The sequence below is a fragment of the Antechinus flavipes genome, chromosome 3, assembly GCF_016432865.1.
Source record: "Antechinus flavipes isolate AdamAnt ecotype Samford, QLD, Australia chromosome 3, AdamAnt_v2, whole genome shotgun sequence".
NCBI lineage: Eukaryota > Metazoa > Chordata > Mammalia > Dasyuromorphia > Dasyuridae > Antechinus > Antechinus flavipes.
The window spans coordinates 582,216,852-582,287,228 of record NC_067400.1 but is presented as its reverse complement, the minus strand read 5'-3'; the positions used below and the strand labels follow the sequence as shown (position 1 = coordinate 582,287,228).

The 70,377-nt window shown below is 49.4% G+C and overlaps 1 protein-coding gene and 2 long non-coding RNA genes across 4 annotated transcripts; 1 reads left to right on the top strand and 2 right to left on the bottom strand.

The window, feature by feature from the left end:
* The first annotated feature begins 30,904 nt into the window (after positions 1–30,904).
* On the top strand, positions 30,905–64,454 carry EPHA8 (EPH receptor A8). Of its 2 annotated transcripts, XR_007952271.1 has the most exons (17): positions 30,905–33,429; positions 36,518–37,181; positions 46,161–46,316; positions 46,912–47,247; positions 48,323–48,447; positions 48,542–48,704; positions 50,756–50,852; positions 51,915–51,982; positions 52,772–52,936; positions 53,948–54,133; positions 54,592–54,653; positions 56,016–56,225; positions 58,603–58,752; positions 58,920–59,110; positions 59,482–59,646; positions 60,936–63,525; positions 63,654–64,454. XR_007952271.1 is itself a non-coding variant. In XM_051988293.1 (16 exons), exons 1-16 carry the CDS (start codon positions 33,298–33,300, stop codon positions 61,048–61,050), a joined length of 2,985 nt encoding a protein of 994 aa, XP_051844253.1. In that variant the 5' UTR covers positions 30,905–33,297; the 3' UTR covers positions 61,051–64,454. The 2 variants fall into 2 exon arrangements, 1 of the variants encoding a protein (XP_051844253.1); XM_051988293.1 differs by having other exon boundaries at positions 60,936–64,454.
* LOC127555739 (uncharacterized) lies at positions 47,266–51,794 on the bottom strand. The gene is made up of 3 exons (XR_007952272.1): positions 51,242–51,794; positions 50,703–50,840; positions 47,266–47,363 (listed from the first exon to the last, which is right to left on the bottom strand). It is a non-coding gene; the product is annotated as an uncharacterized LOC127555739 (long non-coding RNA).
* Positions 52,309–52,942, bottom strand: LOC127555740 (uncharacterized). The gene is made up of 2 exons (XR_007952273.1): positions 52,855–52,942; positions 52,309–52,561 (listed from the first exon to the last, which is right to left on the bottom strand). It is a non-coding gene; the product is annotated as an uncharacterized LOC127555740 (long non-coding RNA).
* Positions 64,455–70,377: the final 5,923 nt, after the last annotated feature.

Below are 70,377 nucleotides of genomic sequence, written 5' to 3'. Positions count from 1 at the left end.
GCTCTGACCTCCTGGGTTCTAAGGGTCTTCCCAGCTCTGACCTCCTGGGTTCTAAGGACCCTCCCAGCTCTGACCTCCTGGGTTCTAAGGATTCTCTGATATCCTGGGTTCCCATGTGACCATGGGATAAAACCCCAGCTCCTACTTCAGACTCCACCAGCCCTAATTCAGCCCCAGCTCTCATCCTGGCTCTAAGCAGAATGAGCCTTAGTACCTTCCACCTCTCCCAAGAATTCTGGGACTAAAGCAGGTGAGCCCTGAAGCCTCAGCTCCCACCTCACCTCATCTGCTCTCCCTGCCATCCTTTTCCTCTCCTGCTCCCAGCAACATTTTCCTTGACATACAAGGGGACCTTCTCCAGCCCCTCATCCCTAGCTAGACACCATGTGCAGCAAAGTCAAGCAGTATTGGCTGATTCTCCATTTTCTCTGCTCTCCACCAACCCTCCTCATCACCCACTTACCAACCATCCTCTGTCGCCCACCTGCCAACCATCATCTACTTTCCCTGTCATCAGCCTCCCCACTCTCTATTACCTGCCTCCCAACTCCCCGTCCCCCTCCGTGTCACCTGCCTCCCAACCACCTACTCACCAACACACTCCCCATCTCCATCCCCAACCACCCCCTCGGTCCCTCTCCTTGACACACACACACAGTCACCCCACTCCCACCCACTCCCACGACCTGCACGTACACCCTTTTCTGGCAATAGTAGAAGTCCCTCCCCCTAATTTTTGCACCAGCCGCCCACATCTCCAGCTCACACCCTCCCACTCGCTGAAAGACGCCTGTCTATTCGTGGGTGTGCTTCTATTTGGGTCTGTTTGGTTGTGACTGTCAGTTGGCAGATCTGGAGCTACCTGTGTTGCTCTGTGTGTTTGTGACCATCGGCACCTGTCTTAGAGCATTTCACACTTTTCAAAGCGCCTTCGGAAGCTGCAGTGGAGATGCGTCCAATCTGTCTGTGGATGCTCGGGGATCTGGAAGTGGATCCGTGTGCTCACATAAGCATGGATCCCTCTTTGTATTTATCAAAGGTCATGAAAAAAATGAAAATACCAGTTTTAGACCCAGAAGACCTAGATTCCCAACCCACTTGAACTCTCAGCCTCAGTTTCCTAATTTGTAAACTGTTGAAGTCAGACTAAACAATTTCTAAGGGTTCTAAATGTAGGATCTTCTGATATCATGCACATTTTTTCATTTTACCCATGAAGCCCAGAGAAGCAGATGGATTTTCTTAGGCTTATACCTGGGATTTGAACCCAGGATTCCTGCCCCCTTTCTTCTGTATGTTCCTGTGTCTATGTGGGGAAAGAATACAATTAGTACAATCCTAAATGAAGTGTGAATGTTTATTTACATTTTCTGTGTTTGGATGGAGGTTTTTGATTGAATTGAGGGTGTAAGTGATTACCTGTGGGTATAAATTTTGTTGTACAGTTGTATGGGACTCATCATGACCTTGTGGGCCATATTAGAACGCCATTTGTGTCTATAGGATTTTCATGGCCAAGGTTGGAATGGTTTGCCTTTTCCTTCTCAAATCTGCTCACTCTTACTTCTTTTTTCTTGCTTCTTACAAGAAGCATTTATTAGGTACCTACCATATACAAGGTAATATGCTAAGGAGATATAAAAAATGCCTACCTCAAGCTCATAGTTTGACCGGGAAGACACCATGGAAAACAGCCATGGATACACGTGTTAGAAACAGGATAAAACAGGGATAACAGCAGAGGAAAGGCACTAGCATTGAGGTGAAGGGGGAACAGTTTTTCAAAAATGGCAGGTTTTAGCTGGGACTTGAAGGAATCTAGGGAAGCCTCAAGGCAGAGATGAGAATGGGGAGAATTTTTCAGATGAAGAAACTGAGGCCCTCCCAAAATTAAACATTTAGCCCAAAGACCTACAAGCATATGGAGCTTTACAGCTGACAAAGTACTTTTACTGCATCATATCTTTTGATTCTTACAACAACCTTGTAAATTAACACACATATTCTTGTATTTTTAATATGGTAGAGTGGAAAGAACATTGGATTTGTGGCTCCATCATGGATAGAGAACCAGGTCTAGGGTCAGGAGGACCTGAGTTCAAATCCAGGTATAGGATCCTAGGCAAGGCCCTTCACCCTATTTGCCTCAGTTTACTTATCTGTAAAATGAGCTGGAGAAGGAAATGACAAATCACCTCAGTATCTGCCAAGAAAACCCCAAACAGGGTCATGGAGAGTTGGACATGACTGAACAACAAGGTCCTTCACCTCCCCAGCTCATCAGTGTCCTTTGACCATGGTGCCCAGTCTGACCATACAGTGAGACTGGAAGCCATGCCTCTGCCTTAGTGCCATTAGGTTCTTTGGCCAATACATCACACTCCTGGCTAGTATTGAGCTTGAAGTCCATTAAAGTCCCCAGATCTTCTTTCAGTCTGTCTACTCCAGTCTATCCTCTATTCAGCTGTCAAAGTGATCTTTTTAAAGTGCAGCTCTGACTCAGTCACTCCCTTCCTCAAACACCAGTGGCTCCCTAGTACCTCCAAGTTCAAATATAAAACCCTCCATTTGGTGTTCAAAGTCCTTCATAGCCTGATCCCATCCTGCTTTTCCAGTCTTTTTATACCTTGCTGTCCCCTCTCATCACCCAAACTTTGTGAACCTATAATCCCGGCCTCCTTGATGTTCCTTGAACAAGACCTCCATCTTCCAGTTTGGGGGATTTTTATTGTCTGTCCTCCATGTATAGAATTCTCTCCCTCCTTATTTGTATCTCCTGGTTTTCTTTGATTCCTTCAAGCTCTGGTTAAAATCCCACCTTCCACAAGAAGCCTTTCCAATCTCTTTTCATTCTCTAGTGCCATCCCTCTGGGACCATCTCCAATTTACCCTGCACATATCCAGTTTGTACATAATCGTTTGCATGTTGTCTCCCCGTTAGACTGTGAAAGGCACGCATTGAGTACCTCCCTTTGTAGAATTTTGTATCCCCACAATGCTTGGCGCAAAGCAGACGCTTAATAAATGTTTGTTGACTGACTCATTGACTGACTATCCCTGATCTGTATTGGTGAAGTTGATTTTTTTTTCCATCCAGAGGTAAGACCTTATATTTGTTCCTATCGAATCTCACTTTATGATGCTCAAATGTGATGTTCGTGTTATCGATTCCCTTCTCCATGCCATTGATAAAAGAGTTAAATATCCCAACACTGAGCACAGATCCCTAGGACACCCCACTGGAGACCTCCTGCCACACTGACATTCACCCAAGTTGACATCGGGATGCTTTTCTATTTGTGTCTTCCGTGCTTGAGCATTAAATAAATGCTTTTTCATTCCATTAATGTCAGTTCACATGTTGCCTTTTTCTGTAGGAGACCTTTCCCAGCCCCCCTTGGGTCCCCACTCCCCCATCTGCCAGTATATCGCCCCGGAGCCTGCCCTCCACCTCCTCTGCAGGTATTTTGTGCGTATCTTTGCACAATTTGTTTTCCTGTTAGAATGCAGGCTTCTTGAGGGCAGGGCTTCTTCCTGCTCCTTCCAGGGATTCCGACCACTTGGCTCTGAGCTGGCGCACTGGAAATATAAACGCTGACTGATTTTCTGATAGATTGATTCACTGACAACCACACTTTGGGTCTAGCCATCCAACCGGTGCTGAATTCATCTGATTTTATCATCATCTAGTTCACATCTACACGCGATTATCACAAAATATTATATTTAAACTTTGCTCAGATCTAGTTAAACTATATTGGACACGGAGCCAGAAAGACGCGGATTCAAACCTTACCTTTGGCCCTAACTTGCTGTGTGACTCTGGACAAGCCACTTAACCTCATTTAACCTCAGTTTTCCGCTCTGTAAAAGGCGGGGGTCAGATTAGAGAGCCTCTAAGGGCTCTTCCCACTGTAACGGTCTGCGATCTAGGACGCCTCACCCACCAATTTAATAATCCTGTTCAAAAAGGGAGCGGAGTTAATTAGCCCTGACCTGTTCTGATGAGGCCATGTTGGCTTCCTGTAATCACTGCTTCCCTCTCTAATTATTTGCCAGCCATTTCTTCTAGAATTTTCTCAGGAAATGAAGTCAACTTTTTTTTAGATTGGGACCACATTCGCCCTTCTCCAACCTTGGGGCGCCGCTGCCATCTTCTGTGACCGTTATTTGATTCTCACTGACAGCGGGGTCACAGGTTGTCATCCAAGGATGAGGTCCATCAGGGGCAAGGGACTCAACTTCATCAAAGGCAGCCGGGTGAGAGTGCAATGCATAGAGTTAGAAAAATTCAACTTCCTGAGTTCAGATCCAGCCTCACTTACTAGCTGTGTGAGCTTGAGCAAATCACCCTATTTACCTCAGTTTCCTCATCTGTAAAATGAGCTGGAGAAGGAAATAGAGAATCATTCCAGTGTCTCTAGCAAGAAAACCCCAAATGAGGTCACGAAGAGTCAGACGTGTCTGCACAAAAACAACCCAAGCCCGGCATTTTACAGAGAAAAAAAAAAAACAAGGACCAGAGAGTTGAATGAGAGCTGAGATTTGATTTGCCCACTATCACAGAGCTACTAAGTGACCGATCTGATGTTTTATCCCAGGTCCCTCTCCACTTTACTCACCTTTCCCTTTCAGTCATCAAGTAGAGGTTGAGTTCTGGTCTGTTTGCTCTTTCAAGAAAAAAAAATTGAGTTTGTCCTGAATCTCACAAAGATTACCATCCCAAACAGTTCCTTTGATCATCGAAAAGGTTGTCAACCTTTTCTGGTGTCCTGAACCCCTTTGGCAGGCTGGTGACACCTATAGAGCCTTTCTTAGGATATTTTTAAATTCCTAAAAGGAAATATATAGCATTACAAAAGAAACCAATTATCTTTAAAGAGCTAACAAAATAGTTTAAAAAGACAAACCAAGTTCATGGACCCCAGTTTGGAAGTCTGCAATCTTCATAAATGATTCTAGGCAGTCAGAAGTCAATAAGTATGTATTAAACTTCTCGGTGCCAGGAATTGTGCCTTATGTGCTGGAGTTATAAATAAAGATGGAAGAATTATTTCTGCCCTCAGAAAACTCACAATCTGGAAGGGGGCGGGGAAGACAGCATGTAAACAACTCCATACCAATAAGATTTAGATAAGATAAATTGAAGATAATCAATAAGTGGAGCCATGAGAATTTTTTTTGGAGGTAACCAATCAGGATTAAGTGACCTGCTAAGGATTACACAGCACCATACAACTTCATATAAATAAGATATAGATAGGATTAACTGGAGATAATCAATAGCTGGACGCATGAGAATATTTTTTTTTTTGGAGGCAATCAGGGTGTGACTTGCCTAAGGTCACACAACCAATGACTGTCTCAGTTTAGATTTGAATTCGGGTCCTCCTGATTCCAAAGCAGCTTCTGCCATCTAGCTGCCTCTTGGAGGTATTAGAATTGAGAGATCAAGAAAGCTTGTTTAGAAGGAGAGATTTTAGTTAGGATTTGAAGGCATCGGGAAAAGAAAGCAGAGATGTGGAAGAACATCCAAAGTGCCATAGATGTCTATGATGACCCCTCTAGAGGTGGAAGGTACAGAAGAGTCCAGTTACTCTAGCACCTTCCTTTGATGTATGAGAAAAGCCAGACCCCAAAAGGCGATTACTAACGAGCCCACGGTGACCCAGGGACTAAGTGGCAGAGCCAATCCCAGATCTTCCAACTCCAAATCCAGAGTGCCATGATGCTTCCCTAGCTGGCCACAGTACAGGAACAATTGTACTCAGTCCTAGGCACTGTTTTAAGGGAGGATACTGGTAGGCTGAAGAGTGACCATGCGAGGGCTCTAGGACGGTGAGAAGATATGATACAGCTCAGGATGTTAATCTGGAGAAGAAAAGGCTTGGGGTGGGGGAATGGAGCCTGGTAGTTGTCTACAAGTATTTGAAGCATTCTAATGTAAAAGAAAGAATGAAAAGGAAGGAAGGAAGGAAGGAAGGAAGGAAGGAAGGAAGGAAGGAAGGAAGGAAGGAAGGAAGGAGGAAGGAAGGAAAGGAAGAAAGAAAGAATTAGACCTGTTCTGTTTGGTTCCAGAGGCCAAGATCTGGGTAGAAGATCCAAAGGGAAATCTGGGCAGGACAGGGAGAGGGGTGGGACAAGGAAGAATCCCATCAGTAAAAGCCATCCAAAAAAAAAGGATTAAGCTGTACCTAGAAATGATGTAGCAGCTGGGTCTCACAATGGATAGACACAGTTCTGGTTTCTATGAGGCAAGAAGATATGCATTTCCACTTATAAACTGTGTGGCTCTGGGTGAGTTGATAAACTTCCACCTGCCTCAGTTTCCTCATCTGTAAGATGGGTATTAGAATGCCACCCAGGGTTATTGTGAAGATCAAATGAGATAGTATTCATAAAGGACTTTGCAAATCTCAAATCACTATGGAAGTGCTAGCTGATGACTATAATGGCTTTCTCTTCATTCCAAGTCTTCAAAGAAAAGCTGGGTGGCCATCTTGGGGAGGCCTTGTCAGAGGGATTCCAATTCAGACACAAATTGAATTAGGTGGTCTCTGAAATTGTCTGAATACACATGTATGTACATGAATACATTGCATTGTGCACACGTGTGTTATATATACAAAGCTGGTTTTCCGTGCATAGATAACTACATGTGTGTCTACACATATGTCCCAAAAGTCTTGCAGTCACAACTTATAACTTACAACAGCAAAATTTTAAAACTTTTGGAGTTCCCTGCGACTGTGTGTATATGTAAACATACGCATCTATATGTATAAAACATACATACAGGAATGGGCTATTTAATGTATTTAACAATTAGCTCTCTGAAGAAAAAAAGTATGACTTGACACATTTTTAAAATTTAAGCTACACTATTAATATTTTGTCTATCACTTTCTCAGTTCTAGAAGTCAACAAAACAATAAATCAGACATAGAAACATATGCAGACATATGTATTTTTAGCATATGTATTTTGGTCCAAACTTGTGATTTTTTTTCAGCATTGGGAATTCCCAGTTAATTTTCTCTACCAGAGCAAAGCAACATATTGTCTGGGAGGGCTTTTGGGGACCTGCAGGGTAAATGACTTGTCCAGGGTGACAAAATTGGTTCTGTGACAGGACCATTCTCTCTACCCCAAGAACACGCTGCCTCACATAGATATACAGATAGAAGAGAGGGAAATGTGGGGGAAGCAAGGGAGAAAGGGAAGGAGAGACAGATAGACAGAGACACACAGAGAGGCAGACCCACAGGGGAGAGACAGAGAAAAGAGATAGAGACAGAGAAAAAAGAGATACAGAGACAGAAAGACAAGAGAGACAAAGACATACAGAGACAGAGACAGAGAGAAACAGAGAGATAGAAAGGCAAAGACAAAGACAGAGAGAGAGACAGAGAAAGATGCAGAGTCAGAGACAGAGACTGACACACAGAGACAGACAGACAGACAGAGGAAAAGAAGGGGGAAGAAAGAGACAGAGACAGATAGAGAAACACAGAGAGATAAACCTACAAGGGCAGAAAGAGAGAAGAGACAGAGACAGAGAAGAGAGAAACATACAGACAGACAGAGACAGAAAGACAAGAGAGACAGAGACCTACAGAGAGAAGAGATGGAGACAGAAAGAGAGAGAGACAGACACAGAGAGCCAACCAGAGAGAAAGGAGAGACAGAGACAGAAGAGGGGAGAAACAGAGAGAGACAGAGAGGCAAAGATAAGACAGACAGACAGAGAGACAGAGACAGAGAGAGACAGAGACAGAGAGAGATGGAGACTGATACACAAAGACAGATAGATAGAGGAAAAGAAAGGGGAAGAAAGAGATAGAGAGACAAAGAAAGAAATACATGGACAGAGGAAAAGAAAGGGAAAGAAAAAAAGAGGGAAAAAGAAGGGAAGGGAGAGAAAAAGAGAGAGAACACCAAAACTGAATTCATTCTTTTTCCCCCAAAATCATCCCCACTTCCATATTTCTCTACTCCTATTGAAAGTATCTTCCCAGTTTCCCAGGCTCACGATCTAAGTACCATTCTCCATTCCTCACTGTCTCTAACTCTGCCTCCCCCGTATCCAAGCTGTTTCCAAGACCTGTCTCTTTCACCTTTCTTTGTACCATCTTTCTAATACGCCCCCACCTCTTCCCTGACATTGCCCCGCTCTGGTACAGACATCACTCACAGCTAGGCTATTGCAATAGCTGCTGGTCCATCTACCTGCCCCAAGTCTCTCTCCACTGCAATCTATCCCTCTATTCAGCCACCAAAGCAATTTTCCCAAAGCACACATAGGTCTGACCACCTACCCTCTCCATCCCAACTCAGTCATCTCTAATGATGGCCTAACACCTACAGTATCACATACAAAATCCTCACAACCTGCTGAGTGCCCCTCACCCCGTCTTTCTAGTCTTTTTATACCTTATTCCTCAACACATATTCTTCCATCTACCAATCCCGGCTTTCTGGCTGTTCCTTGGACAAAGCACTCCATAACTCAGCTCTGAGCATCTTCTCTGACGGCCTCCTGTGCCTGGAGCAGCTTCTTCAGGAAATCTTGCCCAATCCCTCTTAATTCTAGTGCTTTTCCCCTCCTAATTATTTCCAGTTTATTCTGTATGTGGCTTGTTTGTACATATTTGTTTGTCTGTTATCGCCCTCATTTGATTGTGAGATCCTCTAGAGCTGGGACTGACTTTTGCCTTTTTTTGTATCCTCAGCACTTAATACAGTTCCTGGCACATAGTAGGTCCTTAATAAATACTTATTGACCGACAGATAGCTATATTTGTACCTACACTAAGGCTTCAGGATATAGTCTCTGTTTCTGTGTCTCTCTCTGTGTCTTTGTGTGTCTCTCTTTGTGTACATATGTATATGTATGTATATTTAGATATATATATATATATATATACATATGTATATATTTAGATTTAGATAGATATGTTTTAAATGTCAGTAATTTAGAACCCCACTAAAACTAAAACTATGTTACATATATACACATATATGTAACATAACATGCGTATGTAAGTCAGGATGTGCTGGACTCAACTCAGACTGGCTCCCAAGAACTGATTGTTAAATTTTCAGAATGCGTGTTTACCCCTTCAAAATCAATAAGCACCTAAATAAGGACTTGATTTCACTTTCTGTTGATTGTCTAGGTTTAAGAAATATTAATAATATATATTAAACTTTAAAATCATGTCTCCAAGTAATTCTATAGAGTTGATTTTTAAGTTTACCATCATAGCCCTATATATATGCACATATAGGTAGCGAGGCAGTGCAGTGGATAGGAGCACTGGTCCTGGAGTTAGGAAAATCTGAGTTCAAATTTAGTCTCAGACACTTTCTAGTGTGATCCTAGGCAAATTGCCCCACCTTTATTTTCCTCAGTTCCTCATCTGTAAAATGGAGACACATTGGAAAAGGAAATAGCAAACTGCTCCAACATCTTTATCAAGAAACCTCCTTAGACAAGGTCCATGGACTTGAGTAGAATCAGATACTACTGAGCAATTGAATAACAACAAATAGAAATATGTACATGGAATATATAATGAATACATAAATATACCTGTACACATATATTTATAAATATATGCAAAGAAGCATGCAAATTCTAGTTCTGAAAATAATAATAACTGATATTTATAGAATACTTCAGGGTCTTCAAATTAATTTACATAATTATATACTCTTGACAACAACCCAGAGAAGGAGGTAACTACAGATATGATTATTCTTGTTTTCCAGCCAGTCAATCAATAAGCATTTATTAAGTGTTTTCTATGTGTCAGGCATTGGGCTAAGTGCTGGGGTTACAAAGAAAGGCAAAAGTCAATCCCTACCCTGGAGGATCTCACAATCCAACAGGGGAGAGAACATGTAAGCAATACATACAAACAATACATAGACATATTAATTTGGAGACAATTAATAGAGGGAAAGCAATAGATGAGAAACAGAGACTTTGAGAAGTACTTCTTCAAGAGAAGTTTGCCCAACTCCTCTTATTCAGTGATGAAGAGAGCCATCTACACCCAGAGAGAGAACAGAGTATGGAATACAACATAGTATTCTCACTCTCTCTGTTGTTATTTGCTTGCATTTTGTTTTCTTTCTCAGTTTTTCTTTTCCTTCCTCCTTGATCTGATTTTTCTTGTGCAGCAAGATAACTGGATAAATATGTATACATATATTGGACTTAACATGTAGTTAACTTATTTAACATGTATTGGACTGCCTGCCAGCTAGGGGAGGGAGTGGGGAGAAGGAGGGGAAAATTTGGAACAGAAGGCTTTGCAAGGATCAATGTTGGAAAAATTATCCATGCATATATTTTGTAAACAAAAAGCTTTAATAAAAAATTAATTTAATTTAATTTTTAAAAATATTTTTAAAAGAGAGAGAGGTTTGCCCAGGGTCATGCATCTTGTCTCAGAAGAGGGATTTAAAATCTGGACTCCAAGTCCATCTCAATTTCCCTGATGTTTTGTTTACACTAGATAGCTGGAGGAAGAGGGAGAAGGGAGAGCAGAGGGATGGGAAGAGGGGGTAGTGGCTGGGATTTGTTTCCGGACCACTGAAAGGACCAAGGATCCAGTTGTGTTGAAATACCTCCGAGTTTAGTAAATGGAAAGCCTTCTGTTACATACCCAGTGGAGCTCTCCACTACTGGCCCTGCCTTACCTTTCCAGTCCTGTCACTCTTTACTACCATCGATTTCTTCTTATGATGCAATGTCACTGGCCTCTGGCTGATCCATGAATGGGATATTCTGTGTCTGGACTGAGGGCCTTTTCTAAAGAGTTTGGGAACTCTCTCCCTCCTCACCCCTGAGTTCTGGCTTCCCTGCCTCCATTCAAGGCTCCATTCATCAGAAGACCTTTCCTAGTGCCCCAGTTCCACCTCAACACTGTCAATTGCTAGTGCCTTCCTTCTAATGCCTTCCCTCTGAGAATACTTATCATTTACACTATACACCACACACACACACACACACACACACACACACACACACACGTGTATATATATATGTATGTATGTATGTATACCCGCAATGTCCCCATACTTATATATATACATGTGTGTATACCCATAATACCCATACATATATAATGTAAAATTTTTGGAACATTGTCTTCCCTGTTAGAATCTGAGCTCTTCCAAAGACCATATTTTTTCCTCTCTTTGAATCCTCACTACTTAGCACAGTGCCTGGCACAGGATAAGTAAATGCTTGTTTCTTGACTGTTGGCTATGTCACTCTGAATAAAGTATAACCTCTCAGGATCTTGGGCAAATCTTTAATATCAAACTGATGAATAAGTGCCCTTCTGCATGGGTAGAGGAAGTCTTTCACTGAGGGCTGCCAGCCCAGATGAAATCACAATCAGTTCAAAAAATGATCTCTCGTGGTGCTTTTACATCTATGAATTAGTTGATCCCTAAAACATGCCAACAAGGGAAGGATGGGAGATCCTACTTTCCATTTTTCAAATGAGGAAACAGGCTCAGAAGGGCAAAACTAGCTTGCCCAAGATCTCATGTGGTGCAGGGACTTTAAATCTACTTTTTCATTATCTAGGAATCCTGTCCAACATTTCTAAAGGGCTTTTTTTTTTTTATAGAGCACTTTCCATACCTTATCTTTTGTTTTCCTCAAACCATTTGTTGGGTTCCTTGAAGATCAGATTTTACCTTTCTTTGTGTCTCCAGCTTAGCACATGCCTGACACATTGTTGTTCAGTCTTTGTGTAACCCCATTTGAGGTTTACTTGGCAAAGATACTGGAAGGGCTTGCCAATTCCTTCTCCACATCATTTTACAGATAAGGAAACTGAGGCAAATATGGTTAAGTGACTTGTCCAGGGTCACACAGCCAGTAAGTTCTGAGGTCAAATTTCTGATACTTCTGTCCACTGCATCACCCAGCTAACACAGTAGGTGCTTAATGTTTGTAGACTTGAGCCAGATAGTTATAGAAGTGATTACTCCTATTTTATAAATGAGGACGCCAAAACATAGTAACCTGTCCAAAGTCACACAGCTAGACAGTGACAACAGATCTGGACCCTGACCACCCAAATCCAAGAGTCTCCCTACAACAGCCTTTATATGGATTTTCCCAATTGAAACTGAGATTGTTTTATTGGCAAAAATTGGAGCTGTCCCAACGCCACCTCTGCCAGAGAGGAAGCCCGATACAGTTATCCCTTTTGTAGCCTGGGTGACAAAAGCCACCATTCACTGCTCCAGCTTGTTCCTTCTCTCCTTCTCTCAGCTTCTTTGATGGCTGCTACTAAGTTTTCCTTTCTATTGAGCTGACACCTGCCTCGCTTTAGCATTGGTTGCTGCTCTGCCCTTGGGAGCCACACAGAATAATAACAACAACAATTCATATGTCTATGAAGCTTTCCTCACAACAACCCTGGGAGGTAGAGAACAAAATGTATTATGAGCTCCATTTTAGAGAAAGGGAAACTGAGACCCATGATAAGGAAAGTGAAGCAATAAAAAGGATACTCCCTTTGAGATGAGAGGACCTGGCTTTACTAATTATGTGATCATCAGAAAGTCACAACATCTTTGTTTCTCCATCTGTAAAATGAAACAAAAACATCAGTTTCTCCATCTGTAAAATGACCCCCTGGGGTTTCTTGCAGCTTTAGATCTATAATATCAAAACTTCAAAGGACAAAGGCAACTAGATGGGGCAGCGGACAACACTGGCACTGCAGTCAGGAGGAACTGAATTCAAATTTGGTCTCTGGTACTTAACACTTAACTGTGTCACTGACATTAGGCAAGTCATTTAATGCCAATTATCTAGCCAAACCCCTTACAAAATTACCTTTAAAGGATCATAGATTTAGAACTAAAGAATGGAGAGATCATTGTGCCCAACTTTTTTATTTTCAAGATAAGGAAACTGAGTCCCAGAGAGGTCCTAAGATCATAATTTATTTCTCTATAAGAGACCTCAGAGGGAAACTAATCCAATCCTCTCATTTAGTAGACCAGGAAACTGGGTCTGAGAGCCTCAGATCTTTCTGAGTCCGAGCTCAAAACAATTGAGTGATTCAGTGACCTGAACTGGTTCTAGGAAGCCCTAAGTCTGAATACTGCCTCCCACACTTAGCTCTGTGACCTTGGGCATCATCTAACTTCTTTCAGTTTCCTCATCTGTAAAATGGGCCCATGTACAAGCATGTCTGAAATGCTTACTATGTGCCAGGCACTGTGTTAAGCACTTTACCAAAAAATATTGTCTCATTTGATCACTTTCCTCACCTGGTTATTGGGAAGATCAAATAAGATAAATATGTGAAAGCACTCTGCATAAATTAAATGTCTGCGGCTGCTTCTATTAAGATGCCTCCAAAATCAGATGGAGATTTGACCAATACCACATTACTAGTATATATCTGAGCCAGTGTTTAAATTCAGTCCTCTTGACTCCAGGTTCAGGATTTTTCTTTTTCACTTATCTGTCTCTCAAAATAGTATAGAGTAGCTAGACACAGACAGGGAAGCAGCTCTTGCCTGGAAGAGTCAGCCTCTCCCCCTTTCACTGGGATAAGTAGGGACTTGAGAGCAGATACCTGAATCAGGAGCTTTGAAAACAGGAAGCAAATGCCCGGGTCGATCCTTCCGCGTGAATCTGTTAATTTGTGATTGTTTAAGTCTGTGTGTGTTCTGTCTTATCTCAAAAGACACCTATCTCAAAGGTGTCCCAAATGGCACTACCCCTGACAGGGATGGCAGGACAAGGGGAAAAAAAAAAACGGAAGAGAGGGGAAGAGGGTAATGGAAGGATGTGGCTAGGGTGCGAGATAAAATAGTGCTTGGGAAATGTAGAATGCACAGGGACCTGGAACCTGGAACAGCGGGTTATCCGAGAGCTGGCTGCATTGTCTGAGACCTCCCCCCCCCCCCCAGTCTCAGAAAGAGAAAAGAAAGGAACAAAATCAAATCTCCAATTCCAAGAAGGGGAAAAGGGGGGAGGAAGGGAGAGACAGACAGGCACTGAGAGAAAGAGAGACTGTGTGAGAGAGAGAAAGAGGAGAAAAAAAGAGAGAGAGAGAGAGAGAGAGAGAGAGAAGACAGAGACAGAGAGAGACAGAGAGAGATAGTGACTGAGAGAGGAGAGAGGAGAAAAAAAGAGAGAGAGAGAGAGACAGAGAGAGACAGAGAGAGAGACAGAGAGAGAGACAGAGACAGAGAAACAGAGAAACAGAGAGAGAGAGAGAGAGAAGACAGAGGCAGAGACTGAGAGAGACAGAGAGAGATAGTGACTGAGAGAGGAGAGAGGAGAAAAGAGAGAAGGAGCAACTGAGATACTTAGAACAGCTAAGGCGAATCTGTGCGGCTGTGTGTGTGTGTTGTGTGTGTGTGTGTGTGTGTGTGTGTTTCTGCATCGGTATGTGAGTCTTCGCGGGATCCTTGCATTACAGCCTGTGTGTCCGTGTGTGTGTCGGTGTGTGTTGTGTGTCTGTGAGGAGGTGCACATGTCTTTGTGCCTCTGCGTGAATGTGCCCGAGTCGATGTGCGTGTGTGTGTGAGAATCTATGGTGTTTGTGTGTACGGCTGTCTGCGTGTATCCATCTGAGAATATACAGTTAAGAAGACGAAATCTGGACCTTTGGGGTGTATGTCCGCGTGAGGGTCTCCGTATGTGTGTCTGAGACTATGTGTGTCCGTGTTGTGTGTGTGTATGTGTGTGTTGTGAGGTGGCTCTAGTCAAATCCCTCATTTCTGATTGGCTCGGCTCGGTGACGGGCCCGGCTTCTTCCCGGGTGCAGGCTGCGCTCGCGTGTGTGTGTGTCGGGGTGTGTGTGTCGGTGTATGTGTGTCAGGGTGTGTGTGTGTGTGTGTGTGTGTGTGCGCGCGCCGGTGTGTGTGTGTGCGTGTGTGTGTCTGTGCGCGCGTGGGGGGGGGGTGCTGTGTGCGTGTGTGAGTGCGAGTGTAGCTGTGCGCGCCGATGTGCGGGCAGCGGCGGGGCGTGCGCGGGGCTGTGGCGGAGGAGCCGGGAAGGCGCTGAGAGCCGGCTGCCCGCCCCCGCCCCCGGCCCCGGCCCGGCCCCCGGCCCCCGGCCCCCGGCCCCAGTCCTGGCTCCGGGACCATGGCCCCGGCCCGCGCCGGCCTGCCCTCCTCGCTCTGGGTGGTCACGGCCGTGGCCGCCACCTGCATGTCGGCGGCCCGCAGCGAAGGTAAGCCGGGGGCACGCGGGTGGGCGCTGGGGGCAGGTGGGGGCGGGGCTTCCCGAGCTTCTCGAGCCCGAAGTTCACTTGCCCGGGGGACCGGTCTCCCCCAGCCCTAAGCCAGCCCAGGGTGCGGGGGGCAGTTTCCCCGCTGGATAACCGGGCGCACACCTCCCCCCTCTGCCCCGTCCCTGCCCCGCGGGAGGGCCGGGGGGAGGGGGCAGCCGGAGCCCCGAGCCCCGGAGCTTAGCACGCAGCGGCCCAGCGCCGGGGCCCGCCCCAGCTCAGGCTCCGCCTCGGGCTTCGGCTCGGGCTCGGGCTCCTGGCAGCGGTTATCGCTCTGGTGCGAGCTGCAGGCGGGCTCCTGCTCCGCGTCCTGGGCACGCACACTCTGGAGAGGGGCTCGGGCTAGGGCAAGAAATGGAAGTGGGCACCCTGGCACAGGCGGAGGGGCGCCCGCAAAGAGACAGAAGAAGGAGTGCGGGGGTCCGAGCAGAGAGGTGGGTGAGGGGCCGCTGGGCAGAGGGGATCGAGGGGCCCAGGGAAGGGCAAGAATTGATAGTGGCAGGAAGGGACAGTGTCCTAATATAGAACAGAGACGGGGGGGGGGGGGGCATAAGGGTGAGGGAGAGGAAAAAGGAGGCTAGAGGTAGAGGAAGAAGGTAGAAGAAGCGGGAAGTGAGGAGAGGGAGGAAAGAAGAGAGGAAAGAAGGGAGCCAAGAAAATCCGCAAAAAAGGGAGTGAGGGGACAAAGAAAGGGAAGCAGCGAGAGGAGCAAAAAGTGAGAGGTCTTCGAGGAAAAAAGCGCTTAAGATAAGGCACGGAAACAGGGGTGGGGTGGCCAGAGACCAGCACGGAGAGGGCTCAAAAACTAGACCCCAGTCAGTGGGGGATTTGGAGCTGCAGAGGGACCTTCCAGAATTCAAACTGAAACTCCATGATTTTAAAAGCTGAGCTCGCAAGCCGGGCACGGAGGGCAAATGACTTGTCCAAGGTCACACGGGAAGAAAAACAAAGAGCTAGGATTAAACCCCATGCCCTGGCTCCAAATTTCCTCTATACCTCATTGGAGAGAGGGGGGGAAGAAGACGAAATTGACTCCGGGTAAGAATAGGGTAGAAGGACTATTAAGTAGAGCTTGGAGATCAGTTCCTGAGAGACTGAGCAGTTAGGGGTCCCCAGTTGGCTTCTGGAAGCTGACTTTCATCTGGGAGAATTCAGAGGCCATTCTTGACTTACCGTTTCCCCCATGCCCTGGGCCCTCTGCTTCCCACTGGGTTGCCACCAACTCCCATAGTCAGCCTCCCTGCTCTTCTCTAGGGAATCCTAGAGTTTCTTTGTAACTAAGGATCCAGGTGATGGGAGTGGGGAGGGGGGAGGGGGAGGTAAACCTTAGCATCATTCTTCCTATCCCATCCTGCCCAGTGAGCTCTGCTCCCAATGTCCATGCTCCTTGGCCCTCCTTGGCTACAGTGTTGACTTGGACAGGGATGTGTTATCCACAATGAAGAAGGGATTGTTCCCCTTTCTCCACCCAGCAACCATAGGGTGTATTGAATCCAGTTCTGAGTTCTGCATTTTAGGGAGGACCCCAATAAACTGCAGTGTATGAGGGCAGCTAAGATAGAATCAAAATTAGATTCAGTATATCAGTAGAAGGAAATGGGTCTGATTGACCTAGAAAAAAGAAAACTGAGTCTGAGTGGGGGAACCTGTTAGTGATTTTCAGGTGTGTGAAGATAATATCTTGTGCAAAGGGGATACCATTCAAATAAATGTAACACATATTTATTAAATGCCTCGTATGTCCAAGACACACAGACAAAATAACCAAGTCTGCTTTTAGGTTCTGATAGACTATTGGGAGAGATTAGGTGCAGGGGATGTGCACAATACAGGGTAATTTGTGGAGGAAAATAGTGAAGTGAATCAGGGAATGCTTGCTGGAGGAGGTGGCAATTGAATTGAGCTATAAATAAAAGAAGATAAATCGGGGTGAGCCTTTTTCTTGGCCTAATTGAATGTAATCTCGGGCTCCAAATGAGGAAAAAATTGTTAACAATCAGCAATCCAAGACTGTGAGATTTAGAAATAGGAGAGAACAATCCCACTCCAGTAATTTTATAGCGAGGGAACTAAGGCCTGGAAAACTCCAATCACTTAGAGATAGTAAGATTCAAATCTAGGTCTTCTAATAACCCTAAATCGAAAGCTTCTGCCAATAGACTTCTGGCTAAATTAGGAGTGAGTTCCCTTCACTGGTGGTCTACTTGTTGGGGATGCTGGAGGAGAGATTCCTGATTAACTGCAGGCAGTGTTAAATGCCCTCAGAGGCCCTTGCCCTTCTTGGACTTGAGATTCCCACAGCTACTTTGTCAGTGTGGAGTTTGGCAAGGTGCCACCCTTGGCCTGGAGTCCCACCTGCTAGTATCTGGAGTCCAAAGTGGGGCTCTGGCTGAGCCAGGGTGAACTCTGGAGCGGACAGCCTTTGCCAACTCCCTCTTATACCCGCATCCCCCAAGAGCATCAGCTTCCACGCCAGCTTCTGAGCTCGTACACACGCTTTCCACTGACATGTGAGACCAGAGCCTGGACACATGTGTCTTGCAAAGGGCCTAGAGGTCAGGCAGGGTCAGTAGCCATCACCGAGGACAAAGGTATTACCCAGAGAGAAAACGGGGCTGCTTCGGGAGGCCTATTTTGAGGGAAACGGCAGCGTCTGGGCCAACAGGATCATGAGACCAAGGGTGGGGGGCCTGAGCTTGGATCCTGGACTCTGCTGCAAGACCTTAGCTTAAACAAGTCCTTTTCTGTTTCTGGAACTAATTTTCCTCCTCCGTAAAATTAAAGGGGCAGGGGGTTCAGATGATTTCTAAGGTACCTTGCGACTCTGAATTTTACCATTCAGTGATTGCTAAAAGGAACTGGGTGGGGAGTAGAGTCTGAATGAGGAGGGGAAGATGGGCAGAGAGGAAGGGAATAGGGAAGAATTTGGGGAGCTTAGATTTGGTTTTGCAGGGGGACCAGCCATGAAGGTGGAGCATGGGGATGGGGGGGGGGACACTGCTGCTGTCTGCTGTAGTGTCTGATTAGCATTGCTGAGTCTAAGTATGGGATGTGGGTACGCAAGGAGTCGGGGCATCATGCTCTTTCCTCCTTGGAGACAGCATCTCACACAGAACTGGGGACTGTGATCAAGCCACATCACAAGAGGTGATTCCAGGAGGTTTGGGGTGGGGACAGGGACACCATCTGAATCGTGGAGTGGAAGAGAAGGATTGTTGGTTTGAGGGACAGGAATTGTCATAGAAGGATGATTATTTTCTTGAGTAGATGAGACGTGGGGTCATTGTCCATTGGAGAGAGGTCATTGTCCTTCAGGGTAGGGTCATTGTCAAGTGGGGTCCATTGTGCTGAGGAATAAACCTTGTCTTTGGGAGGAGTCATTTTAAAACGACTGTGACTATTGTCCTGGAGGAAAGGACAGTTATCTAGAGGGATGGGGAGCATCTTCTCTGGGCAGAGTCCATTGTTCAGAGAATGGTCAGAGAAGAGGGTTTATGTTCCCAAGGGTTGTCATGTCACCAGGAAGCCGGATAGTATGGAGAGGGGGAGGGGATGGTCACTGTCTCCATTGTGCGACGCCATCCTATTTTCTGAATACACCTGCTGGGCTGCTTGCCTCCTATATATTCCAGACAAGATTTGGGATGGAGCTAGGAAGAATATAAGCTTCCCGAGAGCAGGAACCTTTGTTTCTTTTTCTTTGGATCCCCAGCATAATACAAAAGCCACTTACATAGGCTGCTAATAAGTGTTTTTTAATTCATATATTAGATCTGTAATTGCATTGATACACAAGGAAACCCAATGAGAAAACTCTGTTTACTGGTGCAGACTGATTCCCTTTCAGAAACTTAGAGGATCAAAGAGTTCCGGGGTGGCCCTGAGAAGTTAGATGTCTTTCCCAGGGTCACATAGCCACTTTGTGTCAGAGATGAGAACCTGAATCCAGTTCTTGCTGACTGCAAGACCAGCTTTCTTTTCCAAAAGATAAAAGCTTATTGAATTGAACTGATTTTAAACAACATGACTTTAGGCATTGGAAATGGCTATTATCAAAAGGCATTGAGAGACCCTGGTGTCCAGACTAGAAGGATTCCAGTCCTCGGCATCACTCTTGGGCAGGGGCTTTCTTGACTGAGCTTAGACTAGGGAGATTTCTAATAATGTTTCATGGGCACGAGGAGGAATTCTTACCAGGATGCCATTCCCGTAGGGCATCAAAAAGCCATTAACATGGCAAATTTTCTGCTGTCAGTTCCTCTCACTGCCTGCCCCCCCCAATACACATACACACACACACACACACACACACACACACACACACTCACCAGAGTCACACTAGATCACAACATAACCCTGGAAGGAGTTGACTAAGGAAAGGGAAATGGGCTGATGGTCTCTTCTCAAAGATCTTCATGTGGATTCTCTATTCTAAGGACTCAACCTCCAGATCCCACTCCCCTGTGGAATTAATTTTCCTCTTCCATAAAATTAAAGGGGCAGGGGGTTTAGATGATTTCTAAAGTACCTTGGGACTCTGAGTTTTACTATTCAGTGATTGCTAAAAGGAACTGTGTGGCTGCCATCCATTCCCTTGCCTCCCAAGGCATGGTTGACTTGCCGTCTCATTGTCATTCTGACATTAATTCAACAACCATATTCTCAGTGCTTTTGCTCTTTTTAAAGTGAGGGACAAAGTGCCCTGCTGGATAGAGGCTCAGTCTTATAGTCAAGAAGATCAGAGTTCAAATTCTGTCCGTGACACACTGTGTCACTGACTGGCTGTGGAACTCTGGTCAAACCACCTGATCTTGACAATTCTCTAAAATTTCAAGTTAAGTTTGAGGTGCTGATCATCGTGTGTGAAGGGGATTTTCCATAATAGGAACTCCTTTCACCTATGAAATCAAAGTTCTAGATCCCCCCAAAGGTAACTCATTATGCTAATGAGTTAGATAAGGCATTTAAGGTCTAATAAGGAGGAGTAAGACAATATACAATATACAATGCAAATTAGATTGATATCTCCATAAGTGGATTATAAGGTGCTCAGAAATCAAATGAGAGCTCACCTCCAGCTAAGGAGATACCTAGCTCACATTTCTCTTGTGTTTTAAAGTATACAATGCACTTTTTGCCCCCCCCCAACCTCTGACTGGTATGGTGAAAGGATTATTATCTCTATGGTACAGATGAGAAAACCGTCAGAGAAGTGAAAAGATATACCCAGCCATGCAGCTGGGAAGTGGGTAGATCTGGGACTCAAAAACAGGTCTTTGGATTCTGTACTGAGAGGCAGTTCCCTGGGGGGAAGGGGCCCTTTAGGCCATTTCCGAAGGATGGATGGTATATTAAAGGCCAGAGGGTAGGAGAAGGTATTCCAGACCCTGTAATCTGTAAGTGCAAAGGTAGGAAAAGGCAGTGAGAAATCAGATCTGGTAGGAGTTTAGCAGATGGAAAGGGGCTGTTGTATAAAAAAAGGAATATAAACCAATTTGAATATTGGCCTTCCTGAAATAGAAGAAAACTGTGTTGATGAGGGTAGAGGGGAAATGTAATATATTCCAAAATCAGATGGAAAGTACTTTAGAATTACATATTGTTTGGGATTATCCAGGGCTCTGTTTGCCTGGGCACCAAGAACTGATTAAAAATACACTGATTTTTCCATATTTTTACCTAGGAATATTTTTTTTGAAAGGGTAGAGGACAGACTTGTGATTCTGTTTGTCTGGGAAACTCTTGGTGTGAAAACTCCCTTCACTAATACTGACCAGCAATTCTTCAGTAATTTACAGCTTTAGAGAATTGCCTGCTTAGGGACACCGGCTGGGATGTGTCAGCTTGTGCCTACGACTGAGCCAGAAACCAGGAGTTCCCAAGTTCAAGGCCAACCCCTCAGCTGCCTCTTATCTGGTAATAATTATAGCTTCTACTTATTAAAGTGTGAGAAGCATTTGATATGCATTATCATATAGTATCCTCTCAGTGTCCTCTGGGTATTTGTACCCTTGGTTTATAGGAACCGGGATTCAGAGGTCCCTCAGTCACATAGATAACAAGGGTGGGAATTAGGATTCAAACTCAGATCTCTTGTGGCTATGGATCCAGCTAGGCCAGCTGCCTCTCCAGAGAGGCTCGGGTATGAGGTGGAGGGCAGGGGGCTTTGGGGAGCAGAATGAAGCTCTGGTTGGAAGGAGAAGCTCCAGAATCACTGGGAGCATTTGGAGAGGGCACTGGCACCTTCGTTTTGATGTGGGATAAGGCTTTTGGGGCAGGACAGAGTGCTTAGTATTCAGTTCGGAGGGAGGGAAGGAAAGGGAAAGGAGAAGGAGGGGGATGTGAAGACCCAGGATCAGAGCTGGAGAGACTTCACAGGGCAGGCACATTTAGTCAGAGTGGCCAGTTATGAGAGCAGAATGGTTTCTTTAAGTGGCCTCCTCTATAAAATAAGAACCTTGGAATAGTTGATTTCTAAGAGCCCTTTCAGCTCCACAATTCAGTGTTCTAAGGTCCCAATCAACTTTTAACATTCTCTGTTCTGAAATCTCTTCCAGCTCTACATTTGATGCTCAAAGATCCCTCCCACTTCTGACATTCTGGCTCTAAGAGCTCTCCCTGCTCAGACATTCAGTGTTCTAAGATCCCTCCTATATCTGACATCTTAGGTTCTAAGGGCCCTCCCAGCTCTAACATCCTGGGTTCTAAGGGCCCTCCTAGGTCTGACATCCTGGGTTCTAAGGGCCCTCCCAACTCTGACCCCCTGGGTTCTAAGGTCCCTCCCAGCTCTGACATCCTGGGTTCTACGGACCTTCCCAGCTCTGACATCCTGGGTTCTAAGGGCCCTCCCACCTCTGACCTCCTGGGTTCTACGGACCTTCCCAGCTCTGACATCCTGAGTTCTAAGGGCCCTCCCAGCTCTGACCTCCTGGGTTCTACGGACCTTCCCAGCTCTGACATCCTGGGTTCTACGGACCTTCCCAGCTCTGACATCCTGTGTTCTAAGGGCCCTCCCAGCTCTGACATCCTGGGTTCTAAGGGCCCTCCCACCTCTGACCTCCTGGGTTCTACGGACCTTCCCAGCTCTGACATCCTGAGTTCTAAGGGCCCTCCCAGCTCTGACCTCCTGGGTTCTACGGACCTTCCCAGTTCTGACATCCTGTGTTCTAAGGGCCCTCCCAGCTCTGACATCCTGGGTTCTAAGGGCCCTCCCAGCTCTAACATCCTGTGTTCTAAGGGCCCTCCCAGCTCTGACATCCTGGGTTCTAAGGGCCCTCCCAGCTCTGACATCCTGTGTTCTAAGGGTCTTCCCAGCTCTGACATCCCGGGTTCTAAGGGCCCTCCCACACATGACACGCTCAAGAGCTCCTCCAACTCTGACACTCTCTGTCCTGGCATTCCACCCTCTTGGGTCCTGACCAGTTCTAATGCAGAATTTCAGAATTGAAAGAGATGACAGAGACCACAATCTAATCCATCCCATACCTGAATACGAATCCTATCTTCATCATCGGTACAAGTGGACACCCATATTCTGCTTGAAGACTTATAATGATAGGGAACTCACTACCTGCTGGGAGAGCCCCCTTCACTTTTGGACAGCTCTAATTGCTAGCCAGGCTTATCCCGCTCCTGCTGGAATCAGCTTCTCTGTCTCTGCGACCTCTCCCTTCTAGTGCTACCCTCTGGGGCCAAGCGGAGCATAGCTAATCCCTCTCCCTCATGACAGCCCTTCAAATACTTGAAGTCAGCTATCATGTTTCCTGATAAGTTGTTTTTCATCCAGGTTAAACGTTCCTTACTCCTTCAACCAGTCCTTGTGAGGTATGATCTCCAAGGCTCTCGCCGGGTGTCTGGCTTATCTCTCAGCGGGTCACTTCTTCTCTCACTGGGGGGCCGGCTTATCCATGCCCTTCATAAAAATGGGCTGCTCAGATCTGGACACAGTGCTCCTGAAGTGGCTTTCCCAGGCAGGAGAACGGCACAGCTATCTCTTGCCTCGTTCTACAATTCCTTTTTTGTTTGTTTTTGTTTGTTTTGAGGTCATTCTGTCGACCCACATTCAGCTTGCAGTTCACTAAGACTGGTAGATCTTTGTCACAGGATTAATTTATTGTCTAGGGCTCCTCAAACCGTACCCCACCTTCTACTCATGTGGTTGATTCTTTTTAAAATCCAAGTGTATGGCTTCACATTTATCCCTATTAAATTTCATCTTATTAGATTCAGATTGTTCTTCTAGCCTGTTGAAATCTTTTTGGATTCTGATTCTGTCATCCAAGTGGTGCTTAGTATTCAAGGGGAAGGGAGGAGGGAGGGAGGTGGAAGGAGAGAGCAGGGGAGAGAGAGAGAGAGACAAGGGAAGGAAGAGGACAGAGAAGGGGAAAAGGGGGGAGGGGAGTGTTGGGGAGAGAAAGCAGGCCAGCAGAGAAGGGAGAAAAGCAGGAAAGGAGGGGACGAGAAAGATGGAACTGAAGAGGAGAAAAGAAGTGAAATCAGCAGAGGAGAGAATGCTAGGAAAGGGCACTTGAGGGAAGGTCAGTTATAGGAGGGGAGATAGAAGGGGTGAGGAGAGAAAGGGTGAGGAGGGGAGAGAGAAAAGAAAGGAGGGGGGACAGGACGAAAAGAAGGGAAGAGAGTAGGGAGGGGAGCTCCATATTGGTTTGAATATAGACTATTCCCAAACATAACCATATCTCGAAGATAAAATTTCTGAAAAGAGGAGAGCAAATGAATGTGTGTGTGTGCATATATGCATATATATGTGTTTATAAAGAGAAAGACCGGAAAATAATTACGCAAAGTAACTATACATCTCAATATTTACTGAAATAGATGGATTGTTGGGATCAAGATTACACTTTTAGTCCAGAGTTATTACAGTATGTACTTGTGTGACCCCCCCTCCCCTATAATCTCTTTGGGCCTCAGTTTCTCCCTCTGTAAAATTATAGAGTTGGACTAGGTAGCCCCAAAAGCATTTGCCAGCTCCAAATCCATGAAATCTACAATTTGACTTGAAGTGTTGGTGAGAAAATCACGACTCCTTTTGCATGATCAGGGAAGAAGAAGTTGGTGAAAGACGGACATCAGATTGGATATTCATTCTCACCAAGGATTGCTAGACTTGGGTTTTCGAATCCCAGATTTGCCCTCTACTGTCAGTGTGACCTTGGTCAAGTAATTCCTTTCTCAAACCCCTGGTTTCCTAATCTGTGGAATAAAGAGGTTGGACTAGGAGACCTGTAAGTCTATTCTGGCTTTAAATCTTCACTCAGATGCTCTACCATCCTTCACATCCATACTTGGGCCAGGCAGACAATAGCCAATCAGAACACACTTGTAAGATGCAATCAAGGTTTCTGCAGACCACATGGCAGGGAGAGGAGAGGCAACCCATATTCAGATCAGTGTGAGATTTTTTTTTTTTGCAAGCATCTCCAATGTGGGCAGCTCCAAAGAATGCACATTGTTGTTCTTAAGAGACTCCCAGCCTAGGTGAGTGGGAGAGATTGCTATCATAGATTGGAGTAATTAGCGGGACCCCAGCCAGGTCTCTGCAGGAGAAGGATTTACAACAATTAACTGGGTGCAAAGGATGAAGGGGGAAGTTATCTGTGGAGTCCTCGGCTTGAGCAAAGATGTAGAGGTAGGAGAAGGGAATGATGGAGAAACCAACTAATCAGATTCTGGGGCAGTTTGGGTATCCTAGAAAGAGCACCAGCTCTAGAATCACATATTGGATTCACATATCACCTCTGAGGATGACCACTACTGTGCTTCCCAGCAAGCTACTTAAGCACTACTTAACCACTTACTTTTTGAGTGGGTTAGACCATCTAGTCACTGAAGCCCTTTTGGTTCCAACTCTCAGGTCCTATTGTACCCACTGCTGAGTAGAAGGCAGTTAGATGGCTCATGGGATATTGTGCTGAACTTAGAATTGGGAGGTCCTGAATTCAAATGTTGATATTTAGCTGATTTCTTAGCTGATCAATTCTGGGCAAATCACTTAACCTTTTCTAACATCAGGATCCTCATCTGTGAAATAAGGATAATAACAATAATAATGATACTTATCTGATGGAGAGGTTGTGGAAGTCAAATGGGATAACAGGAGAAGGACTTTGCCTATCTTAAAGCACTCCATAAATTCTAGCTATTATAAAAATATTATCATTGTAAAGATAATATAGCAATACATTTGAATATGTAATAATATGTCATCATGATACAGTTATAAAAATAACTAGCTATATAACATAATTATAAGATGTAATAATAGTTATTATAATAGCTAGCACTTATATAGTGTTTTAACACAGGCAAAATGTTTTATGTTAATTCATTTGGTTTTTTAGTAGTAGTAGTAATATCAATTATATATCTATAATTATGTCAGTATCATTTTACATATATATCATTATCTATTATAATATTTTAGCTTTCTGACAAAATTGCCTTTTTTTCCTAGGCAAATCAATTGAATTCTCTATGCCTCAATTCTCTTGAATAAAATATGTTACACCTTACCTCCAACAGTTTTATCATGAATGAAGCAGGTACTTTAAAAACAGTAAAGTTTTATAAAAATAGAAATTATTCCAAAGAAGAGTTATGAGAAGGTGACTCTCCTATCCCTACTTCCTTCTTTGTAAAGGGGAGGGTCTATGTATGTAGAACACAGTATACAGTGTCCAACTTTTTCCATATCTTGGGTAGGTTTGCTGACCTGGTTCGCACTCACCTACCTCCTATTTTTGTATTTTGTATTTTTGTATAAGTTTCCATTTTGTGATTAAATAGGTCCTGGGCTTTCAAAGGCCAGCTTCTTTTTATATAAGGCAAACTTGCAGAGGGGGAGAAAAGGTAGAAAAATTGTGAAATGTGGGTGATTTGTCAAAAGATAGCAATAAAAATTAATTTTAAAACTGATACAGGGATTTTCATTTATGCCATCGAATAGATGGTAGGGACAGGTTTATGGAGAGCCGTTAAAGGTTTACGTTTGATGCAATAGGCAATCTAAAAATTGTATAATAATTCCAGGGTCTGATTTCTTCCAGTTTTACTATTCACTCATGGGATGATAGGATTGAGAGCTGGAATGAGGGACAGAAGGAACAAAATGAATGAATAAAAAAGCATTTATTAAGCACTTACTGTTTGCCAAGAATCAAAATATTTATTAAGCACTCACTATTTGCCTAGCACTGAGGATACAAGTCCAAATACAAGATAATCCCTACCCTCAGGAAGTTTACCTTCTAAGAGGGAAATGATCTTGGAATTCGGTTTAAAATTCAATCCATCGGAACAGAAATGAGTGTCAATATAATGTAATTATTAAATAAAAAATTAAAATAAAAAATAAAAAATAAAATAAAATAAAATTCAATCCAACCAAGATTCTTAACCTTTTTGGTCTCATGGATCCCATGAGAAGTCTAGTTTGGCCCCTTCTTTACAATAGTATTTTTAACTGTTTGAAATAAAATTCATAGTATTATAAGGAAACTAATTATGTTGAAATAAAGATATAATTTTTCCTCATCCAAGTTCATCAACTTCTTGAAATTCATCTACAGATCCTTAAGGTCCAAAAACTATGGGTTAAAAAGCCCTGATCTAGTCCAACCCTTTATTTTACAGAGACATTCCCAGACTTATCCAGGATCACATAGCTAGTTAGTAACATAGCAAGGATTAAAACCCTATTTCTCTGACTGCAAATCCAGTTCTTTAAAAAAATATATATATATATATATATATATATATATATATATATATATATATATATATATATATATATATCCATCTTTCCTTTCCTCCTCAGAAAGCCATCACTTGCAGTATAGAATTAAAGCAAAAAAAGAAAGAAAGAAAGAAAAAGAAAATAAAGCAATTAAGCCAAACTAACCCACACATCAACAGAATCTGATGGCATATGCCATGATCTGCATCCATAGGCCTTCACCTCTGCAAAGAAAGAGAGGTTCATTTTCCCATCTCTTATCCCAGACTAAGTAAGACTAATACAGCATTCAGACTCATTGTTTCTTTTTCTCTGTCCAGTTACATTGTATCTAGTCATCTTTCCATCCTCTACTAAACCACATCTCTTCAGTAAGGCACTTCCATGTCTGAAAAATAAAGTATTACTCACTAAATTGCCTCTAGCTCTAATATTCTGTATTTTGAAGTACTTTCTAGCCATATCTTTTCATACTCTTAAGATCCCTTCTAGTGCTAATATTCTATGTTCTAAGTTCCCTCCTGACATTCTCTGTTCTGAAATTCTGTTGTAAAGTCCTTCCCAGCTCTGACATCCCATGTTCTAAGGGCACTCCCAGCCCTGACATCCTGGGTTCTAAGGGCCCTCCCAGCTCTGACCTCCTGGGTTCTAAGGGCCCTCCCAGCTCTGACCTCCTGGGTTCTAAGGACCCTCCCAGCCCTGACCTCCTGGGTTCTAAGGGCCCTCCCAGCTCTGACATCCCGGGTTCTAAGGGCCCTCCCGGCTCTGACATCCTGTATTCTAAGGACCCTCCCAGCTCTGACATTCTATGGTCTAAAGAGCCCTCCTAACTCTTCTGTGATGGGCTTCCTCCCAATTCTAACAATAAATGCTTGATAACCGCTGTATGTGGTTGGACAGAAAAATAGTACTAGGTTCGACTCTGGGGAGAGGGAGGTAAGCTCATTGGAAGGGAGGTTGAGGCAGAGGGAAAAGAAAGGGTCTTGTCCTCCTGATGAAACTTGACCCAAAACCCCCGGGGGGGGAGGATGGTAGCTCCCCTTATTTCTCCTGCCAACTAGAGCCTAGCCCCTGGGGGGAAGCTGCAGTGCGACCTGCAGTCCCCCCTTTTTCCTCCCCCACCCATCAGGCTAGCCAGAGAAGAGAGATTGCTAACCCACTGGCTGACCCAGTTTTTCCCACGCTGGTGGAGAGGGAGGAGGAGGAGGGAGCTTCTCTCTCTGCCTCCTTCAGGAGGCCTGCTGGGGAGGAGCGAGAAGGAAGGAGGAGAGAGAAGACAAACCCAAAGGTGGATTCCCTTCCAGGCCTTTCCCTTGAGATCCTTCCGTGAGAAGCCCAGACAGGATCTGCCCTATCTCCCCCGACTCCTTTCCTGATTCCGCCTGTCCAGCCCCAGCTTCTGGGACTCTCTGGATGGGTGGTGAACAAGGAGCCAAGGGATCATCAGGGGAGGGAAGCCTGGCTGATGCAATAACCCCTGAACAAAGAAACTGCCCGAGAATGACCGACTCCTTCAGCGTGGGTGCATGCTGATGACACAAGTCCCTGTAGTGTCCCTGCCTGGTTTGTATAGCGAGATGCAGACTTCTGGGGAAGTGCCAGTGCTGCCGCCTCGGCCATGCACAAGGTGCTGGCAAAGCAGGATGGAGAACAGTCTGCTGTGGTCCTCATGTGGCAAAAGCAACAGCCTGGTCCCATGCAGGGAGGAAGCCAGAAAGAGGTGGGACTAACTGGGAACCAGTGTAGGAGGGAGGTGATGCGGAGCCTTGGGAGAGATGCAGGTGGATAGATGGTCTTTCTAGAGGGGTCCCAGGCAAAGACAAAGGGGGTGGGGAGGGGTGAAAATCAGAGAATAATAGTGCTACAGGGGACAGAGCAATTTGGAAGGTTGAATTTGAGAGAGCCTTTAGAACAGAGAATGTCAGAGTTGGGAGGGCCCTTAGAACCCAGGAGGTCAGAGCTGGGAGGGATCTTAGAACCCAGGAGATCAGAGCTGGGAGGGCCCTTAGAACCCAGGAGGTCAGAGCTGGGAGGGCCCTTAGAACATGGGATATCAGAGCTGGGAGGGTTCTTAGACCCCAGGATGTCAGAGCTGAAAGAGCCATTAGCGCATAGAACATCAGAATGTGAAAGGGCCCTCTGGATGTAGAGTATTAGCTCAGAGAAGAATCTGAGAATTTCAAATGTCAGAGCTAGACCAGGACTCCCAAGTTCATTCATCCAATTCCATCATGACCAGAAAAAAGAGACAGTTTGCTCTGGATCAATGGTTAATTTATTTGGTAGCTCTGAAGCTAGGATACTGGTCCCCCACTTGTCCCTGTGCAGGTCCCCACTCCGTGCCATGCTGTCTTTAGCTGAGAGGGAATATATTGACAGAGGAGAGCCGCCAAGGCAGAGCGCAGTTAGGTGAGGGGTAATAGGTGACTGAGCTGCGAAAAGGTCAGGAGCTAGAAAGTGAGTGAACTAAATAAAACCCTCCATAAATCACTGCCTGTCAGCCCTGCCCTCCCTTTCCTGAGCAGTGAAGGATGGGAGAAGACCAAGTTCTGGCCCACCCTTCTCTCCCCGGGCCCAGACACATAGAAACCCTTCCTGGACATATGGAAACACTCTACAGACATGAGAGGAGTTAATTGTGATACAACAGCTCCTTTTTAATGTCTTCCCCACAAAATCAGTGGCAAAAAGCACTACTAGAGTATTGCAGCCAAGACATAAGCGCTGGGTTCTAGTTGCATTTGCAGCTGTTACCAGCTGGCTGAGGTCAGACCCAGATTCCTGGCTTCTTACAGATGCACAAAGTGGCAGAGCTGGAAGGGGCTTTAGGCCGTCCATCCCAGGGCTTTCGTTTTTCAGACAAACACACTGAGACCCAAGGAGAAGGGCTTTGCTCAAGACCACACAACTCAGAAGGGCAGCGTTGGAATTCACACAAGTTTGACTCCTGGTGCTTCTGTCACTGCCCCTCACCATTGTGTTTAACCTGGTCTATAAAATGGGATGTCACCGAATGTATCATGGCCTAACCATTCTAGTCCATCATGACCAGTCTCACAGGATTTCTCTGAATCTCTCAATTGGATAACAACCATTGCTAGCATTTATATCGTGCTTTAAGATGGGTAAAACACTGCACAGTATCACTTCCTGTGCTTCTCACGACCACCCTGAGGGGTAAATGCTATCATTATACCATGTTACAGATGAAGAAACTGAGGCAGGTTGTGGTAAAGTGAATGGCCCATGGTTCCCCAGCTAGTGAATGTCTGAAGTCGGGTTTGACCTCAGTTCTCCCAGATTCCAAGTCTCATGCGCTAAACACTGTACTGCCCAGCTGCATCTCATGAGGGGAGTAATGAGGGGAAACATGGAAAATAAAGTAGTGTTTGAATTCAGAGAATTTAGGAGAAAATCCCCTCTCTGCTGCTTACTGACTGAATGACCATGGGCAAATCAGTTTTCCCTATGAATATGTAATGGAGAACTGACCAATGAGAGCCAACTGCTTAGGAGCATGCTGTCTGTGTGGCCAAGGACTGGGATCTCATTGGTCAGTCTACTGTTACATACAAAGTAAGAAGATTGGCGCGGATGATCCCTAAAATTACTTCCACCCTAATTCTATTGCAGGGTCCTCAAACTTTTTAAATAGGGGGCCAGTTCACTGTCCCTCAGACTGTTGGAGGATGGGACTATAGTAAAAACAAAAACTTTGTTCTGTGAGCCTTTAAATAAAGAAACTTCCTAGCCCTGGGTGAGGGGGATAAACGTCCTCAGCTGCCGCATCTGGCCCGCGGGCTGTAGTTTGAGGACCCCTGTTAATACAACTCAAATATGCAATCCATCTGTCCATCTATCTATCTATCTAACTATCTAACCAACCATTAATCGAATTATCTAGCTGCCTATTTATTCATCTATCTTTCCATCCATCTACCTACCCAGTTATCTTTTTATCTATCCATCTACCTATCCATCTATCTACCTATCTATCCATCTATTTGTCCATCTATCTGTCTTCTTATCTATCTTTCTTTTTTCTATCTATCCACCCATCTTTCTCTATCTCTTTCCATCTATCCCTATATCTATCATCTATCTATCTATATCTTTCTTTCTATCTACCTACCTGCCTATCTATTCATCTATCTATCTTTCTGTCTATCTATCTGTCTCTCTATATATCTATCTTGGATAAAGGTATTCTACTGCACCAGACAGGAGACTAGGTGGTGTCATAGGGCACAGAGTGCCAAATCTGGAGTCAGGAAGACTTGTATTTCCGAGTTCAAATCTTGTCTCAGATAGTTCCTAACTGTGTGACCCTAGCCAAGTCACCTTGCTTTATTTCCTCTTTTTTAAAATTAACTGGAGAAGGAAATGACAAACTAGTCCAATATTTGCTCCCCCCTCCAAAAAAAAACCCAAATGGGATCACAAAGATTCAGACATGACTAAATAACCAGACATTATGCCAAAGCCTGGGGATTTAAAACCCAAGATAAGATGGCCTCTAACTTCAGAGATCTCGTATTTGACTTCATTTTATAAACTGTGAGAGACAGCATGGTGTAGTGGCTACAAAGCTGATCTTGAAATCATCTAGACCTGAGTTCAAGTTCTGCTGGCCATGTGTTCCTAGACAAGTCACTTAAATAACTCTTACTTCTCTAAGCATCTCTTAGACTTTAAGTGCAAAGAAGCACTGGAAGAGGGAGTTTCTTCCCTTTTGTAAACTATATTTCAGTTTAAAAATTTTTTCAGTTCCAAATACTCCTCCCTTCAGCTCCTCTGCCCATTAAGAAGGCAAGAAATATGATATCCATCATACATATGAAGTGGCCTAAAACATATTTCCACATTAGCCATGATGCCAAAAACAAGAAAAAAAAAGAAAAAAAGAACTTCAGTCTGCAGTGGGAGTCCATCACTTCTCTTTCTGGAGCTGTTCCCTCCTTGTAAATCATAAATTTCTACATAAATGTCGGCCATTTATATTATTAATCTGGTCCTTTGTCCTCAGTGGGCGCCCAGTATATTAATTCATTAATTCAACAAATATTTCTTGAGTTCCTGCGAAGTACAAAAGCACAACCAGTGCCCAGGGCTCTTCCCAGAATGCCGGGGAATTCATGTCAGAGACAAAAGGAGAATGCCTTAGACCCTTTCCTTGGCAAAGCAAGGAAAGGCAGTGATCTGAAAATTTAGAGAGAAATATGGTGGGATTTCCAGAAAGAATAAGACGTTGACATTGTCTAAAAGGAGTCCTTGGCTCTCAGGGAACAGATATGGCCAGATGACGAGAGCAGAGGGCAGCATGTGGTAAGGGACCTGGTATTGGAGCAGCGTGGAAGGGTGCAGAGGATGGGGATGGCATTCTGGAGCAGATGGGATTTGAACATCTCCACAGGTTAACTGTGGGAAGAGGACATTACAATTCAATTCAACTTAATTCAGTTCAATTCAGTAATCATTAAGTAACCATGGTGCCCAGAACAAAAAAATTAAATAGTCTCTGCCCTCAAGGGGTTTATAGTCTACTGAAGGAATACATGTGAGGGTAATATGATCGAGGCAGAGGAGAGATCCTAAGTGCTCCAAGGAAATCTGAGGAGAACGTCCTAACAGCCATTAGGGACAATCATGGAGTGGGAGCTTCCTGAGGGAAGGAACTTCAGTTGCTGTCTGGCTCCTTGGTGCCCAACTTTCATGGTAGGCGCAAATAACATGCTTGTTGCTTTCTCGCACTGCAGTGGAGCCAGTACCTGAGTCGGGCTGTGAGGATTTTCTGAGAGGGCAAAATGAGGCAGTAGTGCCGTCCAGGTGAATGGGCTGAGGTCGAAGACTGTGTATATAGAATATGGAATGGCGTGCAGGAGAAATCATATGAAATTAAACTGGAAAGATGGGTTGGAACCCTGATGTAAAAGGACCTTGTATTCAAGACTCACACGTTTCTGTGTTATCCTGATGGTGATAGGGAGCCATTGAGACTTTGGGAGCAGTGGAGTAATGTGGTCATCCCTGTTGTGAGGGGAGATTCTTGTAGCAAATGGAGAGGATGGGGATTCGAGAGAAGAGGCTGGGCAGAGGCAGGGAGACCAGGAAAGAGACTATTGCCGCAGTCCAGTGTGAGAGCCCTGAGCTCAGACCATGGCTCTGGGGATAGAAATATTATGGTGGAAGAGTCGATGGATTTGGGCTGAAAGAATGCGACAGAAAGGGGAAGACCAATGATGATGACAAGTAATGGCCCTAACTAGGACTCTGGGGAATTGGGTGGGTTTTAAAGAGCTCTTCTTTCCTGTTTTTGCAGTGAATTTGCTGGATACATCAACCATCCACGGGGACTGGGGCTGGCTCACGTACCCGGCACATGGGGTGAGTGATGAGAACTGGCTGCTGGCTCATATTCCATTGGATGGGCAGGGGGTGAGCAGAGGGTGGACCCTCCCTGTCCTTGGTCCCCAGGAGGTCATGGGCAGCCGGCCCTCTACCTGAAGGAGGGAGCCCAAGAGCTGTAGCTGGGAAACAGCTTCCTGCCTCCCAATATCAGACTGATGATGATAATGATAATCATAATCACAGTATTGGATGAGCACCTGACCTCAAGGTCATTCAGATGTGGATTCTAGCCTCAGCCATGGTGCTTTCTTACTGTGGGGGATTTAGGGCAAGGTATCTCCTTCCCTCAGTTTCCTCACCTGTAAAATGAAAGGACCTCATTAGATAAGGCAGCTAAGGCCCACATGATTTCAGTAATCTGCTTGTTGTCACATAGAGAGTCAAGAGCAGAACCAAGATTGAACTCACTTCCTCAGGGGGCTCACCATGACTCTGCTGATTTTGTCCTCAGCTTGGCCCTTTTGCCATTTGGTCCCTGGGCACGGTCAGTCCCCCCTGTGTGGTTTTTAGGGCTGAAGCTCCAGCTTCAGGTTCCCTGCTTGCCAGAGCAGTGGCCCCCAGATGCCCTCCCAGCCTTCTAGATGCAGCATGCTCAAGCTCTAACGGATTTCTGCCCACAAATTAGCTGCTTTTCCTGACTGGCAGGTTTCTATGAAAGGTATTGACATTTCCAGTCACCCAGACTTGAAAATGGAGTCCTCTCTGACTCTTCTCCTTCCTGACACATTCCCTTCTTCCTTCTCAGCTGAAAGGGTCACCTGGCCCTGTGGCTTCCACCTCCCCCAAAGCTTTCTTTTCTTGCTTGGACCCTCATTAGCTCTCACCTGGATTATTTCAAAAGCTTTTCAGAGTGCGTTCTCCACTTTTCGGTAAATACTTATCCAGGATTTGTGTTCAAGGAACCTGGACTGGCTCCAGAGGGAGACACAAAGATGATAGCAACTTTTTGCCTTGAAAGAGACCACTGTCTATGAAGGGAGAAAAAGCACAATCCCAACAAGTACAAAGCATTAAGAGAGCTCGGCAGAGGGGGAGCACACATCTAGAAGATCCTGAAAATCCCTCCCAGCTCTGGAATCCCAGGTTCTAAGGGCCCTCCCAGCTCTGACCTACTGGGTTCTAAGAGCCCTCCCAGCTCTGACATTCTATGTTCTAAGGGCCCTCCCAGCTCTGACCTACTGGGTTCTAAGAGCCCTCCCAGCTCTGACATTCTATGTTCTAAGGACCCTCCCAGCTCTGACCTCCTGGGTTCTAAGGGCTCTCTCATTTCCAATGATGATAATTACTAGAATTTATATACTGCTTGAAGGTTTGCTAAACCCTTTGCCAGTATTTTCTCCTTCGGTTCTCGTAAGAATCCTCCGAGGTAGGTGGTATTGTAATCCCCATTTACTGATGAGGGAATTGAGTTAGAGAGGTTGATGGACTTGCCCAGGTCACCAGCTGGTTAGTATCCCAGGCAGCATCTGCATGTAGCTTCCCATCTTCTCCCATCTTCATTCTGTTCTAAGGCTCCAGCATTTCACTTGCTGCCATCCCCTTGTCTCAGAGGGACCTTCAGGTTCTCACACTGAGCATCCTGAAGTTCCTTCTACCTCTGAAGTTCCGTGAGTCTGTCTTTGGGACTCTCCCTGGCACCTCTGGGGTTAAAGCCATTGTCATAGTTAATTGAGTACCAAATAACATGCCAGCTGTTTCCTGTCTGCCTCCTGCCAGAGACCCAGAAAAATTAATCAGCTCTGTCAGCACTGAGGCATGCATCAGCCTGCCCCACCAGTGCCAGCATTGTGCTGGGCACCGCTCTCCCCTAGAAGCGTCCCTGCTTGGGGATACAGGGACTTGAGGGGGGCAGGTGCCCCCGATCCCATCAACCTGCCTTGGTAGCAGAAGGTTTTCTCCTTGGATCAGCTCTAAGGACTGAGACTCCCTCTCTGCCTGCCCTCCACCACTGATGTTGCCCCAAAGGGCATTTAGTTGGCATTGGCAGTAAGCCTCTCTGGACCACCCTAGTTGTGCATAGCTTTAATTCATTTCAGAGCCTGGAATGACAAGTTCAGGATACTGGAAGAGCTTAGTTGGTGAAGTCCCTGCCAAGTGAAATTCAGAAATGGTTCCTCTGGAGGAGCCTCAGGTTAGAGGGATAGGTGACCTAGAGAATGGGAGCTGAACAATTAGTGGTAGAGATGGAGGACTCCTTAAAGCCCAGGATGTCAGAGCTGGGAGGGCCCTAAGAACCTGGGAGGTCAGAGCTGGGAGGGCCCTTAGAACCCGGGAGGTCAGAGCTGGGAGGGCCCTTAGAACCCAGGATGTCAGGGCTGGGAGGGCCCTTAGAACCCGGGATGTCAGAGCTGGGAGGGTCCTTAGAACCCAGGAGGTCAGAGCTGGGAGGGCCTTAGAACCCAGGAGGTCAGAGCTGGGAGGGCCCTTAGAACCCAGGAGGTCAGAGCTGGGAGGGCCCTTAGAACCCGGGAGGTCAGAGCTGGGAAGGCCCTTAGAACCCGGGAGGTCAGAGCTGGGAGGGCCCTTAGAACCCAGGAGGTCAGAGCTGGGAGGGCCCTTAGAACCCGGGATGTCAGAGCTGGGAGGGCCCTTAGAACCCGGGAGGTCAGAGCTGGGAAGGCCCTTAGAACCCGGGAGGTCAGAGCTGGGAGGGCCCTTAGAACCCGGGAGGGCCCTTAGAACCCGGGAGGTCAGAGCTGGGAGGGCCCTTAGGACATGGGATGTCAGAGCTGAGGGAAGAGTTTAGAACAGAAGAGAACTAGGAAAAACCTGAAACTCCATCTCCCCTGTTCCCCCAGAGGTATCACTTTCCTTCCTATAATTGTCCCCTGTCCCCACCTCCCCTTCTCCCCACTGGGCTGTCAGCTTCTTGGGGGCAGGGGCAGGTTCCTTATTCTTCCCCCCCCCCCCCCCCCCGGGCGAGCCCGAGGCCGGACACAGAGTGTGTGAGTTAAGTTGCTCCCTGTCCCCGAGGCCTGACCACGGGAGCCTCCCAGGGCCGGGCTCTCGGGCAGAGCCTGCGCCCGTTGGCCCTGACCGCCCGCCTCCGGGCCTCTCCCTGCAGTGGGACTCCATCAACGAGGTGGACGAGTTCTTTAGCCCCATCCACACGTACCAGGTGTGCAACGTCATGAGCCCCAACCAGAACAACTGGCTGCGGACGAACTGGGTGCCGCGGGACGGAGCGCGCCGGGTGTACGCCGAGATCAAGTTCACGCTGCGGGACTGCAACAGCATGCCGGGGGTGCTGGGCACCTGCAAGGAGACCTTCAACCTCTACTACCTGGAGTCCGACCGAGACCTGGGCGCCAGCACGCAGGAGAGCCAGTTCGTGAAGATCGACACCATCGCCGCCGACGAGAGCTTCACCGGGGCCGACCTGGGCGTCCGGCGCCTGAAGCTCAACACCGAGGTGCGGGGCGTGGGGCCGCTGAGCAAGCGCGGCTTCTACCTGGCCTTCCAGGACATCGGCGCCTGCATCGCCATCCTCTCCCTGCGCGTCTACTACAAGAAGTGCCCCGCCATGGTGCGCAACCTGGCCGCCTTCTCGGAGGCGGTGACGGGGGCCGACTCCTCCTCCCTGGTGGAGGTTCGGGGCGAGTGCGTGGGGCACTCGGAGGAGCGCGACACCCCCAAGATGTACTGCAGCGCCGAGGGGGAGTGGCTGGTGCCCATCGGCAAGTGCGTGTGCAGCGCCGGCTACGAGGAGCTCCAGGACGCCTGCGTGGGTGAGTGAGCGCTTCGGCTGTGGGGGATCGCGGGAGAGGCGGCGGGCCGGGCCCCGGAGGGGGGGACCGAGCTGAGGTTCGGAGCTGGCCCCTCGGAGCCGCCCCCGGACCCCGCAGGGAATTAGTCCTCAGGGGATAAAAGGGGAGCCGGGAGCCGGAGCGGTCCTGCCCTCGGGGCACTTACTGCAACAGGGGAGAGCACACACCCGGCAGGCCCGGCGGCGAATGAGGCGCAGGGACCAGGCGGTGGGGACTGATTTTAGGCACCGCAAGGGGAGGAAGCTCTTCCCTCAAGGCCCGGGGACAGTTTGAGGGATTTGCCCAGAATCACGTGACCAGTAGGCGTTAGAGGTAGGATTTGAACCCGCAATTCTTTGGCTTTGAGGGAAGCTCCCCATTGGCCCTGTTACCTCATAGAGACGTACACAAATCAGCACAGAGAAACCTCGTCATCCTGAGGTACCCCCGGTCCTTGGCCCACAGTGGCCTTGTGGGAAAGCCCAGAGAGCCGGGCCAGCCGGAAAGGAGGCAGGAAAGGGCCTTGGCCAAGGGCCTGTGGCAGCTGGGATGGGGAGGGCCATTGCCCTGACTTCCCTCACCCCAGATTCAACAAACATTTATTCTGCACTAATCCCATGGACGAGGCTCTGTTGCAGACGGGAAGGATACAGAGACCCCCTCCTGAGTCAGGGATTCAGGGACCCCGTCCTGTGTGAGGGATTCAGGGACTCCAGCCTCAGCTTCACATCTTGGACAGTTTTTAACCTAACACAGGATCATGTTTTGGTAACTGAGCGGCAGCCGCCTCCTCCCCCTCCCCAGGCCCTGCCCGCCCTGTCCTTGAGAAACCCAACTTGACTGAGGGACGGGCAGTGTGACAGTGATCTCAGCCTCCCCTCTCTCCTCCTCCCCCCCACACACCTCCCTGCAGGGCCCCCTGCTTCCATCCCATTCCTTTTGACTCAACCCAAGTTTTATGAGCTTACGGTGGGAGAGCCCTGGCCCGGCTCAACCCTGCGGGATGGAGTCCATGGCGGCAAAATGAGTCTGACAACAGAAGCTGCCCCGAGTGCTTGGTCCAGTGGCCTTGGGCCAAGGTTCGACTGGGTGCTCCCCATAGTCCTGGATGCTGCTCTCCTGCCAGGGCCTCAGTCCTCCTGGTTTGTCCTGAAGTCTCTGTCTCTGTTTCTCTCTGTGTCTCTCTCTCCCTCTCTCTCTGTCTCTGTCTCTGTCTCTGTCTCTCTCTCTCTCTCTCTCTCTTTCTGTCTCTATGTGTCTCTGTCTCAGTCTCTCTCTGTCTCTGTCTCTGTTTCTGTCTCTCTCTGTGTCACCCAGCTCCCCTCTGCTCTGTCTCCCTCCTCCCTTGGTAACTGTTCTGAGCAAACAGAGCCAGGAGCAGCCGAGCCTCTCAGAGAAAGTTAGCTCCGAAGCACGCCAGGCCCCTTATCGCTGTTTGAGCAGCCAGAAGCCTGTTCCATTTCCCGAGTCCCCTGGAGGCAGCCTCCTTCAGCTGCCCTCCAGCCTTTCTATAGAGTAGAGGCACAGAAAGCGAGGGCAGGGGAGGCCGGAGAAGGAGAGCCCGGTGGGCAGCAGCACAGGCCAGGCCACCGCAGCAGTCCACTCTACCTCCCCTGGCTTGCCGGCCAGCCCAAGGACGGCAAAGAGCCTTCAGTCCAGCTTCCTTGAATCCCAGCTCAGCTATTCGCGTCCGCTGGGATGGTGGCTGAGACCCTTCCCTTCTGCTCTCAGTCTTCTTCTCTTCTGAGCCTGGGCCTTGGGCCAAGCCCGGGGTCTCCGACCCCGTGTCAGAGTGACGTGGCAGGTACAGGACGGGTCTTTAACCGCAGCCTCCTTGGAATTGCCTTGTGGTCAGTCCAGGCCCAGCGGCCTTACGCAGACCAGCCAAGGCCATGAGTCAGGCTGGTAAGAGCGCAGACTTTGAGCCCAAGAGCCACGGAGGCCACTTAGGCCTCAGTCTACAAAGGAGGCCCCGGCCCAGAGATCTTGGACAGCTCGGCTCTTGCACCTACAATCTCCTGCCTCCCCGTCGGGCAGCTCTCTGCCCCTGCCCCCTCCCCGCCCACCACAGGAGGGGACGATGCCGGGAGAGGTGCCAGGGAGAGCAGGAGCGTCCCAGACCTGGAGCCCGGCTTCCCTCCTGTCACCTGGACGGAAGATATAAATCACCCTCCGTGGCCCTAATCATCTTTCTATAAATATCAAAGGCTCATTTCTGCGCAGGGTGGGAGGGGGAGAGGGAATGAAAGACGAGTTCTTTGGCTTTCCTGACTGTGTTTAAAATCTGATTTAGAATTAATTTCCTTTGGCCGTCCACAGCCGGACACCTTATTTGTCAAATCTAAAGCTGTTTGAATAGGAGAACAGAGGGGGGCCTGGTCTCTAAGCAGCTGCTGGTGTGACCAGCAGGTCTGGGGACAGGGGGAGAATGGGAAATGGCTTCATGCCAGGTGGGTGGGGGTGGGAGTGCACTCTGTGGGCAGAGCCCCCCAGCTGGCCCTCTGCCGGAAGGCCCCAAGGCCCAGCCTTTCCTCAGACAGGGCCAGCCTGGCATTGGCCCAGAGCAACACCATCTGTCTCTGTCGATTAGTCCCCGACCTCAGCATCCAGATCTCTCACATCCCCCAGGGCTGGCGATTAGTATTGTTATTAAAGATTATTTTATTTTCATTGCTCAGATTAATCTGGCCCTGACATGTTATAACCATATGGGCATCAGCTGAGCACGTTATAATCCCCTACTATTGGGATTCAAAAGGGGGAATTTCCAGGTTGCCATGACAGGTATATAAAAATATCAACTTTTGAATGAATGATGAAATATTTTAGCTGGGAGGGGCCAGGGATGTAATATGTTGGAGCTGGGAGGGTCCTTAGGACACAGAATGTCAGACCTGGGAGGGAGCTTAGAACACACAGTGTCAGAGCAGGAAAAGCCATTAGAACATAAAATGTCAGAGGTGAAAGGACCCTTAGGACAGAATATCAGATCTGGGAGAGCCCCTGGAACACAAAATGTCAGAGCAGGAAAGACCCTTGGAACATAGAATATCAGATCTTGGAGGCCCTTAGAACCCAGGAGGTCAGAGCTGGGAGGGCCCTTAGAACCCAGGAGGTCAGAGCTGGGAGGGCCCTTAGAACTCAGGAGGTCAGAGCTGGGAGGGCCCTTAGAACCCAGGAGGACAGAGCTGGAAGGGCCCTTAGAACTCAGGAGGTCAGAGTTGGGAGGGCCCTTAGAACCCGGGAGGTCAGAGCTGGGAGGGCCCTTAGAACCCAGGAGGTCAGAGCTGGGAGGGCCCTTAGAACCTGGGATGTCAGAGCTGGGAGGGCCCTTAGAACCCGGGATGTCAGAGCTGGGAGGGCCCTTAGAACCCAGGAGGTCAGAGCTGAGAGGGCCCTTAGAACAGAGAATCTGGGACAGATCTGGGAGAGCCCCTAGAACACAGAATGTCAGAGCAGGAAAGACCCTTGGAACATAGAATATCAGATCTTAGAGGCCCATAGAACACAGAATGTCAGTTGGCTGGGCTCTTAGGACACACAAATCAGAACAGGAAAAGGTCCTTAGAACATAAAATGTCAGAGCTTAAAGGTCCCTTAGACAATATAGAACAGGGAGAGTCCTTAAAATACACAAGTCCAAATCCTTCACCAAACACGAACTAGGGAGAATATGTCAACATACATTCATTAAAATCCTGCTAAAATTTTATGATTCTTAAAAAAGAGTGAGGTGGATAACATGGAGGCAACATTCTGGTTCTGGAATGGGATCATGGCAGCATAGGTTTGGTGTTCAAAGACTATAGACTCCAACACCCTCATTTTGCAGATAAAGAAACTGAGACCCAGAGAGATTGCCTTGTTCAATCTGACATTTAGATGTTAAATGGCATGTTAAATGCTGGCATTTAAACTCAGGTCCTCTGACTTTAAATCTAATGCCCTTCCTACTGTGCAACACTGACTTAAGACATGGAATCTAGGGGCAGCTAGATGGCCCAGTGAGTAGAGCACCAGCCCTGAAATCAGGAGGACCTGAGTTCAAATCTGACCTCAGACACTTAACATTTCCTGGCTGTGTGACTCTGGGCAAGTCACTTGGCCCTAATAGCCTCAGGAGAAAAAAAAAAAAGACCTGGAATCTAGTAATAGCTTTGCTACCAATTAGTCTCTTTGACTTTGGACAAATCACTTTCCTTTCAGCTTCCTGCTCTATCAGGCTAGATAACTTCTAAGCTCTCTTTCAGTCCTAACCTTCTAGGATTCCATAGTGCATTGCAGCTGGGTTGCCCAATGGAAAGACTTGGCTTCCATTTTATAGATATTCTCAAATAGTAACTATCTGTGTGACCCTCAGTTTCTTCATCTTTAAAACAGAGATAATACTATCACTACTCCAATAGTTATTGTTTGTCCTTCGTTCTCGAAGAGGACATGACATCAGTGAATTGGATTGAAGTGAGGGAGGTCTGGGCAAGGTCACCTGTCTCACTCTCCCCTCCAGAACCATCTGGGTCCAGTGGCCAGAAAGAGATCAGAACGACTGCAGATGATTCTGGAGGCAATGGAAGAGCTCGACCTTTTTAAGCTAAGGTCTTCAACAGGTCTCAGTTTGACTGAGGCAAAGCTCAGTAATTTAGGCTAGGTGAGAATTGAGGCAAAGAATGACCTCTTTTACTTAGTTAAAAAAAAAAATCAATCTGGGAGGAGGAGACCCTCAGGTCTGTCCAAAACACAATCAATTGCTATTTACACTCACTCTAAGTCAGTCAGGGCCCAAGTAATAACCAGGTGGGACTTAGCCTAAGACCTACTGTGAACAGTCAGTCATTGAAAGCCAGAGTGATTTGGGTTTAAAGGCATGGTTCTTAACAAAGAACTCTAGCCTGTAAATCCCAAGACATCTTGGGAGGTTTCAGTGATAAAAAAAAAAATTACATTCCTTTGGGCAGAGAACCTGCAGGTAAGGATATGCTATCCTATGTAGACAGAAGGAAAGAAAAAAGAGAGAGACAGAGACAGAGAGACGCAGAGATACAGAGAGAGAGAAGAAAGAAAAAAGAGAGAGACAGAGACAGAGAGACACAGAGATGCAGAGAGAGAGAGAAGAAAAAAGAGAGAGACAGAGACAGAGAGACACAGAGATAGAGAGAGAGAGAGAAAGAAACTGAGAGAGACAGAGAGAGAGAAAGGGAGGGAGGGAGCAAGAGAAAGAAAGAAAGAAAGGAAATGAGGAAGAAAGGGAGAAAGAAAGAAAAAGACAGGAATAAAGAAAGGGAAGGAGGAAGAGAGGAAGGAAGGAAAGAAAGAAAGAGAAAGATGAAGGAAGGGGAGATATAGACAGAGATGGGGGAGGGAGGGAGGAAGAAAGGAAGGAAAGAAGGAAGAGAGGGAGAGGAAAAAAGGAAGAAAGAAAGGGAAGTAGGGAGGAAGGAAGCAAGAGAGAGAGAAAGGAAAGGATAAAGAAAGACAGGAAGAAGGAAAGGGAAGGAGAGAGAGAGGAAGAAAGGAAGGAAGGAAAAGAGAGAAAGATAAAGAAAGATGGAGGAAGGGGAGAGAGAGATGGAGGGAGGGAGAAAAGAAGAAAGAAATTAAGAAAACAAGTGAGCTGCATTGGCCAACTGACCGGTTCCAGCTGGGTCCCCCCAGGGGCCACTCCGCTCACAGAAGTTGGTGTTTGTCCCCCCTTCTCCAAAAGGACCCTGACATCCGGGAGGGGATGCCATGGTACCCAGAGCTGTGAGGATCAAACACCAGCATATTTGTAAGGCCCTTTGCAGGTCTTCAGGTACTACATCAATGCTGGTTGCTATTGCAATGACTGTTCCAGGTGCTGACTGAGAGGCAGAGACTTATGCATTGGGATTATAATGAGTTCTATAGAGTAGGAAAGTTGGAAGCTATCCCGTCCAGCCCCCTGCCAAAAGCTGACCGAACACTTGTCCTCAAGCAGCTTATGGTTCGGCTGGAGGGGAAAGACCTCCGATATGAATTGTACTAAACATCTATGACATGCCCAGGTTTTTTTTTGGGGGGAGGGGGAGGTGAAGAGATGACCTTTATTAGAAAAAAAGATCTGCACCTTGGAGTGGCCCCCAAACTCCATGTGAGCCAAGAGTGGCAGCCGATGGCACCCCATCTAACCGCCAGTTACTTGAAGGACTGAGGGTTAAGCGGCTTCTGCTCTCCAGTCAGGCGGCATCCTGTGATCAGTTCAGTTTGGGAAGGACGGGGATAAGCTTTAGTGTCCCCAGGAGGGTGAGCAGAACCTTGACACGCAAGGATGATGTGAAGAAACCAGGGAGGTTAAGCCCGTGGCAGAGAAGACTTAGCGGGTGGACCCAAGAACTGTCAGCAGCTGTTTGAAGACGGTGGTTCAGTCATTTTTCAGTCGTGTCCAGCTCTTCGTGTCCCCGTGTGGGATTTTCTTGGCAGAGAAACTGGACCGGCTTTCCATTTCCTTCTCCAGCTCATTTGGCGGATGAGAAAACTGGGTCTGAACTCAGCACTTCCTGACCCCAGACCCAGCTGCGCTGCCCCGAGCATTTGCAGGACCGTCTTGTAAAAGAGAAGGTGGCCTTGTGGTCCTTGTCTACAGAGGGCAGAGCTAGTGCCAGAGGCACAGGGTACAGGGCAGACCTTGACTTGATGGAAGGTAAAAGTCCTTCCAATGAAGAACTCCAAACAAAAGGGCCGTGGGCTGCCTCGAGAGCTGGCTCGCCCCTTCCCCTGCGAGGTCTTCCTGCAGAGCTGCGTGGGCGCTTGGCTGGCACAGTGCAGGCAGGAGGGCAGGGAAGGGGCAGGGTGCCCCAAGAGTATAAGGCCCCCTCTTCTCAGGGACTACTAACCAAGAGGCTGAAACTGGAAGTAGAGCCTTCACCCCTACTGGACTGTAAGGTTCAGGGGCTCCGCTAACCTTTCTACCTCCCCGAGGGCACAATCCTCCCAACAGTATAGGGGGTTCACAAATATTAGGTAGAAATGAGCCTCTCTTCCGAGTCCATGGATTTGATTAGTGTGTTAATGTGTTTGAATGAATTATTTTCTCTTTTCATTTTCATGAGAATCCCTCTCTCTGGTCAATAGTAATAATTAAGATAATGACAGATTCCCATAGCATGTTTAAGCTTGCACCATGTGCTGATTTTACCGATGACAAAACTGAGTGTCAGAGAGAAATTTCCCATATTACCCAGCTGGGGATAGTGCCCAACGAGAACTCAAACTAAGAGCCTCTGCCTTTCTCCAGTGCATTTTCCACTACAGAGACCTACTTCTTATTATTGAGATTTTGAGTCCATCCGGGGGTTTTAAACAGTTCTGTGATTGGCTTATGGGCCAGGGATTTTCTCTCTTTGTCTCTTTCTGGAGGAGTCAGAGGAATGAGCTCAGGACCTCATCGTACAGATTTAGGGATTTCCCTGCAGCCACAGCAGGGAACACCTGCCCTCCATTCACAGAGGGGGATGTCCAAATGTTCCTGATTCCTGTGAAGGGCTGGTGAGTCATAATATTTAAAACTGAAAGAGAAATTGGAAGCGATCCAGTATAATACTCAGTGAGACCCAAAGAGGCAACATGACTCAGTGGTGATTCCCCAAATTATTAGTAGCAGGGCCAGAATTTAAATCCAGGTTTCTTTGCATTGCCCAGCTGAGGGATTGTTTATTAATAGAAGTACTGCAGACTCAAGGCCTCCTTAAGGGAAGCAGCAAGAGTACCAGCCTTGAGGTCCAAGGTGCTGCTATACATGCCCATGGGTCTTAGCATTTCCCCCATGACCTCTGTTTCCTATTCTGTAAAGAAAGACTAGCGGAGTCCCCGGTCTCATGAACCTTACAGTCCGGTAGGTGTGAAGGCTCTGAACACCTCCCTCTACTCACAGGACCAAATTATCTCCACATAGTAGACTGGATATGACAGTGTTGAGAACAGGGGCTCTATTAGTTTCTTTTATTTTGTGTCACCTACATAGAATACATGATTATTTAATTTGTTTAATAAAAATTGAATTCTAGCTCTAATATTCTATGCTCTAGATCTGGCCCGACTCCAACATTCTATATATTTTTAAATTTTTTCCTATTTTTACATATCTTTATTTCTAAATATAATCTTCCCCCTCCTTTACCTTGAAAGCCATCTCCTATAATAGAAAACAAAAAGTAAAGAGAAAAAAATCAATTCATTCAAACCCATCAAGGCATTAGTCAAATCCAACAGTATATATAATTTCTTCCTCTTTGAAAAAAAAGAAGATGAATATTCTCCTTTCTCTTCTTCCAGGTTAAAATTAGTTGTTACAGAATTCAGTTTAGATTTTGTTGACTGTGTCAGGTCTTTAAAAATAGGGATTGGAAAAAAACCAAAAATAAATAAAATAAAATAAAATTGGGCCAGGAAGGTGGCGCAGTGGACAGAGCATCCCCTGAAGTCAGGAGGACCTGAGTTCCAATGTGACCTCAGACACTTAACACCTCCTGGCTGTGTGGCCCTGGGCAAGTCACTTAACCCCAATTGCCTCAGCAAAAATAAAAAAAATGAGGGATCATTAGATTCTTTCTATTTGTGTCCCTGGTGCTAAGCATTTCATAGGCATTTCATAAATGCTCGCGATCCTTTGTTTATGTCTATGTGTTCCTGGTTCGGCCGACTTCACTTTGCCTCAGTCCGTAGCCTTCCCACACTTCTCTATGTTCCTCATTCTTTCTTTTGGCTCATTAATAGTCCGTCCTTCACCTGCCTCAGTGTCTTTGTTCTAACATGACTTTCAGTTGTGACATTTTATGTTCTGAGGACCCTCCCAGGCCTAACGCCCCCCCCCCAACAACCTTACTGTGGGCTCCCGAGAAGGGGTCTCCATTCGAACGGCGTCGGCAGGAGCTGGTCCCTCTGGCCGGATCGCGGGGGAGGCTCGTTGGGCTCTCCATCGCTCCATCGCTCTCTTTCTCCCTGCAGCCTGTGAGCTGGGGACTTACAAGTCAGATCCGGGGGACCAGCTGTGCGCCAGGTGCCCCCCCCACAGCCACGCGGCCACCACTGCAGCCCAGACCTGCCACTGTGACCTCAGCTATTACCGGGCAGCCCTTGACCCGCCGTCCGCGGCCTGCACGCGTGAGTGCCCTTCCGCTGGGCGGGGGGCGGAGGGCGCTCTGTCCCACTTCTTTCCTCCTCTTTGCCAGCCTTGATAACTAAGCCTTCCAGTCCCACCGCTTGGGCATTCCACCTTCAGGCATGGCATTAGATCTCAATCAATATTCAATCAATCAAAATTCAGTTTATTAAGTGCCTACTGTATGCACAGCACTGTTCTGGTTATGAAAAGAAGGTGCAAAGTCTGGACGACACGTGGTCTTTTGCTCTCCTGTTAGACTGTGAGGGGATGTGATACCATTAAGTAGGACATGATGGGAGGCCGGGTGGGTCTGGGGCCAAGCTACGGCGGCCGGGAAGGACAACTGCCCAGGGTGCAGGCGCTCGTCGTTCAGCTCTCTGTGGGTGCGGGAGAGCAGGCTAGGTTAGAGGCCGAGCATCTGGCTACAGAAGAAATGGAGTCTCTGCGCTTGGGTCTCCCGGGCTTCTAGGGAGACACAGCCCCTGCCCCCCGTGAGCCCTCCAGGTACTGGAGGGTCTGAGACAGAGCCAGATGAATCCACTGTGTAATCCAGAACTACAGCTGGGGGCTGGTCTGGGTCTCTCTGCTCTGCAGGGCCTCCCTCTGCCCCCGTGAACCTGATCTCCAGCGTGAACGGGACCTCTGTGACCCTGGAGTGGGACCCTCCCCTGGACAAGGGAGGCCGCAGCGACATCACTTACAACGCCGTCTGCCGCCGCTGCTCCTGGGACCCGGGCCACTGTGACACCTGCGGCAGCGGCACCCGGTTTGTGCCCCAGCAGATGAACCTGGTGCAGACGGCCCTGACGGTCGCCAACCTGCTCGCCCACATGAACTACACCTTCTGGATCGAGGCTGTCAATGGCGTGTCCGACCTCAGTCTGGAGCCCCGACGGGCCGCCTCCGTCAACATCACCACGAACCAGGCAGGTAGGAGGAGCCGAGGGACCTCTTCCTGGGGGCTTTAGAGCCCCTAATGGGCGAGGGGAGAAGGCTTGCTCCCAAGGAAACAGCCCAGGGGTCCTTGGAGATGGCAGCTGGATGGGCTAGAAAGCACAGCTGGTTTTATGAGAGGAAGGGTAAGAGACTTGAAACAGTGGGGACTGGGGACAGGAGAATAGGAGACCTTAAATTCTAATTATTGAAGTTGAATGGGATTCTAAGCCAGAGAATGTCAGAGCTGGGAAGGCCCTTAGAACCCAGGAGATCAGAGCTGGGAGGGCCCTTAGAACCCAGGAGGTCAGAGCTGGGAGGGCCCTTAGAACCCAGGAGGTCAGAGCCGGGAAGGCCCTTAGAACCTGGGATGTCAGAGCTGGGAGGGCCCTTAGAACCCAGGAGGTCAGAGCCGGGAGGGCCCTTAGAACTCAGGAGGTCAGAGCCGGGAGGGCCCTTAGAACCCAGGAGGTCAGAGCCGGGAGGGCCCTTAGAACTCAGGAGGTCAGAGCCGGGAGGGCCCTTAGAACTCAGGAGGTCAGAGCTGGGAGGGCCCTGAGAACCCAGGAGGTCAGAGCTGGGAGGGCCCTTAGAACCCGGGAGGTCAGAGCTGGGAGGGACCTTAGAACCCAGGATGTCAGAGCTGGGAGGGCCCTTAGAACATAGGAGGTCAGAGCTGGGAGGGCCCTTAGAACCCAGGATGTCAGAGCTGGGAGGGCCCTTAGAACCCAGGAGGTCAGAGCTGGGAAGGCCCTTAGAACCCAGGAGGTCAGAGCTGGGAGGGCCCTTAGGACATGGGATGTCGGAGCTGGGAGGGAACCTGGAATATGGAATGTTAGAGCTATATGAAGCCTTAAAACTGGGATCTTCAAGTTCTTCCATCCCATCCACGAGACTCAGACAAAAATCACTGACCCGAGTTCAGACATCAGAGCTAGGATCACAAGTAGTCGGGACGGGGTTTGGGGAGGAGGCGCCTGCACAGGTGCGAAAGCAGGACTCCAGAAAAGGGAGGCAGACGCCAGGTGCCGGACCAGGCCCTTCTAAGGCCCCGCGGCTTTGGCCTTTCTAGCCCCGTCCCAAGTGGTGGCGATCCGCCAGGAGCGAGCTGGGCAGACCAGTGTCACGCTGCTGTGGCAAGAGCCGGCCCAGCCCAACGGGATCATCCTGGAGTACGAAATCAAATACTACGAGAAGGTAAAGGCTGCGGGGCTGGGGCCGAGGCTCCCAGGACGGCGGGTTCCTGGGCAGGGCCGGTCTCCTGAGCTCGCCTCTCCCTCCGATCCCCCAGGACAAGGAGATGCAGAGTTACTCCACCCTGAAGGCCACAACCACGAGGGCAACTGTGTCTGGGCTGAAGCCCGGCACCCACTACGTGTTCCAGGTGCGAGCCCGCACGTCCGCAGGCTGTGGCCGCTTTAGCCCGGCCATGGAAGTGGAGACTGGGAAACCAAGTGAGTGAGAGGTGGGAGGAGCCCTCGAGGGGAGCGGCCGGAAGGGCCTGGGTATCTCCGTCCCCTGGGGACAGGGAAGGGCCTTGAAACATACAATTTCAGAGTTCGAAGGGAAACAGAATGTTTGGGGTAGAGGGAAACTTAAAACAAAATGTAAATGACCACTGGTCACTTAGAATAAGGTCCTTCATCTACGTATTTGTGGCAGCTGTTTGAGGCACAACATCCCTATAAGGGTGGGGCCGTTAGGTCAAGTGAAAGATGGGGAAACTAAGGCCACGAGAAGGACTCGCTCGGGTCACCAGATATTGAGTATCTGGGTCAGACAACATCTGAGTGCTGTCTAATAACCCGGGTATTAAGCATCATGAACTCATGACTTCCCGACTTGGAGTCTTGTTCTCTCCCTTATGCCAGATGGACAGTTATAGCTTTGGGAATCCTGAGAGAATAAATGAGAGGCTAGAGACTGAGAGCGAGAAGGGACCATTGATCAGAGAATGTCAGAGCAGGGGGGCCGCAGAACATGGCCCGTCACAGCAACGAAGGACTGTGGATCATGGAATGTTACTGCTGGGAGGGCCCTTAGAATATAGAACGTTGGAGCTGGGAGGGCCCTTAGAATATAGAACGTTGGAGCTGGGAGGGCCCTTGAAATATAGAACGTTGGAGCTGGGAGGGCCCTTAGAATATAGAACGTTGGAGCTGGGAGGGCCCTTAGAATATAGAACGTTGGAGCTGGGAGGGCCCTTAGAATATAGAACGTTGGAGCTGGGAGGGCCCTTAGAATATAGAACGTTGGAGCTGGGAGGGCCCTTAGAATATAGAACGTTAGAGCTGGGAGGGCCCTTAGAATATAGAACGTTGGAGCTGGGAGGGCCCTTAGAATATAGAACGTTGGAGCTGGGAGGGCCCTTAGAATATAGAACGTTGGAGCTGGGAGGGCCCTTAGAATATAGAACGTTGGAGCTGGAGGGCCCTTAGAATATAGAACGTTGGAGCTGGGAGGGCCCTTAGAATATAGAACGTTGGAGCTGGGAGGGCCCTTAGAATATAGAACGTTGGAGCTGGGAGGGCCCTTAGAATATAGAACGTTGGAGCTGGGAGGGCCCTTAGAATATAGAACGTTGGAGCTGGGAGGGCCCTTAGAATATAGAACGTTGGAGCTGGGAGGGCCCTTAGAATATAGAATGTTACTGCTGGGAGGGCCCTTGGAATATAGAACATTGGAGCTGGGAGGGCCCTTAGAATATAGAACGTTGGAGCTGGGAGGGCCCTTAGAATATAGAACGTTAGAGCTGGGAGGGCCCTTAGAATATAGAACGTTGGAGCTGGGAGGGCCCTTGGAATATAGAACGTTAGAGCTGGGAGGGCCCTTAGAATATAGAACGTTAGTGCTGGGAGGGCCCTTAGAATATAGAACGTTAGAGCTGGGAGGGCCCTTAGAATATAGAACGTTAGAGCTGGGAGGGCCCTTAGAATATAGAACGTTAGAGCTGGGAGGGCCCTTGGAATATAGAATGTTAGTGCTGGGAGGGCCCTTAGAACCCAGGAGGTCAGAGCTGGGAGGGCCCTTAGAACATAGCCTGTCACAGCAGAGAGGGACCATCAAACATGGACCACCAGAGCTGGGAGGGCCCTTGGAATATAGAACGTTGGAGCTGGGAGGGCCCTTAGAACACAGGATGTCAGAGGTGGGAGGGCCCTTAGAACATAGCCTGTCACAGCAGAGAGGGACCATCAAACATGGACCATGAGAGCTGGGGGGCCCTTAGAACACAGCAGAGAGGGGCCACAGACCAGACTGCCGAAGCACAGCAGGGTCTAATGCTCAGGGAAGGACCCCAGGGCCGCCCAGCGTGAGCTGCTCGTTCTAGAGGACTTAAGGCAGATCCATGCCGGCCATGGAAGTACGAGGTCCCCCCAGGCCTCGGAAGGGTCAGGGAGGGGCCCGGGCCCGGCAGAGGGCTTCTCTCCCCCTCCTTTGTCTCTGCCCACCTCAGCTGAATCAGCCTTCTCCCCCGAGCTGACTCTGTCTCCTGCCTCCGTAGCAGGGCTCCGCTATGACACCAGGACCATCGTCTGGATCTGCTTGACGCTCATCACGGGTCTGCTCATCCTTCTGCTGCTGCTCATCTGCAAGAAGAGGTGGGTGGGACCTCAGACCTCCACCTGCTCCCCTCGCCCAGCCCCACCTTCTCCCAGATGCCCAGCCCTTCCGAGCCAGGGACTCCCCTTCTCAGGGCTGGGAAGGCCCCCGGCCTACTTGGTTCACAGCCTGCGGGGTGTCCTTTCTGCTTCCTCTTTCCTACCCGTCCTTGTCCCTATCTGCTTCTCCTCCTACCCCTCCTTTCCCAGGCTCAACCTGAAAATACGGGCTCTGGCTACGTGGGACAGACATGGACCAAATGACGCTTAAGGGGCGGGATTTCATATTTAAGTAGTGATAATAGTAGCTAGTACTTCCACAGAGCTAAGGTTTGCTAGGTGTTTACAAATCGCAATAACTTTGGGAGGGAGCTGCTGTTATTACTCACATTTTACAGATGAGGAAACTGAGGTACACAGAGGTTAAGCGACCAGTCCCATGCATCTAGTGGGAAGGTCAGAAGGGGCCATAAAATTCCACTCAGCCTGAGAGACCATTTAGTTCACCCCCCTGATCCTACAGGTAAAGATGTAAGAGCCCAAGAAGAGAGAGGGCCGTCTCAGCTGGGCAGGGGCAGGGCCAGGACCAAGCCTCCATCCGGGCCGTCTCTTCCACACGCAGCTAGATCCGGGTTAGAGAGACAAGACCTCCTGGAGCAGATACTAGAACAAAGCTGGGTCAAGCAAGGGGGCCGTAGGTTTGATGGCGAGGAGAGCCCATGGGCTTGCCATGGCGTTCTTCAAGGCTTGGAATTCTGGGTAGAGAATTTTTGCTCGACCCAAGATCTAGAGAGTGAAGGGAGGAGGAAAGAGAGGGGACTTCTGTGTTCAGGAGATTTGGAGGAAGAAAGTGCTGGTGGCAGGGGGCCAGGGGATAAGAAGTCTACCAGGAGGCAGTCGGGCCCAAGCCTAGCTTCCCATCCCGGGTGGGAGTGAGGTTATGGGGCCCCTTGTGACAGAAATCCCAGCTCTTTGTGTAGGATGGTGGAGAGGCCCCTGGAAGGCAGAGGAAGGGAAGGAAGGAGCTGGCTATGGAAGGAACAATGAGACCTTTTCTCTCAGGCACTGCGGCTACAGCAAGGCCTTCCAGGACTCTGATGAGGAGAAGATGCACTATCAGAATGGGCAGGGTGAGTGTAAAGGGCCTCAAAGATGGAGGTTGGGGGAAGGACCCAAGCCTGGAGGAAAGGGTCCTAGAGGAACTTCCAAAACCAGGAAACGCTGCTCCAAGAGCTTCTTGTGTCCTTTGGCTGCTGGAAAGGGAACAGCAGACCTTAGAGATCCTATAATAAAGACCCCAAGCTCTTTGGAGCTTATAAAGAGAAATCAGGGCCCTAGAATACACCGCAGACCCCCTAAGCACCTCAGGGTTCTCTAGAGACCCCAAGAGTCTCTGGGCTAAGCCCCAAGTGCTGCCAGGAGGCCTTGTTTCATTTGGATAAGAGAAAACGTGAGCTAGAGGCATGCAAGCTCATTTAGTATTTGAAGGGGTGCCATGGGGAAAAGGAATCGGATCTATTTGGCTCGAGCCCAGCACGCAGAGCCAGGAATGGTGACTGGAAGCTACAGAGACTCAGATACTGGCCTAATGTCGGGGGAAATCATTCACTCTCGAGAACCGTCGCAAAGGCGGAGCAGCCTTCAGGTGGTGAGCTCTGCGCCTTGTAGATCTCCATGTCGAACGTTGGAGGGAGAATTTCTCTTCAGCTCTGGGTTATACGAGATGAGCTCAGTTCTGAGTAGCCTTTAGCAGATTCCCTGACCTGACACTCCCACCATCCCCTGGCCCTTCTATGGGGCGAGGTCCTTCCAGGGGAGAATGGCTGGTCCCACTAAGGAAAGGAGGCTGTGGAGGCTCCCACCAGGGAGGGGCCTCCTAGGACACTGCTAAGAGGCATCTTCCCGCACCCTTCCTCCAGCTCCTCCCCCGGTCTTTCTTCCCCTGCACCATCCCCCCGGGAAGATCCCCGAACCCCAGTTCTACTCGGACCCTCACACCTACGAGGAGCCTGGGCGAGCCCGGCGTAGCTTCAGTCGCGAGATCGAAGCCTCCAGGATCCATATTGAGAAGATCATCGGTTCTGGTGAGGGCCCGAGGGGAGCAGGGCTGTGGGGGGTGGGGGTGCTGGCCGGGGAGATGGGAGGCAGGAGCCTTCCCAGCCAGCAGCCGTCACTCGGTCAAGCCATTGCGGCCTGGCTGGGATAGCAGAGATGGAACCGGCCCGCTGGCCGCCCGCCTCTGTCTCCTGCTGCCCAAAATGCTTCTCAAAGTGAGCCTGTGGTAAAACGTGAGGCGGTCGGACTAAGGTCCTGGCGGATCTAACACGTGATAGCCCAGAATCTCCCGGAGATCCACAGGATGGGGCCGGGTCCGACCTCTGGTCGCCAGGGAGGGCGTCCTCTGTGCTTGACACCCTGGGAATGGAGGACGGAGCTGTCACCAGGGGGCGGGGACATACCCGGTGTGGGCCAGACAAGAGCCCCTCCTGCCCCCTCAGTCACTCTCCTCCTCCATAAGAGGAGACGGCTACATTGGGTGGTCCCCTCCTGCTCTCAGTCCCTGCCCCATCCATTAGAGCACTAGGCCTGGCCCCAAGGCCAGAGCTCCTCCCAGCTGCCCTGACCAAGGGCAGGAGACCCTCAGCTAAGACCTCGCCTCTTCCCGCCCTGGGCCCCACGTGCTCCTTGTTCTCTCCTCCAAGGCTTTCACATGCTCAGGTTCCCGGACCGGGTCAGCGTCTGTGATCCATACCACTTACTGCCCACCACGCTAGGGGTCAGTGCCCAGAGCTCGGGGCGTCCTGAATCCAAATCCGGCCTCAAACACAGGCTAGCCGGGCGACCCTGGGCAAGTCACGTTAATCCTCGTGTCCTCATCCATAAAGTGAAGGAAGTGTCCAGCCCCTCCAGGGCCTTTGTCAAGAAAACCCCAGGCGGGATCGGGGAGGCGGACACAGCCGCCTGTAGGCAAGGCAGATTGTGCCCCAGAGTCACATCCTTTGGGAAGGGAGTTTTCGTACATGATAGAGAAAGAGGGACGTTCATAGGAATTAATAAGGGGGTTAAGAGCTCACCGCCTCCTTGGGCTCCCTCAGGTGAGTCCGGGGAGGTGTGCTACGGACGCCTGCGGATGCCAGGACAGCGAGAGGTGCCAGTGGCCATCAAGGCCCTGAAAGCAGGGTCCTCCGAGCGCCAGCGGCGGGACTTCCTCAGTGAGGCATCCATCATGGGACAGTTTGACCACCCCAACATCATCCGCCTTGAGGGCGTTGTCACCCGAGGTGAGTCCCCTTGGGGTCCCCAATACCCACCCCCACCCCTTCCCCAGCCACCCCTACTGCCCACCACTCTCCCCACCCCCAAGAGAAACTCCTTCCCATTCTAACTCCTCAAGGGAAAATAATTCAAAAGAGGAGGGCCGGCGTCATGGCCCAGCCTGCCTGGCTGTAGATGCCCACTGAGTGCCCCGGGTTTGCCTCCTCTGCTTGATGGCTCTCCGAGCCTCCACAATTGAATTCTTCATAGCTTCCATCCTCACCATTGGAAGTCAGCTCTGGAAAGAGGGCCTTAAGGCGGACTTCCCTTGGATATTTCCCACCTGGAGCTTTTTTCTTCTTTGGAGCCCTCAACCATGGTTAAGACCCCAAAAGACTTGTGGGATGTGAGGCAACCCAGAGTGAGCAAGCTGGGGAGCTAGGAGCCCCCAAGAGAGCTGTCCCTCTCTGTCTCTTCTGCCCAGGCCGCTTGGCAATGATTGTGACTGAATACATGGAGAACGGCTCCCTGGATTCTTTCCTGAGGGTATGTGACCACCCCCATTCCCTATCTCCCTCCAAGAGCCCTCTCTCTAGCTCAGAGACTGGGGAGAAAGTAGAACCCCACCCAGAGACTTGGAGGAGATAGGGCTCTCCCTAAACCCAAGCGTCCTCTGGCTCTGAGCCCTCCAAGCTAGCTAGACCAAGGAGAAAGATGGAAGGGGGCAGTAATGGCTGGGAATCAGGATCTGCTAGCCTTAATCTGAGCAAGTGATATCCCCTCTCTGAGCCTGTGCCCCCATCTGTAAAGGGTTAGCCTGGTCACTCCCGTGCCTTCCAGTTCTTAATTTTGGATTCGGTGATGAGACAATAGGCGTTAGTCTGTATTGCAGAAAGGTCATTGGTATGGGATGTGGAGCTGAAAATGTCTCTACAGATTATAAGCTGTGGTCTTCGGAACGCCATCTGCCTGAGAGGGAAGTGGGATTGTAGAGCCTCAGAATGTCTTCCAACTCCCAGCTTCTGTAGCTTAGCATCCCACCCTGGCCCAACTCTCAGTGGCCCCTTCTCTTTCCATTTGGAGCTCGCTTCCAGCACGGACTGATGAATCCTCTAATTCCAAGGGGAAGAGGATGGGTGGGAACCTTAGAGGCAGACTGATTGGGCTAGCTCCCACCTGCCCATAGGGAGAAACCCCTCTCCTGCCCCATGGGGCTTCTGTCACCCCTTGCCAAGACTGAAAAGTGTAAGTGCACAGGCAGTACTCACGGGCTTTTCCAGAAGGTGAGAAGGAAAGGAGGAAGAAAAGAAGGGAGGGAGGAAGGAAAGGAGGGAAGTAAAGAGGGAGAGTAAAGGGAAGAGAAGGTGGGAAGAAGAATGATATAGACATAGAAGAAGGAAATAAAGAGATGGATGGAAGGAAGGAAGAAGGGAGAGATGAAGGAAAAGGGGGAAAGGAAGGGAAGGAAAGGAAAGGGGAAAAGGAGGGAAGGAGTGAGGTGAAGGAAGGAGGCAGAGAGGAGAGGGGAAAAGAAGGGAGGGAGGGAACAATAGAGGGAGGGAGGAAAAAAGAAGGGAGGGAAGGAAGGATGGAGAGAGGGAGAAAGGAAGAAAAGGAAAAGAAAAAGAAAGGAAGGGAAGGAAAAGAAAGGAGGGAGGAAGGGGGAGGAAGGAGGCAGAAAAGAGAAGGAAAGAGGGAGGGAGAAAAAAGGAGGGAGGGAAGGGTGAAAAGAAAAGAAAGGAAAGGAAAAGAAAGGAGGCAGGAAGGAGGCAGAGGGAAGGGGAAGGGAGAAGGAGGGAGGGGAGGAAAAGGGGGGGGGAGGACCAAGTTAGCTGGTGCCCTGGGTCGGCCATGGGAGCTCTTGGGTAGAGCCAGCCTAAAGCCACCGGGCCTCTCTCTCACCCTCAGACCCATGATGGGCAGTTCAGCATCGTGCAGCTGGTGGGCATGCTGCGAGGGGTGGGCGCTGGGATGCGCTACCTCTCTGACCTAGGCTATGTCCATCGAGATCTGGCTGCCCGCAATGTCCTGGTCAACAGCCAGCTGGTGTGCAAGGTGTCCGACTTCGGCCTCTCTCGTGTTCTGGAGGATGACCCTGACGCAGCCTACACCACCACGGTGGGTGCCTGGTGCCCACAGAGCTCTCTCCTCTCCAGAGCTCAGGTGCCCTCCAGACTGGCAGCCTTAGCTCCTTTCTGGGTCCCTCTTCCCCAGCCCCTGACAGTGGAAAGATCGCAGCTCTGGGGGGCTCAGAGGCTCCCCTCCCAGCCCCACCCCTGGCTTCCTTAGTGTCTCTGCATGGGACATAGTTGTTTCCCCCAAATGAAAAGATTTAGGTTCCTGACCCTTTTCCCGCTCCGGACTTCCATGTCCTGACCCTTTTCCCCCTCCGGACTTCCATGTCCTGACCCTTTTCCCGCTCCGGACTTCCATGTCCTGACCCTTTTCCCCCCTCCGGACTTCCATGTCCTGACCCTTTTCCCCCTCCGGACTTCCATGTCCTGACCCTTTTCCCGCTCCGGATTTCCATTTCCTGACCCTTTTCCCGCTCCGGACTTGCATTTCCTGACTCTTTTCCCGCTCCGGACTTCCATGTCCTGACTCTTTTCCCGCTCCGGACTTGCATTTCCTGACTCTTTTCCCGCTCCGGACTTTCATTTCCTGACCCTTTTCCCGCTCCGGACTTCCATTTCCTGACCCTTTTCCCCCTCCGGACTTCCATGTCCTGACTCTTTTCCCGCTCCGGACTTCCATTTCCTGACCCTTTTCCCCCTCCGGACTTCCATGTCCTGACTCTTTTCCCGCTCCGGACTTGCATTTCCTGACTCTTTTCCCGCTCCGGACTTTCATTTCCTGACCCTTTTCCCGCTCCGGACTTCCATTTCCTGACCCTTTTTCCGCTCCAGACTTGCATTTCCTGACTCTTTTCCCCTCCGGACTTCCATGTCCTGACCCTTTTCCCGCTCCGGACTTGCATTTCCTGACCCTTTTCCCGCTCCGGACTTCCATTTCCTGACCCTTTTCCCGCTCCGGACTTCCATGTCCTGACCCTTTTCCCGCTCCGGACTTCCATGTCCTGACCCTTTTCCCGCTCCGGACTTCCATGTCCTGACCCTTTTCCCCCTCCGGACTTCCATGTCCTGACCCTTTTCCCGCTCCGGACTTCCATTTCCTGACCCTTTTCCCCCTCCGGACTTCCATGTCCTGACCCTTTTCCCCCTCCGGACTTCCATGTCCTGACTCTTTTCCCGCTCCGGACTTCCATTTCCTGACCCTTTTCCCGCTCCGGACTTCCATTTCCTGACCCTTTTCCCGCTCCGGACTTCCATTTCCTGACCCTTTTCCCCCTCCGGACTTCCATGTCCTGACCCTTTTCCCGCTCCGGACTTCCATTTCCTGACCCTTTTCCCCCTCCGGACTTCCATGTCCTGACTCTTTTCCCGCTCCGGACTTGCATTTCCTGACTCTTTTCCGCTCCGGACTTTCATTTCCTGACCCTTTTCCCGCTCCGGACTTCCATGTCCTGACCCTTTTTCCGCTCCAGACTTGCATTTCCTGACTCTTTTCCCGCTCCGGACTTCCATGTCCTGACCCTTTTCCCGCTCCGGACTTGCATTTCCTGACCCTTTTCCCGCTCCGGACTTCATTTCCTGACCCTTTTCCCGCTCCGGACTTCCATGTCCTGACCCTTTTCCCGCTCCGGACTTCCATGTCCTGACCCTTTTCCCGCTCCGGACTTCCATGTCCTGACCCTTTTCCCCCTCCGGACTTCCATGTCCTGACCCTTTTCCCGCTCCGGACTTCCATTTCCTGACCCTTTTCCCCCTCCGGACTTCCATGTCCTGACCCTTTTCCCCCTCCGGACTTCCATGTCCTGACTCTTTTCCCGCTCCGGACTTCCATTTCCTGACCCTTTTCCCGCTCCGGACTTCATTTCCTGACCCTTTTCCCGCTCCGGACTTCCATGTCCTGACCTTTTCCCGCTCCGGACTTCCATGTCCTGACCCTTTTCCCCCTCCGGACTTCCATGTCCTGACCCTTTTCCCCCTCCGGACTTCCATGTCCTGACCCTTTTCCCGCTCCGGACTTCCATTTCCTGACCCTTTTCCCCCTCCGGACTTCCATTTCCTGACCCTTTTCCCCTCCGGACTTCCATGTCCTGACCCTTTTCCCGCTCCGGACTTCCATTTCCTGACCCTTTTCCCCCTCCGGACTTCCATGTCCTGACCCTTTTCCCCCTCCGGACTTGCATTTCCTGACTCTTTTCCCGCTCCGGACTTCCATTTCCTGACTCTTTTCCCGCTCCGGACTTGCATTTCCTGACCCTTTTCCCCCTCCGGACTTCCATGTCCTGACCCTTTAACTGCCCCGGCCTGGAGGGTCTGCACCAGCTCCGACGTGCTCTGGCTCCCCGCCGGCCCCTTCCCGGCCCCACCCCTTCCCTCCGGATCTCGGGGCTCGGCTGGGAGCCCATCGATGCCTCTTCCTGCCTCAGGGTGGGAAGATCCCCATCCGCTGGACGGCCCCCGAAGCCATCGCTTTCCGGAAGTTCTCTTCGGCCAGTGACGTGTGGAGTTTTGGGGTGGTGATGTGGGAGGTGCTGGCCTACGGGGAGCGGCCCTACTGGAATATGACCAACCGGGACGTGAGTGTCCCTCCGGGGAGGGACGGGGTGCGCGGGAAAGGGAAGGCCTGGGGGGAGGGGGGGAGCTCACCAGATTTAGCCCGAGGGGGAGGGGGAGGGGAAGACAGCAGAGCGGCCGGGGAGGGGCGATGCGGGCGCTGAGCCTCCTGGTCCCTCTGCTGCCCCAGGTCATTAGCTCGGTGGAGGAAGGGTACCGGCTCCCAGCCCCCATGGGCTGCCCCGCTGCCCTCCACCAGCTCATGCAAGACTGCTGGCAGAAGGAGCGGAGCCAGAGGCCGCGCTTCCCCCACATCGTCAGCATCCTCGACTCCCTCATCCGCAACCCCGAGACCCTCCGGGTCACTGCCACAGTGAACAGGTACCGGCCCTGCCCTGCCGACGCCACGTGGGGCGGCGGAAAGAGCCTTGGATTCGGAGTTCGGAAAGCCGGGTTCGAGTCCCAGCCCCTTCCTTAGTTACCTGCTGCTTACTCCCTGCCTGGGATCCCGGCTCCTGGAGCTGCCCCGCCTGCAGACTGAGGGTTGGGCTCTCACGGCTTTTCCGAGACCCGAACCCTCCCATCACCACGGTCCCGGTCGGAGCCCCGCGGGCTACCGCTGAGGGACCTCCTGAGCGACCCAGCTCTGGGCCCAGCCAGGGTCAGACCCCCCAGAACCGGGTCTTGGAGGGCGCCGGCCGTGCCCTGGGCAGCGCTGCCCCCGTTGCTCACCAGACTTCCTCTACCCTCAGGTGCCCAGCCCCGGCCTTCGCCCGGAGCTGCTTCGACCTCCGAGGCGGGGGTGGCGGCGTCACGGTCGGGGACTGGCTGGACTCCATCCGGATGGGCCGGTACCGGGAGCATTTCGCGGCAGGGGGCTACTCGTCCCTGGGCATGGTCCTGCGCATGAACGTCCAGTGAGTGCCAAGGGCGCGGTGAGGAGGGGAAATGCCGGCCGGAGGGTCAGAAACCCCTCCGCGCTGGCGCCGTCAGCGCCATTTGTTTGTTTTGTTTTGGCGGTTTTGTTTTTTTGAGGCAACGAAGGGTAAGTGACTTGCCCCGGCTCCCGCAGCCAGCACGTGTTAAGTGTCTGAGACAAGTCTGAGCTCGTCCTCCTGGCTTCAGGGCTGGGGCTCTCCCCACTGCGCCCCCTAGCTGCCCCGGCAGGAATTCATAAATGCCTCCCTGTGCTGGCGCCGCCTGGGGATCCCAAGCTGCCCTGCCTTCGAGGAGCTTGCGCTCTAACGGGCGACCTGGAACTCAGCCCAGGACACCTGGAGAGCTTCCCACAGCAAGGGCGCCAGCGCTAAGGGAGGGGGCTAGCGGGACCTGGAGGAGGGAGGGCCTTGCAGGCCTGCGGGAGCAGCCGAGAAGCTGCAGGAAGTGGGGGAAGGGGAGGGCCGGGAGTCACAGGGGAGCACCCCGGAGAGCGGCTCACAGCGCCTCGGCCCTCCGCCCTCGTCCATAAAGCCCGTCGGCCGGAGACGGTGACGTCTCAGACTCCCTCCTTCTAGAGCCGGGCTTCTCAGCCCGGGGCCTCCCAGTTTGCTCCTGGTATTTTGGCAACTATCTCAGCCGGTTTCCTTCCTAAGTCTACATGTTCTTGCATGCATTTAAAAACATATTCATAGACTGACTGATTGCCGGGGGGAGGTCTGTGACACAAAGAGAGGTTAGAATCACCCACCTTTTTGAACTGGGGAAGGGGAAAGGAAGAGGAAGGGAATGGGGGAGGGGAAGGGAAAGGGAAAGGGAGGAGAAAGGAAAGAGGGAGAGGAAGGAGAAGGGAAAAGGAAGAGATTGGGAAAGGGGAAGGCACAAGGGAAGAGAAAGGAAAGGGGGGAGGGAAAAGGGAGGGGAAGAGGAAAGAAAAGGAAAGGAAAGGGGAAGGAGAGGGGAAGGGAGAGGGAGAGGAAGGGAAAGGGAAGAGATTGGGAAAGGGGAAGGCACAAGGGAAGAGAAAGGGGGGAAGGAAGAGGAAGAAGAAGGGGGAAGAGGATGGGAAAGAGGATGAAAAAAAGGGAAAAGGGACAGGGAGGAGGGAGAGGAAGGCAGAGGCTGGAAAAGGATACAGCGGCACATCACATCATAATAAGGGAGTATTAAAAGCAGGTAGAGCGGGTGGCTGTCTCAGGGCAGCGCGGCTCCCATCCCTGCTCCCCTGTCCTGGGGCACGGGCCCTGACTGCAGCTTTCCTGCTTGTCAGGGACGTTCGAGGCTTGGGGATCACCCTCACCGGACACCAGAAGAAGATTGTGAGCAGCATCCAAGCCATGCGCTCCCAGCTGACCAGCCCCAGCGGGCCTCGGAGGCCCCTCTGACCTGCTCTCTGCTTGTGGGGACTGAGAGGAGCCCAAAGCCAGGCCTGCTGGGAAGGGCTTGAGGTCGATGGGCAGATGGAGCTGGCTCCACAGAAAGAAGCCCTGGGGCCCGGCCCAGGACCGAAGGGAGGTGGAGGCCGCCCTCCCCACCTCCCATCCCTTCCCCCCACACTTCCTTCCGAGCACCGGACTTGCCCCTGGGCCGGGTCATGGGGGCCGAGGGTCCTTCTGCTTGGGCTTGGGAGCCAAGCGAGGTTTCGGCCAGAAGCCGCCGGCTCTCAGGACGGACCGTCCCTGCCCTCGGCCTCTCCTTGATGTGTCTGCCCAGGGCCGGGGGTGGGCTGGAGGCAGAGACTTCTTCACCAGGGTTCCCTCGGGGCCCGGGGACTCCTCCCCAAGGCTGGGGGCCCCGCTGGGCCTCAGCTCCTGGCGTCCCTCACCCTGCCCATCAGTGTGCGTGTGTGTCAGTGTGGGAAGTGCGTCTGGGTCGCAGGGCCGGGTGCGAGTGCTCCCTGCCTCAGCGCAGGGAGCACTGAGGCAGGTGTGTCCGGGCCCGTGCTGGGGGGAAGGCTAGAGACGGGCAGCCATCTCCGCCCTGGTCGTAGGGTAGAGAAAGCTTTGAGAGCTGTCGTGGGGAGTGGGTCTGGACATGATTGGCCCAGAGGGGGACGTGCGACTGCTCTTATTTAGAGGCCCCTTGTCTGGGACAGGAATTAGAGCAGTTGGGTTTGGCCCCAAAGGACAGAACCAGGAGCGCTAGTTAGAAACTACAGAGGCAAATAGAGATCTGACAGCAGGGGGAAAACGCCCATCCGAGGGTTACGACTCACACGCTCTTGGAAAAGTCAATTCCCCTCCGGAATTCAGCTTCCTTATCAAAAAACAAATGGGGGGATTGGACTGGATGACCTCTAAGTCGACTGTTTTCTCCTACCTCTCTGGTCCCTTTCCTGGACAGCTTGTGGAGGGCAGCTTCTAGTCCTGGCCTGGCATTAGACTCACTTTCTCTGCCTCAGTTTCCCCTTTTTAAAATGAGTCGGCCTGGACTAGCGGATCCGTAAGGCTCTTCAGTCACGGGAGGGACTAGGTGGAAAGCTGAGATTTATTTTGCAATTCTATGGAATGGTCTCAAAGCAGAGGGGGCTGCCTCCGGAGGGAGGGAGTTCCCACTCCTTAGAAATCTAGAGACAGAGTTTGGGTGAGTGCTCCAGGGGGGCTGGAGGGGGCGTCCCTGGGGATCCCCTGGAGGAGCGCTCAGGTCTGCTCTATAAATTGGTAGCTGTTCACACCAAGGTTCACTGCAGGAGGTATGCGTTCCAGAGAGAGAGAGAGAGTTCACACTGCCTTGTGTCCTGTTAAGGATATTTTCCTTGTGTGAATGTGTACATAGGTGTGTGTTTGTATGTCTGAAAAAGTTCATTTCCATGAAGTTGCACATACGTGCCTAAAGGGACATTTACGCGCACATCGATGCTTGAACCCCAGTTCATGGAAAGGTGTGTGCTCCCAAGAGCGCGGATTCGAGTCACGTGTTTCCATGAGTGTGTGAGTCCACGTGTGCTGAGTGTGAAGCTGCGTATGTGGATTGAAGGTTTCTGAGGTGACGGGGTTCCCAGCCTTTCCCCTCATCCCCCATCCCCCCCTCACTCACCACCCAGTTGAGCTCATGGGTCCTAGAGCACCCAGTGGGTACCTACGTCCTGTGATCAATGCCCTCCTCCCCCCACTACACCCTGAGGCACTCCAGGAGAAACCAGTCTTGTTTCAAAGTTCACCAGCACCATGACCCCATCACCCAACCTGGGGACAAGCGAGGACCCCCCACAGATCCAACCTCAGGTTCGGGGGGCTGTGCTCTTTCTGGTCCTCTGTCCCCACGACCAATTCTCCCTCCCCATGAGACATGGGGGAGATCCTGGAGCTCTGGAACCCCCTGGGCCAAAGTGTCTGCACATCTTCGATCTCCAGAGTCTGGAGCCCCTTCTCCCCTCCCTCCCCCCAATCTCCACCCCAGTCCTGGGGACGTTTAAAGTCCCTTTGCTGCTTCAATGGGATAACAGGGTTATCAATATCACAAATTCTTTTTCATGAAGATATTCCTCCAACTGCTGAGGGGCTCCCCCATATCAGCCAGGGAGGGGGCACGATGTAACCTTTGGCTGCCAGGCCCCTACTGCCCCCATGGGGCCCTCAAGGCCCAACTGCTCCCCCTGCCCTCCTCTGCCCCCACGCTAGAGACTGAGCAGAGTTAGACCAAGTTTCCCTTCTGGAAGATGGTGGTCTCTGCCCTAGGGCCTCTGCCTGACCAAGGGACTCCTCCAGGCCACAGAAGGGTGAAATGGGAAGGGGAAGGGTCTTTAGAACCAGAACTGATGGGACTGAGGACCTAGGAAAACCTGGAAATATTTACTCAAAATCCAAACACTCTCTAGACCAGAGAATGTCAGAGCTGGGAGGGCCCTTAGAACCCAGGAGGTCAGAGCTGGGAGCCCTTAGAACCCAGGAAGTCAGAGCTGGGAGGCCCCTTAGAACCCAGGAGGTCAGAGCTGGGAGGGCCCTTAGAACCCAGGAGGTCAGAGCTGGGAGCCCTTAGAACCCAGGAGGTCAGAGCTGGGAAGGCCCTTAGAACCCAGGAAGTCAGAGCTGGGAGGGCCCTTAGAACCCAGGAGGTCAGAGCTGGGAGGGCCCTTAGAACCCAGGAGGTCAGAGCTGGGAGGGCCCTTAGACCCCGGGATGTTGGAAATGTCCTTTAGAACAGAATATCAGAGCTGAGGGGACCCTTGAAAACTCATTTTTCTGGGGTTCATTGAATAATAAGGGGATCAAGGCTTGGATTTGCTGGCTTCCTCTCTAATGTCCTTTGCCCCAAGCACATCCCACATTGAAAGCTTCTGACTTTAGGGGGAGCAGTGAGGAGGCTGTAGAGACCCCCTCCTTTCTCAGAATCTGCCCCTGCAGCCCTTTTAATATCTCACTACTTCCAACCCCAGGGTATGTAAATATTTTTTTTCTACTTGTGTTGGAGAATTTTTTCCTGACTTCCTAACAATGCAAACATGGTCTTCAAAGCACAGAAAACGTCACCAAGTGTGAGTAAGGATCTTCCAAAAGAAGGCCAGGCCCAGCTGGGGCCCCCGTCTCGGGCAGTTGGGGGAGCTATCGGGGCAGGCTCCCCTTAGCCCCTGCACTGCCTCAGCCTGCAATGGAGAGTGGGATGAGGGGCTGGGCCAGGCCTCCATCTCTCTCTAGTTCCTTCCCCATCACCCCCTAATCAGCACAGTTGTCCCAAGGACACACCAGCACAGGGGACCTCCAAGGCCCTGAGCCCCTTTTGTTCCTGCAATAATTCTGGCCCAATGTACTCCTGAGGTCACTAAGGCCTCTCTCTCTCTCTCTCTCTCTCTCTCTCTCTCTCTCTCTCTCTCTCTCTCTCTCTCTCTCTCTCTTCTCTCTCTCTCCCTCCCTCCCTCCCTCCCTCCCTCCCCCCCCCCACTCCTTCTCTCTCTTTCCTCTCTCTCTCTCCGCCCCCCTCTCCTTCTCTCTCCTCTTTCTCTCTCTCTCTCTTCCCCCCTTCTCTCTCCTTCCTCTCTCTCTCACCGTTCCCCTCTCCCACTCTCTCCTTCCTCTCTCTCTCTCTCCCTCTCCCACTCTCTCCTTTCCCTCCCTCCCTCTCTCTCCCACTCTCTCCTTCCTCTCTCTCTCTCTCCCTCTCCCACTCTCTCCTTTCCCTCCCTCCCTCTCTCTCTCTCTCCTACTCTCTCCTTCCTCTCTCTCTCTCTCCCTCTCCCACTCTCTCCTTTCTCTCCCTCCCTCTCTCTCTCTCCCACTCTCTCCCCTCCCTCCCTTTCTCTCTCAATCTCTCTCTCTCTTCTCTCTCTCTCTCTCTCTCTCTCTCTCTCTCTCTCTCTCTCTCTCTCTCTCTCTCTCCTACACAGCCAATTGGTCCTTCCTTCCTATGGAAGTTGGGGACTGGGGCTGGACACAGCACAACATCAGGCTGGGCCCTGGCCTGCTCATACACACACACATATACACACACATTCCTGGGCCTCTCAGTCCATCCTGGGCGCGGGGATCCCTCGAGACGCTTGGTCAGAAGGACTGATTTGGACCAAGCGTGGCTCCCACTTCCACCCTGGGGACAGGAGGTTGACCACGGGCACAAAGCCCTCACTGTGTTCTTCACTGAGTCAACAACTTGCCCAGGAGAGTAATAAATTCTTCATCTTGTGCCCATCTCCCCGTTTCTTTGTGGTCTTTGTGAGGCAACGGCTGGGTGGGATCCTAGGACGGGCAAGGACCGATCTGGTCGGGAGATGCTGCCAGGCCCTCCTAGATCCTAAGCCCGAAGATTTAGAGCTGAAAGCGACCTCGGGTCACAGTCATTTAGTCTGACCACTATTTCATGGATCTTAGAGGCATGCAAGTGGTACAGTGGATAGAGCACTAGCCTGGAACCATGAAGCCCCAAGTTCAACTCTCCCCTCTGACACTCACTGGGCAAGTCAATTAACATGTCTGCCTCAGTTTCCTTAATTGTAAAATGGAGGTAGTAACAGCACCCACCTCCTAGGGCTGTTAATAAGGATTCGATGCAATGATATTTGTAAAGTGCTTTGCAAACCTTTAAGCCTGAGATAGGTGCTAGATGTTCCTGTTACAGATGAGGGAATTAAGGATCAGGGGAATTAAATTAATTGCCTGAGGTCACACAGGTTTGACAAAGAGAAAGCATCTGAACCACAAATCCCAGGGCGGGTGGCTGGTCTCAAATCCTTTCGCTAAATAGCACAGATAGCACTTGGACATAGGACCTCAGACATCAGATCTCGTCCTTTCCACTTTCCCCCCGGCCCGTGGTTTGGGGTGTTTTGTAGTTTACAAAGACTCTGCATCTATGTTCTATTTTGTCTTCAACAAACAATCTTGTGAGGAAGGATCTGCAGGGCTTAAAACTGGGGAACTGAGGATTAGGAGTGAAAGGGACCTGCCTGGGGTCTCCCTGGTGGTAAGAGGCAAAGCCGGGATTCCTTCAACTCCAAATCTGGCACTTTGCCCACTGCTCCATCCTGAGTCTGTGATCCTGAGGGAGATGGTGGCCCAGCTCTTGGGGCCGGGGACGCTGCCACCATCTACTCGCAGACTCCCAGGATGACCAGAGTGAGCCTCCGAGTGTCCTCACACCCTGGCCCACGACCTTTCCCCTTAAACTCCTCAGAAATGAGTGTTGGCTGTAATTGAACTGTCTTATAGGATCATAGTTCTACATTTCATGGATTTCTACTTAGAGGGAAGCTAGAGGCCAGAGCTCTCATTCCAGGCATTCGGAAGCAAAGGTCCTGAAGGATGCTAGGAATATGTCTAAGGTCAGAAAGAGAGGAAGTATGTACAAGGTTAGAGCCAGAAGAAAACATAGAATAAAGGTCACTCAAGATGGAAGAAGATTTACAACAGAGACTTGTCAGAGCTGGGAGGGCCCTTAGAACCTAGGAGGTCAGAGCTGGGAGGGCCCTTAGAACCCAGGAGGTCAGAGCTGGGAGAGCCCTTAGAACCCAGGAGGTCAGAGCTGAGAAAGCCCATAAGGAACCTAAAATGTTAAACTAAATAGTCCTACATTTGTAAGAATATAGAATAATACAGGGTTGATGTAGCTGGAAAAAAGCCTCAGCAATCATTGCCCCCTGCCCTACCTTCAGAAGACTAGTAGCTCAGAGCTTTAAGAAAGAAAGTGATCATCCAAATCCCAGAGTCCCCAGGTGAGTCCCGGTCAGAGGCAGGATCGGAGCAGGCTAGGTCACTCCACCAGGGTACCGTGCCACTCTAGCCAACAAAAAGGTGACATTTTAAAAACTCTGGGATGTCACGAAATTATTACAAAGTGTTTTGGCCACAATATCCTCATGAGGTCGGCAGTGAAAGCATTTGTATTCCAATTTCACAGAAGACAGAATTGAGTCCCAGAGAGAGGAGAGCTGGCTGATCAGGTCTCAGCCCTCTTTCCTTGCTGTCCTTTCACATCGCCAGGAAGGGAAGATAGTCTGATCATTTTATATGCAGAATCATAGTCAATAAATATTTATTAAGTGCCAATTATGTGCCAAGCACTGTGCTACACATTAGGAAATGACTGACAACCAAGCCCCGGGTTCGGATCCTAGCCAGGATCCCCTGCACCAGCTTGGACATGAGAGGTACCCTTTCCTGAACCTTTAACGTCTCCCTCTGTAAGGACTGAGCCCCTGGACTGCACCCAATCCAGCTGATAAATGATTGTCGCCTTCCTGGCCGGGGCTGTGGCCCCTCTCTTTGCTTCTGCCCACTGCTGAGGGGTCCTGGCTCTATCTGTGAGTCTCCTCCAGCCACTGGAGGAAAATACGGGATAATACCCACAGAACGCCTGACGGGCTGTCTGACATAATGAGAGAGAGAGGGGCTGTACTTGCAGCCAGGAAGTCCCCAGTTCGAGTTCTGCCTTTTTCATATCCTGGTTGTTACATTGAACATTGAAACTTGCTACAGTTTCCAAACTGTGGAAAGAGTTTCTAAACTGAAAGTTCCCCATTCCTTTCCCTCAAAAAGAGAAAGAGATAAGAGATAGAGACACATACAGAGACAGAAGAAGGGAGAGAAAGAGGGGAAAAAGGAGGAGGGACAGGTGAGAGACAGTTAAATAGACAAAACAGAGAGAGATAAACTGAGAGTGAAAGACACAGACACGCAGAGAGAATATTTCCACAGTATTCTAAGCTTCACGAAGCAATTTCCTCATATAGCCAATGAGATAAGTAGTACATGTGTTATAATACCCATTTTACAGATGAGGAAACTGAGATTCAGCTTGTACATACTGGTCTTTTAGCTTTGAGACAATGCAGACTACATTTAGGGTCAGTTGACTTCCCTGTTGGTGGCAAAGAAACCTCCACTGGGAATTCGGAAAGTCCCTCTTTCATCCCACCTACCACATCACACTGCCAGAAATTCCACCATTAAGGCACATTTGCAAATATGGTATATTTCTCACAACATTTCTGTAAGATGAGTTGCTCAAGGATCATTATCTTCATTTTGCCAATAAGGAAACTGCGGCTCAGAAAGAACAAGTGCTTTATCCAAGATTGCTAATTGGCAAGGTTGGGGCCGGGATCCAATTCTGACCTTTGGTTACCTCTTTTTCCCTTTTACCACGTGGTCTGAAGTGATGGTGAGCCACAGACTTGTCTGACTTGGATTAAGGCTGACCCGCTCAGCAGCTCCGATGATTTAGCCTAGCTTCATTTCTGAGCAAGAGACCCGGGTCAGAGCGAGAGGGGTCTGAGCATATGTTCATTCATTCATTCAACAAATATCGACCAACAAAAATATCACAGCTCTCTGCCCCAGGAATGAGAACATCAAATAGAATCCAGGCCCCAGTGAGACTGGATGGAGACCTTTGAGATTACAAGATTAAACTGCGTCAGAGACGGGATTTAAGCCTTCCTCCAGAGCCATAGTCCTTGCTACTGTACCATCCTGCTTCCTAAAAAAAGGGAAACCGCGGCTTAAAGAGATCATGACCTGGCAATAATTGCTAGCATCTCCTAGAGGTAGGATTAAGAATCAGGTCACTTATTCTTAATTCAACATTCTTTCTTCTAGACCAAGATAAGTGAATATATGCCATATTGGTCTGAATATTGGTTGGACTTTTTTCTCCCATATATGACTTTCATAAAACTTAAATGTGTACTAGAATCGTCATGTCATGTTTGTATTACTAAGAATCTGAGTTTGGGTCTTGGCTCTACCATTAAACTTGGGCAAGTCACTTCCAATTTCTAATTCTGTAGTTTAAAAATATATAAAATCTAAAATGGGGGAAATAATATTCATACCATTTCCTTTGCAGAACCGTTGTGATGACAGTATTTAGTGAATTGCAAAACAAATAGAAACTAGGGCTATCACTTTGAATCAGTAATTTTAATTTTAGTTAATGTTAATTTTAATTAGGATATTCACCAGTTCTGGGATAATAGGTTATTCTATCTGTGTTCAGAGATCTAATTCCTAGTTACCAAAGTGATCAATCTCTCCTGCTCACATCCCAATATTTAGCAGCCAATTTACCTCTAAATGCACATTATATGATATAAATTACATCACTAAAAGATAAAATCCATTGGACAAATTATATATGTTTTGGTTCTATCTCCCAAAGTCAGTTAGTAGCACAGTGAATAGCGCATCACATCTAGAGTCAGGAGTTCAAATTTGGACTCAGAAACTTACTAGCTGTGTGACTTTTGTAAAGTTCCTTAACCTCTGTTTCAGTTTTCTCATCTGTATAATGGGCATAATAATAACACCTCCCATCCAGGATTGTTGTAAGAATCAAATGAGATCATATTTGTAACCAATGTTTGATATCTAGTAGGTATTATATAAAAGCTTATTCTCTTCAAAATGTCCTTCTGTGTGACATATTCTGACTTTGGGAGATTGAAGTCTATTTAAGAAAGAGCCCACCCACATGAAAAAACAACTACTCTATTCTTCATTCTAAATGTCAAATGAACAATATAGACAATGAGTTTATGGGAGATTCGAGATAGAGAATACAAGAGTCACCAAAAAAGACTTTCTGGCCATAACTGAACTTTGAAAAATGAGAACAATTCAAATAATTGTTTTCTAATGAAACATAAGTGATTGCAAGGGATAATGTTGTACAAAAATTATCCTGGCATGGATTCTGTCAATACAAAGTTATTATTAAATAAAATAAAATAAAATAAAATAATTGTTTTCTGAGTATGTTGAAAGGTATGATATATATGGCCATCTTCTGAATAGATATAGCATATAGTGATAGATAGATATAGCATATAGTGAGAAGAGTTAGGGGAGAATAAGCATTTATTAAGCATCAACTATACGTTAGCCACCATGCTAAATACTTTTACAAATATTTTCTCAAAGGGCCACCCCAGGTGTTGCCGAGTGAGGGCTATATTTCTCCAATCCTGCGAGGGTCTTCAAACTACGGCCACCAGCCAGATGTGGCAGCTGAGGACGATTATCCCCCTCACCCAGGGCTATGAAGTTTCTTTATTTAAAGGCCCACAAAACAAAGTTTTTGTTTTTACTATAGTCCACCCTCCAACTGTCTGAGGGACAGTGAACTGGCCCCCTATTTAAAAAGTTTGAGGACTCCTGCTAAAGTTTCTGGTTCTATCTCAAGCATAGACACAGCGATACAGGTATCAGCATCCATTTGAAAGGTATGGACAAATCTTTGGTAGTAATGCAATCTGAGGCAATCTGGGTTTTTCTTGTTTATAT

Bases quoted from the DNA above. Each gene is read 5' to 3' on its own strand.
- EPHA8 (XM_051988293.1), top strand. From the start codon at position 33,298: ATGGCCCTAACTAGGACTCTGGGGAATTGGGTGGGTTTTAAAGAGCTC. The intron at 50,853-51,914 runs GTGGGTGGGACC...CTTTTCTCTCAG, and splicing joins CTGCTCATCTGCAAGAAGAG to GCACTGCGGCTACAGCAAGG. The intron at 59,647-60,935 runs GTGAGTGCCAAG...CCTGCTTGTCAG, and splicing joins GTCCTGCGCATGAACGTCCA to GGACGTTCGAGGCTTGGGGA.